Genomic DNA, 58,882 nt, shown 5'->3' with positions numbered 1-58,882 from the left:
TGCTGAGCTCAACCTGGCTTCCAGCCAGGCCACTGAAGAGGCCCCAGGTAGCGGAAGACAGACCCAGAGCTGGCCCATTCTCTGGGCCACCCACCTGCAGGCCTCTACACTAGCATGAAAAGCAAACTTCTGTTGCCATGGAAACACAGCAGGTCTTTGGGGCCCCTCCTCAGCAACCACCACTTCCCTCCTTTGTGGCAGTTTCTGAACTGCATCCTGTGAACTCTCAGAGGTGCTTCAGACTCACAGATACCCGATTTTATGAGTAAAATATATGCAAACACTTAAAACACTCTCCAACCTTCAATAGCAAACACAGACACTGGGAGCCCCTCGGCCTCCATGCCGTCTGCCCAGGGTAACTCACCTCGTGCAGCCGCCGTCAGTGCAAGGCCACCCAGAGTGTGAAGCAAGCTGCTAAAAACCCCGCCACCACCTCACTGGGCAAGCCGGGGCTCCTCCATCCTGCGCAACCCAGATGCAGCAGTGGAACGAATCTGACCGTGAAGCTGCAGCTGTAGCTATCTCCTTACTTATCCAAATTGTGGGCTTTCCAAATTAATCCCGTTGTACCTATGCACTGACTTTATAATAAGTAAATGTTATCAATGTAAATTAGTCGTTGATATTCATACCATATTTCCCATTTGACATAATGGAGTTTCATGCGTAATTTAGATTGAAAAGGGGGACTTCTCTGCTGAAAAAAAAGTGTGGAAACTTTCATGAGCGTCCATGTGAAGAGACCACCAAACAGGCTTTGTGTGAGCAATAAAGCTTTTAATCACCTGGGTGCAGGCGGGCTGAGTCCGAAAAGAGAGTCAGCGAGGGGAGATAGGGGTGGGGACGTTTTATAGGATTTGGGTAGGTAAAGGAAAATTACAGTCAAAGGGGGGTTGTTCTCTGGTGGGCAGGAGTGGGGGTCACAAGGTGCTCAGTGGGGGAGCTTTTGAGCCAGGATGAGCCAGGAGAAGGAATTTCTCAAGATAATGTCATCAGTTAAGGCAGGAACAGGCCATTTTCACTTCTTTTGTGGTGGAATGTCATAGTTAAGGCAGGAACCAGCCATCTGGATGTGTACGTGCAGGTCACAGGGGATATGATGGCTTAGCTTGGGCCCAGAGGCCTGACATTCCTGTCTTCTTATATTAATAAGAAAAATAAAACAAAATAGTGGTAAAGTGTTGGGACGGTGAAAATTTTGGGGGATGGTATGGAGAGATAATGGGCTGCTTTGAGCGGGATTAGGGGCAGCGTGGGAACCTAGAGTGGGAGAGATTAAGCTGAAGGAAGATTTTGTGGTAAGGGGTGATATTGTGGGACTGTTAGAAGAAACATTTGTCATTTAGAATTATTGGTGATGGCCTGGATACAGTTTTGTATGAATTGAAAAACTGAACAGAATAAGAGGAGAAAAACAGGTATTAAAGGTCTAAGAATTGGGAGGACCTAGAACATTTAATTAGAGAGTGCCTAAAGAGATTCAGCATAGTCCTGCCAGCAAAGATTATTTATTTACTTCAAGAGTTAAGAGTGGCAGTTTGGGGATAGCACCAGGAGATACCAGCTGTGATGGCTTGGAGAAACTGTAAACTGGCAGTGTAAACAAGAGCAGGGCATGTATGAGTAGTTGAGAATGGTGAATAGGAGTATGATTAGACAGAAGATAGTAGGGATGACAAGTTTTTTGGGGCACAGTCTAAGTTGGTCTGGTGTCTGGAATGAGACTGGGGCCTAATAAAAAGGAGCGTCTAAACAGGAGCTTAAATGGGCTGTACTTTGTAGCATTCCGAGGACAGGCCTGAATTCTGAGAAGGGAAAGTGGTAAAAGTATTGTCTAGTCTTTTTTAAGTTGGTGGCTGAGCTTGGTGAGGTGTGTTTTTAAAAGACCATTAGTCCGTTTACCTTTCCTGAAGACTGAGGACTGTAAGGGACATAAAGGTTTCACTGAATACTAAGAGCCTGAAAAAATGCTTGGCTGATTTGACTAATAAAGGCCGGTCTGCTATCGGACTGTATAGAGGTGGGAAGGCTAAACCGAGGAATTATGTCTGACAGAAGAGAAGAAATGACCGCAGTGGCCTTCTTAGACCTTGTAGGAAAGGCCTCTACATATCCAGTGAAAGTGTCTACCTAGACTAAGAGATATTTTAGTTTTCTGACTCGGGGCATGTGAGTAAAGTCAATTTGCCAGTCCTGGACAGGAACAAATCCTTGAGCTTGATGTGTAGGGAAGGGAGGGGGCCTGGACAATCCCTGAGGGGTAGTAGAATAGCAGATGGAACACTGAGAAGTGATCTCCTTGAGGATAGATTTCCAGGATGGAAAGGAAATGAGAGGTTCTAAGAGACAGGCCAGCGGCTTGTAACCTACATGGAAGAGGTTATGAAATGACGACAGAATAGAATGGGCCTGTGAGCCTAGAAGGAGATATTTTCCTTGGTCTAAGAACTATTTGCCTTGTGTGGGAAGAGATTGATAGGTGGAAGTTTCAGCAGGGGAATAGGTGGGAGTGACTGAGGTGAAGGAGAAAAACTGAAAGTGAGGGATATAAGTTGGAACACTAGCTGCTTTTTTAGCTATCTTATCAGCATAAGCATTGTCCTGAGCGATGGGATCTGATGCCCTTTGATGGCCTTTGCAGTGAATGACTCTAGCTTCCTTTGGAAGTAAAGCAGCTTTGAGAAGCATTTTTATTAAAGAGGCATTAATGATAGAGGACCCTTGTGTAGTGAGGAAACCTCTTGCATGGTGGTGCAGGATATGGAAGGCATATTTAGAGTCAGTATAAATACTGACGTTTAGTCCTTTTGCAGGAGTGAGGGCTTGACTTAAGGCAATGAGTTCGGCTTGCTGAGAGATAGTGGAGGGGGGCAGAGCAGTAGCCTCAATGATAGATGTGGAAGATACTATAGCATAGCCTGCCTTTGCTGGTGAGTGGCGATTAGGCTTGGTGGAACTGCCATCAATAAACTAAGTGTGTTCAGGGTGAGGAACATGAAAGAAGGAAATGTGGGGAAATGGGGTGAACGTCAGGTGGATCAGAGAGATGCAGTCATGAGGGTCAGGTGTGGTATCCGAAATAATGTGAGAGACTCAACAAAGAGTGAGTACAGCTGAAGGAGCCAGGAAGCAGAAGGTATATGTGTCAGGTGTGAGGAAGAAAATAGATTTTGGAAGTTATGAGAACTGTAGAGAGTGAGTTGAGCATAGTTTGTGATTTTAAGGGCCTCTAAAAGTATTAGGGCAGTGGCAGCCGCCACACGCAGACTTGAGGGCTAGGCCAAACAGTAAGGTCAAGTTGTTTGGATAAAAAGGCTACAGGGTGCGCTCCTGGTCCTTGTGTAAGAATTCTGACCACACTAACCATGCCTAGGAAGGAAAGGAGTCGTTGTTTTGTAAGGGATTGAGGTTTGGGAGATTAGTCAGACACGATCAGCAGGGAGAGCACGTGTGTTTTTATGAGAATTATGCCGAGATAGGTAACAGATGAGGATGAAATTTGGGCTTGACTGAAGTAATGGGGGCTGTCTGTGAAGGCTTGCGGCAGTACAGCCTAGGTAATTTGCTGAGCCTAATGAGTGTCAGGGTCAGTCTAAGTGAAAGCGAAGAGAGGCTGGGATGAAGGGTGCAAAGGGATAGTAAAGAAAGCATGTTTGAGATCCAGAACAGAATAATGGATTGTGGAGGGAGGTATTGAGGATAGGAGAGTATATGGGTTTGGCACTATGGGGTGGATAGGCAATTTGGTTGATAAGGCGCAGATCCTGAACTAACCTGTAAGGCTTGTCTGGTTCTAGGACAGGTAAAATGGGGGAACTGTAAGGAGAGTTTATAGGCTTTAAAAGGCCGTGCTGTAGCAGGTGAGTGATAACAGGCTTTAATCTTTTTAAAGCGTGCTGTGGGATGGGATATTGGCATTGAGTGGGGTAAGGGTGATTAGGTTTTAATGAGATGGTAAGGGGTGCATGATCGGTCGCCAAGGAGGGAGTAGAGGTATCTTATACTTGTGGGTTAAGGTGGGGGAATACAAGAGGAGGAGGACGCAAAGGAGGCTTTGGATTGGGAAGAAGGGCGGCAATGAGATGTAGCCTTAGTCCAGGAATAGTCAGGGAAGCAGATAATTTAGTTAAAGTGTCTCAGCCTAATAAGGGAGCTGGGCAGGTGGGGATAACTAAAAAGGAGTGTTTAAAAGAGTATTGTCTAAGTTGGCACCAGAGTTGGGGAGTTTTAAGAGGTTTAGAAGCTTGGCTGTCAATACCTACAACAGTTATGGAGGCAAGGGAAACAGGCCCTTGAAAAGAAGGTAATGTGGAGTGGGTAGCCTCCATATTGATTAAGAAGGGGACGGGCTTACTCTCCACTGTGAGAGTTACTTAGAGCGTCTGTGATGGTCCTGTTAGCTTCTGAGGCAATCAGGCGGTGTCAGTCTTCAGCTGCTAAGCCGAGAAGATCTGGGAAGGAGTCAGAGAGCCTTGAGCCAGAGTTCCAGGGGCTCTGGGAGTGGCTGCTAGGTGAGTTGAACAGTCTCATTTCCAGTGGGGTCCTGCACAGATGGGACATGGCTTAGGAGGAATCCTGGGCTGCGGGCATTCCTTGGCCTGGTGGCCAGATTTCTGGCACTTGTAGCAAGCTCCTGGGGGAGGTGGTTCTGGATGTACGCCTGGCCACTGCAGTTCAGGCATTTGGAAGTTCTTGTGTGCTGGAGATGTGGCTGGGGTTTGTCTCACAGTGGAGGCAAGGAATTGCAACTCAGAACTATGTTGCTACTTGGCTGCCTCTACTCTATTATTGTACACCTTGAAGGCAAGGTTAATTAAGTCCTGTTGTGGGGTTTGAGGGCCGGAATTTAATTTTTGGAGTTTTATTTAATGTCGGGAGCAGATTGGGTAATAAAATGTATATTGAGAATACGACGGCCTTTTGACCTTTTAGGGTCTAGGGCTGTAAAGCATCTCAGGGTTGCTGCCAAACGAGCCATGAACTGGGCTGGATGTTTATATTTGATGAAAAAGAGCCTAAACGTTCTCTGATTTGGGATAAAGAAAAAGGAGCATTAACCTTGATTATGCCTTTAGCTCCAGCCACTTTTTGAAGAGTAAATTGCTGGGCATGTTGGGGAGGGCTAGTCACGGAACGAAACTGTAAGCCGGACTGGGTGTGAGGAGTGGGGGTGACAAAAGGATTATATAGGGTGGAGGAGCGGAGGCTGAGGAAGAATTGAGACCTAGCTCGGCCTGGTGAGGAGGGGAGAGGTCAGATGGATCTGTAGAAAAGGAAGATTAGACAGACTCAGCGACGCTTGGGGTTGGGACTGAGGGGACAGGTGGGAGGGAAAGAAGGAAGATTTGGGACGAGTCACATTGGGAACAGAGACTAGGGAGGGACCGATGTGTAAAAGAATGCCTGGACGTCAGGCACCTCAGACCGTTTGCCTATTTTACAAGAATTATTTAGATCTTGTAGGATGGAAAAATTGAAAGTGCCGTTTTCTGGCTATTTGGAACTACTGTCGAGTTTGTATTGGGGTCAAGCGGCATTGCAGAAGAAAATAAGGCATTTAGGTTTTAGGTCAGGAGTGAGTTGAAGAGGTTTTAAGTTGTTGAGAACATGGGCTAAGGGAGAAGAAGGAGGAATGGAAGGTGGAAGCTTGCCCATAGTGAAGGAGGCAAGCCCAGAGAAAAGAGAGTAGAGACACGGAGAAAGGGTGGGGGCACAGAGTTAAGAGGTCCCAGATGGAAATAAGGGATGGGGCACAGAGATAAGAGGTCCCAGATGGAAATAAGGGGTTGGGGCACAGAGATAAGAGGTCCCAGATGGAAATAAGGGATGGGGCACAGAGATAAGAGGTCCCAGATGGAAATAAGGGGTTGGGGCACAGAGATAAGAGGTCCCAGATGGAAATAAGGGGTTGGGGCACAGAGATAAGAGGTCCCAGATGGAAATAAGGGATGGGACACAGAGATAAGAGGTCCCAGATGGAAATAAGGGATGGGGCACAGAGATAAGAGGTCCCAGATGGAAATAAGGGGTTGGGGCACAGAGATAAGAGGTCCCAGATAGAAATAAGGGATCGGGGTGCAGAGATAAGAGGCTGGGGTTCTTGCCCCTCCCCCAGAAAAGTGGGACTTGCCGCTAAGGGTGAAGGAGCAAGGCAGGCATCCCTGCATGGTCTGACACCTCTGAAACGTGGGTGAATAATCAGAGAGGCGTCCCTGGGAAGGCTGCCTTCCCAGTCCATGACTGGCACCGGAGTTTTAGGTCCATGGATAAAACATGTCTCTTTTGTCTTTACCAGAAAATGAAAGGAATTGAAATTAAGAGAAGGGAGAGATTGAAGTGTGGCGTCAAGATTGAAAGGAGAAAGAGTTTGAGGGATAGTGAGGGAGGTTGGAGAAGAGAGTAAAAAGAGGCCGCTTACCTGATTTAAAATTGGTGAGATGTTCCTTGGGCTGGTGGGTCTGAGGACTTGAGGTCATAGGTGGATCTTTTTCACGGAGCAAAGAGCAGGAGGATAGGGGATTGATCTCCCAAGGGAGGTCCCCCGATCTGAGTCACAGCACCAAATTTCATGTGCATCCGTGTGAAGAGACCACCAAACAGGCTTTGTGTGAGCAATAAAGCTTTTAATCACCTGGGTGCAGGCGGGCTGAGTCCGAAAAGAGAGTCAGCGAGGGGAGATAGGGGTGGGGACGTTTTATAGGATTTGGGTAGGTAAAGGAAAATTACAGTCAAAGGGGGGTTGTTCTCTGGCGGGCAGGAGTGGGGGTCACAAGGTGCTCAGTGGGGGAGCTTTTGAGCCAGGATGAGCCAGGAGAAGGAATTTCTCAAGATAATATCATCAGTTAAGGCAGGAATAGGCCATTTTCACTTCTTTTGTGGTGGAATGTCATCAGTTAAGGCAGGAACTAGCCATCTGGATGTGTACGTGCAGGTCACAGGGGATATGATGGCTTAGCTTGGGCTCAGAGGCCTGACAGAAACCACTGACATAAAGGGAGATGCCAGGAACCACTGGGCACCAGGTGGATGGAAAGGGCCCAGGTTGGAGGAGGGCTGGGGCGACAACCGGTGGACTGTTTGGGTTTTATTGCCATATTCTATGTACATAAAAAACAACATAGGACGGGTGCGGTGGCTCACGCCTGTAATCTCAGCACTTTGAGAGGCTGAAGTGGGCGCATCACCTGAGGTCGGGAGTTCAAGACCAGCCTGACCAACATGGTGAAACCTTGTCTCTACTAAAAATACAAAATTAGCTGGGCGTGGTAGCACATGCCTGTAATCCCAGCTACTCGGGAGGCTGAGGCAGGAGAATCGCTTGAACCCAGGAGGCGGAGAGGTTGTGGTGAGGCGAGATCACTCCATTGCACTCCAGCCTGGGCAACAAGCGCGAAACTCCTCAAAAAAATAAAATAAAAATAAAAATAAATAAAAAATACTCCACGTAGAGTTATGCAAAAAAGGAAATGTTACCAGAGCATGAAGTGTGCCACCTGGCTCAGTTATGAATAGGGATAACAGCCAGAATAATGGTCACGAGGAATACTGATTTGACCCAAACTGTGACAAACCTCATCAGCCGGGCAGGGGTGCGTGTGGAGCGAGCCGCTGGCCAAGTGCTGCCAGGTGCCCCAAGTGACCCAGATAAATGGTCATCTGGATTTCCACGCTAAACATTTCCCGATTTTTAAATGCTGCCAAATATCTTTTCAAAGATACTTCAGGCCAAACACACCTGCTGGGGGCTAGCTGAAGCAGCCGGCCCCAGTTTGCGATCCTGCCCGGGAGGGCCCTCAAGCCCTTGCCCCAGGGTCTTGGCAGTTCTCCGGGAAGTCCGGGCCCCGCCGGTCTGGCAGATGCTTCCTAGCGAACCCAGGGGCAGCGCGCTGGGCGGAGGCCCTCCCTGGGGAGCCCCAGGGGTCCCCGGCCAACAGCTGTGCCTGCTGCCACTCCTCCCAGCTGGACACAGCTCTCCTGTAGCGAAAACAAAACCCACCGCGCAGGTGGCTGCAGGAGCCCGCGCGCGACGCGCCTGCTCCTGGCCGCGCACGCCCCCTGGCGGCCATCGGGAAGCATCGCCGCCGCGTTCCTTGGGGAGAGCCACGCCTCTGGGAAAGCTAAGAGCTGTTCACATTAGAAGCATCCACTTGCACGGTTTTTTTGTTGCTGTTTTTTGGGGGATTTTGTTGTTGTTTTGTGTTTTTTTTTTTTCTTTTTAAGACAGAGTCTAACTCTGTCACCCAGGCTGGAGTTCAGTGGCGGCACGATCTCGGCTCACTGCAACCTCCACCTCCCAGGATCAAGCAATTCTCTTGCCTCAGCCTACCGAGTAACTGGGATTACAGGCGCCCACTGCCACGCCCGGCTAATTTTTTTATTTTAGTAGAGACGGGGTTTCACCATGTTGGTCAGGCTGGTCTCAAGCTCCTGACCTCATGATCCGCCCGCGTTGGCCTCCCAAAGTGCTAGGATTACAGGCGTGAGCCACCGTGCCCGGCCTGCACGTTTTATTTGAACCTCAGGTACACAGATTAATCATCATCCTGAGTTCATACACTCTTACACTCTAATGATGGTTCATGCATGGCCTCCTTCCTCCCTCCTTCCCTATTTTTTGTTTATAGTCAGCACTGAAGCTAGTCGTGACAACCTACATTCAACTGTAACAATATGCTTCTTCAGCTCATCACCCTCCCATCTTTCCCCTCCCAAGGTAACCTCCCAAATCCCCCATTGATCACGGGTTTGCATTTCTTGTAATCTTGGTAGTTTATAATTAAATGGAAAAGATACCACACTGTATGTAATCTTTCAGGACTTTATTCACTTACCATTATGCAACATGTTACATCCTTTTGGCCTCACCTATCCCTTGATCCAGCCACCACTGCAGTGCCAGCCCTGCAAGGCCTATGACCATGTCATGCCAGCATAACCTGATAGCTGTGATTCAGGCCTTCAACTGTCACCTTGGCACTTTCCTGTGGACACTGCCATGGGACCTGCTCAGAGCCCACACAGTGCAACTTGCAAGTGCAGGGGAATTCACTCCCTGTGAGGTAACACTGACCAATAGGACACAGGAACCAGTGCGTGCATTCTTCCTCCTTCTCTCCTGGACCAGACCACCCTGAGGCACATTTTACACAGCTTCTCAGAGGACAGTCCTGTGGGATCGAGCAAGCGATCACACAGTGGTGGCTAACTCAGTAATATCCTCATATTGGCTCACTGTCCTTCCCTGGTTCACTCATGATGGCTGAGCGGGCCACGTGGATACAAGCTGAAAATGTGTGCTGGCCACACTAATAGCCTTATTTCAGGGGCAGTCTTGAAAGACAGCAGTGAAAGGAAACACTCCCAATGGGCAAAGCTCTGGGCAGTGCATCTGATCATCCGTTGGAAAGAAAATATGTACAGACTCAGGGAGTAGTGAACGGCTTGGCTGATCGGCCAGGGGACTGGAAAGGGAAAGACCGCAAGGCCCCAGAGGGATGGGTGAGACAAAACGAGTCTTCAGCCACTAAACTTCTCAAACAAGCAAATTATTTGAACAAGAGGTGGATTTCTTACAAAATGCAAACCCTAAGTAATGAGGCCACTGCATATCAGAAAAAAAGCCCAGAAAAAAACCTGCATAACACATGTTATGACTGAAAGCCAGGTATGGATGGAATGAAAGGGACAGGCAGAGCTGGACTAGCTAGGGGGCTGTAAGGGTGCTCAGAACAGCAGATGACCTGATACAAAACCTGGAGTGGATGTCACAGTTCCTGTGGAGCAAAGATCTAAGTCTGAGCTGATACAACTCAGTCTGGGGCAAACGACAGCAGAGGGACAAGAATTAGATATGGAGTTGCGTCCCCAGATTCATTCCCACCCAGGAGGAAGTCCCAAATATTCCTAAACTTACTACATACTTGCTGTGGTTTTGTGAGGTGGTGTGGTGTGTGTGTGTGTGTTTGCCTGGATTGTGCTTCTCTTTTGCAAGAACTTGTTCACTGGATACGTTTATTGTGACCCCTGTTGGTGACTCATATCAGGAACAGTCAGATGCATGCCCAAGGATGGTGTTTACTCATAAAGCTTGCCAAGCATAACATTTGAAACAATGCCTCTTTCTGGGAGAAGAGAAAGTATTTGGTCTTCTCACACAGGTTTTATACCAACAGAGATGCTATACAGAGCTTTCTTTTTTTGAGATGGAGTTCCGCTTTTATTGCCCAGGCTGGAGTGCAATGGCGTGATCTCAGCTCACCACAACCTCCGCCTCCCAGGTTCAAGCGATTCTCCTGCCTCAGCCTCCCGAGTACCTGGCATTACAGGCATGAGCCACCACACCTGGCTAATTTTTTTTGTATTTTTACTAGAGACAGGGTTTCTCCATGTTGGTCAGGCTGGTCTTGAACTCCCGACCTCAGGTGATCCACCTGCTTCAGCCTCCCAAAGGAGCCACCGCACCTGGCCTATACAGAGCTTTCTTTAGCTGAACATCCCTGTCTGTCGAATGGATGCTGGGAACTCTACTGTGGATTAGGGAAGCTTCAAAAAGAGTGTGGCCACCTTTTGTTTCAATTGTGCTGACATAATAAAAGTGAATGAATGTTTTGCTGCCATCCTACCTGGTACTTGGTTTGCAACCTAGGGTATTGCTAATGCATTATTTTAGATCTCCCTGTGGGGAATGTCAGTTTGCTTTCACGAGCACAGCATATAGCACACTTTTATTGCCCTGAATTTCCCAGTGATATGGCATCAGTGGGTTGGACAAACCCAGTACAGTGTGAACTGTTGGTGTATGGGCAGGCATTTCCATCATGTCTGCACAAAAAAAACTGCTTTCAGGGCATTACATGCCACCCAAGCACCACTGACGAAAGACAGATGGGCCCTGAGCAAGGACAAAACCCAAGTGCTCTGCCTTTCAAGTGGCCATCTTGGGGGCTGTGTCACAGCTCAAATAGATATTTCACAATTAAATAAGTAAAACTTTGTAATAGCCACCAACTACAAAAGAAGAAGGAGGAGGAGGAAGAGGAGGAGGAAGAAGAAGAGGAAAAAGAACAGGAAGAAGAAGAAGAAAAAGAAGGAGAAGAGGAAGAAGAAGAAAAGAGAAGAAGAAGAGAAGGAAGAAGAGGAGGAGAGGAGGAGGAGGAAAGAAGGAGGAAAGAAGAAGAAGAAAAGAAGAAAAGTGGCCCTACAGCAATATTGGCCGCTGGATGGTACATCCCAAACCTAGGAATACTCCTACAGCTTCCATCCCCCAAGTCATCAGACATGTGGCCACATTTGCACAAGAGTCTGAACAACAAAGAATCTAAGAATCATCCCAGACAGCAGTAAAAGAAGCCTTGTCCTAGAGCCTTTATTTCCTTCAGGTCAAGGAACTACAGGGGTCTGGGACTAACTGCACAGTTGATTAGAGCCTTTGGCAAACCAGACTTCTCTGGTTCTTCTAGACTTTGACCTTTTGAACTTGAGGACTTCTTCCTGCTGCTGAGAAACAACTGCCAGCATCACTGAGCCCTGTCTACCCAAAACAGTCTTCAACTTGACATTCTCATCCTGCAATTCTGAACTAAGTTTCATAAATGGGTGGGACAAGCTCCAGAACATCTCATCACGAGAAGAAAATGAATCTTCCAATTAAGGGCCAAACCCAGCTCCTCAGCCTTTAGCCATCTTCAGGGTGGGCCAAACAGGTGGTGGCCCACCCAGGAGACAGAAATAGTGTCTTTCCTACTGTTTTACCAAAACTGCTGGTTTAATGAAGGTGCCACCTATGAAATAGGCCACCTGACAAGAAAGCATCACTGAAGAGCCCACCCACCTCTGAGCAAGCAGGGCCTTTGGAATGCTACAGCCATCCAGCGATGGCGCAAGGGTGATGGCCCACAGCTGTGGGCACTCTGTGCAATGGGCTGAACTCCAGATGGGATTTCTGGCCACAGAGAGTACTGCCCTAAGATTAAACATGCCACATGGGCTGTCACTAATGGCCCATCTGTATGGTCAGATCTTTGGGCCAACCAGGACTGGACCAGAAAAGACATACCGTATATTGGGTGGCCCCTACCTTGGGGACATGTAACTATTTAATTACAAACTCAATATTTATCTATATGGTTATATGAAGCAACCACATCTAGTGAAAAGCATTTAGAGTGAAAAAGTCAGTCAAACATATGTGGCCATCACCTCCACTACAGACCAATCAACCTGTGCTCAAATCCACCATATGCATGGAACCACCATAAAAGATTGAGATGCCCAGTGATCAATTATGGAGGCCTTTTTTTTTTTTTTTTTGAGACGGAGTCTCGCTCTGTCGCCCAGGCTGGAGTGCAGTGGTGCAACCTCAGCTCACTGCAACCTCCGCCTCCCAGGTTCATGCCATTCTCCTGCCTCAGCCTCCCGAGTAATTGGACTACAGGCGCCTGCCACCACACCCGGCTAATTTTTTGTATTTTTTTTTTAGTAGAGATGGGGTTTCACCGTGTTAGCCAGGATGGTCTTGATCTCCTGACCTCGTGATCCGCCCACCTCGGCCTCCCAAAGTTCTGGGATTACAAGCGTGAGCCACCATGCCCGGCCGGAGGCCATGTTTAACTGCAAAGACTGTATTATTTGCCAACTATACCAGACCCTTCACTGCTGACTTCTACAAGGACAGCTGGTCCACCTTCATCTATTTACAAGTTGCACAAGCTGATAATCCCCTCTGCTTACCCGAGCTCCCTTCAATGGATAAATAGATGAATGGTTCATTTTGTTCAGATCTCTGTGGATAGACTAAAACTTGGATACTCTGTATCAGGTGTTCTATGGCCACCTTCCTCTGCCTGCTATGTACTTACGATAACAAAATGGCAACTCGTGGGTCCAGAAAAAGGACAATTTGGGTCATCCCTAAGACAGGATGACAGATCCCAACTGATCTGGTGTAAATGTCTTGACCCTAGAAGTGCATGGAGGCCAAGGGGAAGTGAATCACTCTCTCTTTTTCTATTACAGGCATGAACAACAGTCCCAAATGTCCTTCTACTGCTCTTCTAGTTCTCATGTTGTTAAATATGTCACCCCTGGCCCAGCCCAGCTGTAGAACCCCAAGGGTCCGGGGTGAAGACAAATTTGGATGGCATGGAGGTTTGTTTCCTCCCTCATTTTAGTAGCTTATTGGAGAGATGGCTCAAAAGGTCCAAATCAGCGCAGTGGACTAACATACTGAGTCTAGCCCCTGAACCTCTGAAGAGCCCCTTTTTGAATAAAGCCACTTACTACTCTACCAGGGACTTTCATTCTTATAAAATTGCATAATCACTGTTGCCCCCTCCAACTTCCCTATAAACATGTGGAGCACCATGGGGCAGGTCCCTCTCTGCATGTAGTCTCTTTATGTCCAGCATAAATTGTGGGATAATGAAAGCTTGGGGAACCGTGTGTACTCAACATTTTTTCTTTTTCTTTTTTTTTTTTTTTTTTTTTTTTTTTTGAGACAAGGCCTCACACTGTCACCCAGGCTGGAGTGCAGTGGCGTGATCTCGGCTCATTGCAGTCTCAAACTCCCAGGCTCAGGTGACCCTCCCACCTCAGTCTCCCAAGTAGCAAGGTCTACAGGCGCATGCCACCATACCTGGCTAATTTTTAAATATTTTTTGTAGAGACAGGGTTTTGCCATGCTGCCTAGGCTGCACACTCAACTTCTAATCTGCTCATTTCCCCCAGCATGTTAATTTTATCTGTACCACGAAGCACAGTGTCATATTAAGCTAGACAGCTTTCTCTGTTAGTAGAGAATTTCTGTATTTCACTGTGTGAACATATTCCCTTGTTCAGTAAAAATATTGTTTAATCAGAATGCTCATTGATGGCAGGAGCGACTGCTCTTGATTTTGAGGGCACAAGTTCAAGGAAATAGATAGATGGGTGGGATATAAGGAATAAGTGCCTGCTGAAGAATGGCCCCATCCTCCATCCCTCCCTTTACCATGCCCTTCGGCCCCTCACTCTGTAGTACCTCCTCCGTCTGACCCTGGGCTTGGGAATGCTAATGAATGTGATAAAAGTGGCCTGAAAACCACTTACCTTTGGGGGCTTGTCCCTGTTGCCCCTGTGCCACTGCCATGTGAATATTCCCAGGCTTGCCTGCTGAAGGGATATGAGAGACACATGGGGGGCCAGTTTCCCCAGCTGACAATAAGCTGACCCAGAAGCGTGAGCTTCCTGTCACCAGCGAGCCCGCACCCAGATACGTAGATGAGACCTTCCAAGACCAAAAGAGCCCTGTGGCCTACACCATGACCATAGACCCATGAACTAGTTTTTGTTTTAAGCCATTGAGTTTTGGGGTGACAGTATTCATCATTTTTTGTGGTGACAGATACAGGAGGTGCCAAGGGTGATTTTTTTTTTTTTTTTTTTTTTGAGATGGTGTCTCACTGTCACCCAGGCTGGAGTGCAGTGGCACAATCTTGGTTCACTGCAACCTCCACCTCCCACTTCAGCCTACCAAGTAGCTGGGACTACAGGTGTGCACCGCCACATCCAGCTAGTTTTTTGTGTCTTTGATAGAGATGGGGTTTCACCATGTTGCCCAGGCTGCTCTCAAACTCCTGAATTCAAGTGATCTGCCCGCCTTGGCCTCCCAAAGTGCTGGGATTACAGGCGTGAGTCACCGTGCCTGGACCCAAGGGTGATTTAAAACTTCAGGGTCTCCATCCATGCCACCTACTCACAGAGGCTGGTTTTATTAACAGCTGGTTTCTTTCTCTGTTGCCCACCTAAACCTGAGATTTAACTTGACTTAAGAGGATTCCAAGGGGAAAGCAATGGGTTGACATGGGTTTGTCCAGTGCCAACAGCAGGTCCCATTCTGCTTCTAGTGGAACAATCTTTCTGGGCATTAAATGCTCTGACTTTAGATGAGAGAAGGAGAGCAACAGGTGGCTAGGCAAGTTATCCAGAGGCTATACCAAGTGCAGAGGTGATTAAGTACCTGAGGATCAAATAAAAAGGGCTGAGCCACTGGAAACCTAGAGTCACACTCCCAAATGACAAAATGGAACCAATATGAGGAGGAAGACTCCGTAAATCCAACAAACAGGAGAATTAGCGCCAAAAAAACTTAAGATCTTAACAGAATGGTTTCGAAGAAAATGTAGTATATGAAGTCAAAAGCTCAATGGACTTGCTAAATAGCAAATTAGTTAAAATTCAATGAATAAGTTAAAAACAGCTTAAGAAAAGAATTAATGTTTGAGGCTACCATCCAGCCTCAAACATCTGTAGCACAAAGCGATAAAAAAAGTAAAAAAAATCATAGGAAGGTTAAATATTAGAGGACTGAATGAGAAAGTCCCACATACATCTCATAAGGAATCTAGAACAAGAGAGAAAATAAGAAAAGTAATTTCAAAGTGAAAATAGATGAGAATTTTCCAGAAATTAAATTTCATTCCTCAAAGAAGTACAACACATCCCCAGCAAGTTAAATAAAAATAAATCCACAGACATCTCCAATGAAACTCAATACCAAATTCAAAGATACAATCTTTTTTTGAGACGGAGTCTCGCTCTGTCGCCCAGGGAAGAGTGCAGTGGCACGATCTCGGCTCACTGCAAGCTCCGCCTCCCGGGTTCACGCCATTCTCCTGCCTCAGCCTCCCGAGTAGCTGGGACTACAGGCGCCCACCACCACGCCCGGCTAATTTTTTATATTTTTAGTAGAGACAGGGTTTCACCGTGTTAGCCAGGATGGTCTCGATCTCCTGACCTCATGATCCGCCTGCCTCGGCCTCCCAAAGTGCTGGGATTACAGGCGTGAGCCTCCATGCCCAGCCTCAAAGATACAATCTTAAAAGAACCAAAGATTACCTAGTATGAATGCAGGCTGACATCATGTTTTTTGCAACATCAGGGGCCAGATAACAATGGAATAAAATAATATCTTTGAAGTAATGAGAAAAAATATCAATCTAGAATTCTATACCCACCTTAGCTATTTTTAAGCATAAGGGGAAAATAAAATTTCACTCTTGCAGAAAGGACACCCAACTCTAGAGTTAGAAAACAGTAACCAAAAATAAGGTGGGACTCAAAGACTAAAATATGTTGGTAAATCTAAATAAGCAATGACTGCATAAAACAACATTAATAGTTAATTTAGGAAGTTGTTAAGATAAATGTAAAATATTAGGTAATAACCACATAGTATATGAGAAGAATTGATGGCCATTAATTCTTTTTTTTTTTTTTTTTTTTTTTTTTTTTTTTTTTTTTGAGACGGAGTCTCGCTCTATCGCCCAGGCTGGAGTGCAGTGGCACTATCTCGGCTCACTGCAAGCTCCGCCTCCCGGGTTCACGCCATTCTCCTGGATGGCCATTAATTCTAATGTCTCTTAGTATCATTCAGGAGATGAGTAGGAGTTCTGATTAATATTACAAATCTTTATAAAATCAAATATGCATGCTAAAAATTTGATGCATATTCCTAGATTCTGAGGAATTCTAGCAAAGTGGCAGGAATGACAATTATAAAGTTGCTATTTTGCAACTGCTAACAAAGTAACTGATTTAGGCAAAGATCAATGGATGAAACCTTTTAGCTGAAAAGTTGATGGGAAACTTCACAGTGAGTGGGGAACACGTGGTTAGCACCTGAACCCACTAAGTGTGCACTGAATGTGGTATTACCAGAGAATACAGCACCACCTACAAAAAAAAAAAAAAAAGTTTAATCTGAATTTAAGCATGCCTTTAGGGCTTTCAGTTTACAGGAAATACTGGAAATAAAGGAATAAGTTAAATAACATAACAGAAATTAATAAATCTAAAATGTGAGATATCTGACAGAAATCCACAGACAAACTAGTAGAGGTGTGTAGAGTATTAGGAATGCAATTGATTTTTGATTATTGATCTTACATTCAGCAAACTTGGGGACGTATTCTGTTACTTCTACTAGTAATATGCTAGTATGCATATCAGAATAGGTAATTTGCTAATCAGAATATGTAATTTCTTATAAATATCCCATTCTGGGTAACTACAAAAATAAGGTCTGGGATAAATCTGACTAAAGATATGTAAGACCTTTATGAAAACAAAATTACTGAAAAACAATAAAAGACCTAAATCAATGGAGATTCTATGTTCATGAATGTGAAGTTCAACCAGTAGGATGCCATTTCCCACAAAATTAATCTTCCAATTCAATGCAATTCCAAGAAAAAAGCAAGAGATAGGTGAGGTCTATCGCTACAAAAAATGTTTAAAAGGTGGCCAGGTATGGTGGTGTGTACCGGCGGTCCCAGCTCCTTGGGAGACTGAGGTGGGAGGATCGCTTGAGCCCAGGAGTTGAAGGCTGTAGTGATGCAGTGAGCTAGAGCACAGCACTGCACTCCAGCATGGGCAACAGAGTAAGACCCTGTTGAGAGGGAGGGGAGGGAGGGAGAGAGGGAGGAAGGAAGGAAAGGAAAGAGGGGAGGGAAGGAGGGAAGGTGGGAAGGAAGGACAAATTTGGAGGTTGGTACATAAACCAAGGAAATAGAATAGAGAACCCAGAAATAAATCCATGCATTTACTGCCAACTGATATTTGAGAAAGGTACCAAGAACATACGTTGGGGAAAAGACAATCTCTTAAATAAATGGTGCTGGTTAATGGTAACTTGGGAAATGAATATAGTGCTGGGAAAACTGGGTATCCATATGCAGAAAAATGAAATAGACCCCTCTCTCTCACCATATATGAAAATCAACTCAAAATGGATTGTAGACTTAAAAGATCTGAAACTACAAAAAGAAAACGGGAAATGCTTCATGAAATTGGACCGGGCAAGGATTTTTTTAATAAGACCTCAAAAGCACAGGCAATGAAAGCAAAAATAGACAGATGGAATTACATTAAACCAAAAGGCTGTGGCCCAGCAAAGGAAACAATCAATAGAGTGAAGAGACAATCTATAGAATGGGAGAAAAGTATTTGCAAACTATCCATCTATAACAAGATGTTAATATCCAGAATATACAAGAAACTCAAAGAGCTCAATAGCCTTCCCCCCCCAAAAAAAAACTAATGCCAGAAACACCTAAACAGACATTTCTCAAAAAAAAGAGACATACAAATGGCCAACAGATACATGAAAAAAATGTTCAATATCACCAATCATCAGAGAAATGCAAATCAAGCCACAATGAACTATGATCTAATTGGCAACTATTAAAAAGACAAAAAATAGGGCCAGGCGCCGATGGCTCATGCCTGTAATCCCAGCATTTTGGGAGGCCGAGGCAGGTGGATCACAAGGTCAAGAGATCGAGATCATCCTGGCCAACATTGTGAAACCCCATCTCTACTAAAAATACAAAAATTAGCTGGGCATGGTGGCGTATGCCTGTAGTCCCAGCTACTCGGGAGGCTGAGGCAGGAGAATCGCGGCGGAGGTTGCAGTGAGCCAAGATCACGCCACTGCACTCCAGCCTGGGCGACAGTGCGAGACTCTGTCTCAAAAAAAAAAAAAAAAAAAGACAAAAAATATCAAATGTTGGCAAGGATTTAGAGAAAGGGAAACTCTTATGCACTGTGGGTGGAAATGTAAATTAGTACAGCCATTATGAAAAACAGTATGGAGGTTCCTCAAAAATTAAAAACAGAACTACCATATGATCCAGCAGTCTAATTACTGAGAATATATTCAATGGTGGTGAAATCAGTATGTCAAAGAGCTATCTGCACTCTCGTATTTATTGCAGTGCTATTCACAATAGCCAAGATACAAAATCAATCCAAATGTCCATCTACAGATGACTGGATAAAGAAAACGTGGCATGTGTGTATAGATATACACAATGGAATATTGTTCAATCATAAAACAATGAAATCCTCCCCTCCCCCTGCCCCTGCCCCTCCCCCTCCCCCTCTCCCTCCTTTCTTCGGTCTCCCTCTCCTTCTTTCTTCCATCTCCCTCTGTTACCGAAGCTGGACTGTACTGCCGTGATCTCTGCTCGCTGCAACCTCCCTGCCTCAGGCTCCTGTGATTCTCCTGCCTCGGCCTGCCGAGTGCCTGGGATTGCAGGTGCACGCAGCCACACCTGACTGGTTTTTGTATTTTTGGTGGAGACAGGGTTTCACCGTGTTGACCCGGCTGGTCTCCAGCTCCTGGCCTCGAGTGATCTGCCCGCCTCGGCCTCCCGAGGTGCTGGGATTGCAGATGGAGTCTCGCTCACTCAATGCTCAAGGTTGCCCAGGCTGCAGTGCAGTGGCGTGATCTCGGCTCGCTACAACCTCCACCTCCCAGCCGCCTGCCTTGGCCTCCCAAAGTGCTAAGATTACAACCTCTGCCCTGCCGCCACCCCGTCTAGGAAGTGAGGAGTGTCTCTGCCTGGCCGCCCATCCTCTGGGATGTGAGGAGCCCCTCTGCCCGGCCGCCCCCTCTGGGAAGTGAGGAACGCCTCTGCCCGGCCGCCCCGTCTGGGAAGTGAGGAGCGTCTCTGCCCGGCCGCCCCGTCTGGGAAGTGAGGAGCGTCTCTGCCTGGCCGCCCCGTCTGGGAAGTGAGGAGCGTCTCTGCCTGGCCGCCCCGTCTGGGAGTGAGGAGCGCCTCTGCCCGGCCGCCACCCCGTCTGGGAGGAAGTGAGGAGCGCCTCTGCCCGGCCGCCACCCCGTCTGGGAGGAAGTGAGGAGCGCCTCTGCCCGGCCGCCACCCCGTCTGGGAGGAAGTGAGGAGCGCCTCTGCCCGGCCGCCACCCCGTCTGGGAGGAAGTGAGGAGCGCCTCCGCCCGGCCGCCCCATCTGGGAGATGAGGAGCGTCTCTGCCCGGCCACCCCGTCTGGGAGGAAGTGAGGAGCGCCTCTGCCCGGCCACCCCGTCTGGGAGTGAGGAGCGCCTCTGCCCGGCCACCCCGTCTGGGAGGAAGTGAGGAGCGCCTCTGCCCGGCCACCCCGTCTGGGAAGTGAGGAGCGCCTCTACCTGGCCGCCACCCCGTCTGGGAGGAAGTGAGGAGCGCCTCTGCCCGGCCACCCTGTCTGGGAAGTGAGGAGCGCCTCTGCCCGGCCGCCACCCCGTCTGGGAGGAAGTGAGGAGCGCCTCTGCCCGGCCGCCACCCCGTCTGGGAGGAAGTGAGGAGCGCCTCCGCCCGGCCGCCCCATCTGGGAGATGAGGAGCGTCTCTGCCCGGCCACCCCGTCTGGGAGGAAGTGAGGAGCGCCTCTGCCCGGCCGCCACCCCGTCTGGGAGGAAGTGAGGAGCGCCTCTGCCCGGCCACCCCGTCTGGGAAGTGAGGAGCGCCTCTACCTGGCCGCCACCCCGTCTGGGAGGAAGTGAGGAGCGCCTCTGCCCGGCCACCCCGTCTGGGAAGTGAGGAGCGCCTCTGCCCGGCCGCCACCCCGTCTGGGAGGAAGTGAGGAGCGCCTCTGCCCGGCCACCCCGTCTGGGAAGTGAGGAGCGCCTCTACCTGGCCGCCCCATCTGGGAAGTGAGGAGCGCCTCTGCCCGGCCGCCACCCTGTCTGGGAGGAAGTGAGGAGCGCCTCTGCCCGGCCACCCCGTCTGGGAAGTGAGGAGCGCCTCTACCTGGCCGCCACCCCGTCTGGGAGGAAGTGAGGAGCGCCTCTGCCCGGCCACCCCGTCTGGGAAGTGAGGAGCGCCTCTGCCTGGCCGCCCCGTCTGGGAGTGAGGAGCACCTCTGCCCGGCCGCCACCCCGTCTGGGAGGAAGTGAGGAGCGCCTCCGCCCGGCCGCCCCATCTGGGAGATGAGGAGCGCCTCTGCCCGGCCACCCCGTCTGGGAGGAAGTGAGGAGCGCCTCTGCCCGGCCGCCACCCCGTCTGGGAGGAAGTGAGGAGCGCCTCTGCCCGGCCACCCCGTCTGGGAAGTGAGGAGCGCCTCTACCTGGCCGCCACCCCGTCTGGGAAGTGAGGAGCGCCTCTGCCCGGCCGCCACCCCGTCTGGGAGGAAGTGAGGAGCGCCTCTGCCCGGCCACCCCGTCTGGGAAGTGAGGAGCGCCTCTACCTGGCCGCCCCATCTGGGAAGCGAGGAGCGCCTCTGCCCGGCCGCCACCCCGTCTGGGGGGAAGTGAGGAGCGCCTCTGCCCGGCCGCCACGTCTGGGAAGTGAGGAGCGCCTCTGCCCGGCCGCCCCGTCTGAGAAGTGATGAACGCCTCTGCCCGGCCGCCCCATCTGGGAGGAGAAATTCTTCTGCCTTGGGATGCTGTTGATCTATGGCCTTGCCCCCAGCCCCGTGCTCTCTGAAACATGTGCTGTGTCAACTCAGGGTTAAATGGATTAAGGGTGGTGCAAGATGTGCTTTGTTAAACAGATGCTTGAAGGCAGCATGCTCGTGAAGAGTCATCACCACTCCCTAATCTCAAGTACCCAGAGATACAAACACTGCGGAAGGCCGCAGGGACCTCTGCCTAGGAAAACCAGAGACCTTTGTTCATGTGTTTATCTGCTGACCTTGTCTCCACTATTATCCTATGACCCTGCCATATCCCCCTCTCCGAGAAACACCCAAGGATGATCAATAAATACTTAAAAAAAAAAAAAAAAAAGAAATCCTGCTTTTTTTTTTGCGGCAACATGGACGAACCTGGAGGACATTATGTTAAGTTAAATAAGCCAGGCACAGAAAGACAAACAACACATGATCTCATTCATCTGTGGAATCTAAAAAAGTTGATTTCATAGAATTAGAGAGTAGAATAATGGTTACCAGAGTCTGGGGAGGGTAGTGAGTTTGCAGGAGTGGGGACTGGGAGAGGTTGGCCAATGGACAAAGTTACAGTTAGGAAGAATAAATTCTGGTGTTCTATTATACAGCAGAGTGACTGTAGAAATGAATAATGTAGGCGGGCCAGTGGTGGCTCACCCTTGTAATTCCAACACTTTGGGAGGATCGCTTGAGCCCAGCAATTCAAGACCAGCTGGGGCAACATGGCAAAACTCGTCTCTACAAAAACTACAAAAATTAGCTACTCGGGGGTGCTGAGGTGGGAGGAACGCTTGAACCCAGATGGTCAAGGCTGCACTGTGCTCCAGCCTGGGCGACAAAACAACCCTGTCTCAAATAACAACAATGTAGTGTATATTTCAAGATAGCTAGCAGACTTTGAATGTTATCACTACTAAGAAATAATAAATGTTTAAAGTGATGGATATGATAAACCCTGATTTGATACAATGTACACATATATTGAAACATCACACTGTATTCCATAAATATGTATAATTGTCAATTATAAATAAAAAATTAATTTAAAAAAGGAATATTCTATACTTCCTAAAATGTTTAAAGGTTTACATCTTATATTTAGTACTTGATGTATTGTGTGAATGCCTCACACCATCCAGTTTATTGTTTCAATGGGTGGCCCTGTCTCTGACATACAATGTTGCTTCTGTTTAAGTGGATATATATGTATAGGTCTGTTGCTGGCTTTCTTGGGCTATTTTTTATTACCTACGATAATAACACAGACTTGATCAAACCTTAATTTCTGATAGTGCAATTTCAAAATTGTTTTATGCTTGGCTTTTTTTTTTTTTTTTTTTTTTTTTTTTAAGATGGGGTCTCACTGTGTCACCCACTCTGGAGTGCAGTGGCACAATCACAGCTCATTTCAGCCTCACACTCTGGGAGAAAATGCTGTTAGGATCCTCTAGCAATCCTCCCACTTTAGCCTCCTGAGTGGATTGGACCACAGGTGCAGGCCACTGCGCCTGGCTAATTTCAGGTCTGTTCTTTTTCCTCAAGATTGCTTTGGCAATCCAGAGTCTTTTGCATTTCCATATGAATTTTCAGATTATTTTTTCTATTTCTGAGAAATAAAGGTCAACAAACAAGTGAAAAGACAATCAGGTTCACCAAAAACAGGAAGAATACAAAAAAAAAAAAAATGAGTCACCATTTCAGTACCAGACGAGCAAAAATGTTAAGTTGAACTAATATTAAGTGTAGGACAAGAGTGGGGAAACCAGCACCCTCATTCACTGCTGAGGGAAATATAAACTGGGTCTACCCTTTGGAGATCCATTTGGAAATATTTAGCCATGCTGAAATCATAACGTACCTTCTGACCCACCTGACAATTTAACTTCTAAGTAGTTACCCACCATGTAAATTCTCACGTGTGCACAAGAAGAGACGTTCAAATACATTTGTTCACTGTAATGGTAAGATGGTCAAAAGCTGAAAATGCTGTTAGAATTTTTCTATCAGTAGGAGAATAAGTAAATTTTGACATTCATACAATGAAATACCAAACAGCATTTAAAATGAATGAACCAGAGTTACAACCTTGAAGCAAATATGGCAAAATGTTATCATCTATTAAAGGTGAGTGGAGTCTACAACAGGTATTATCCTCTGTGCTTCCAGTGCTTGAAATATTTCAGGCCAGGCGCGGTGGCTCATGCCTGTAATCCCAGCACTTTGGGAGGCCAAGGCAGGCGGATCACCTGAGGTTGGGAGTTTGAGACCAGCCTGACCAACGTGGTGAAACTGCGTCTCTACTAAAAACACAAAAAAATTGGCAGGGTGTGGTGGCATGCACCTGTAATCCCAGCTACTCAGGAGGCTGAAGCAGGAGAATCGCTTGAACCCGGGAGGCAGAGGTTGCAGTGAGCCAAGATGGCGCCACTGCACTCCAGCCTGAAGGATAGAGCAAGACTCTGTCTCCAAAACAAACAAATTCAAAAACTTAAAAAAGTAGCTAAATATAAAAATGTTGGGGAAAAGACAATACTTCTCCCCCCCCCACCCCCCCTTTTTTTTTTGAAATGGAGTTTTGCGCTTGTTTCCCAGGCTGGAGTGCGATGGCATGACCTCGGCTCGCTGCAACCTCCACCTCCAGGGTTTGAGGGATTCTCCTGCCTCAGCCTCCAAAGTAGCTGGGGTTACAGTCATGTGCCACCACACCCAGCTAAATTTTGTATTTTTACTAGAGATGGGGTTTCACCATGTTGGCCTGGCTGGTTTCGAACTCTTGACCTTAGGTGATCCACCTGCCTCGGCCTCCCAAAGTGCTGGGATTACAGGCTTGAGCCACCGCGCCCAGCCTCCCCCTTTATTATATCAATTTCTGTGACACACATTACTGTACTTGTAGGAAAATTTGGCCACTGAATTCGCCAATGTACCCAGATGTCTTATAAGTTTTTCTTACTGTTTAAGACACATTTAATTAAATTTTCTGCTTCTTGCAGCTTATTGCATATTGATACAATGCTCTTTATCAAAACAAAACTCTAAACTCTGAAGAATGTACAAATTCCAGTGAGTTCTTGATGACTATAAAGACCCTGTTATTCTCACACAGGGTGGAGGCAGGAATTTCGCAAACTACACAAATAGCTGTAGTTTTACCAGCACCACCCTAGTTTTGCTTCACACTTTCCCAATCATTGAACAGTTCCTAAGAGAATGTGCCTATTTTGTTTTTAGCATTGTTAGCCACATCTAGAAATGTAACAAAGAGTCTAAATTGCTTCTTTGGAAGTATTTAAAGGCATTTGTAAGTCTTCCTCTGTGGCTGCCTAAAAATGTTGTTTAAATGTGTATTCTAACTTTCCAACAAGAGGGACAGCTTATGGATGGGAAATGGATTTGTTTCTTTTCTATCCTAGATATATCCAAAATCTAGTATTCTACATAGGCACTCAACAAGATTGTGCAGCCAACTCCCACAACTACAGAGACAGCTTTTCATTTCAACATCACACTTCTGTAATAAACACTTACAAAGGTATGCATGTTTTAATTAAATGGATTTATTTAAAAAGACTATAAAATCTGACATCGAGAGATTAAAAAAAAGACCCATAAGATTTAAATTGACAAATATAAAAATGATTGGCTACAAACAATGTAAAAATACATTTCCCAGCCCCCAAACAAAAGTATAGTAATTATAAAATTTTTGTACTTTCATTTCTCTTATAATTCTTGAGAACCATTCTAAGCAATCTATTTGTATAAATATAAAATTTATCATAACCGTTAATTTAAACATTATTTTAAATTTGAGTTTATTGAATTTGCCATTTTTTGTACGTAACAGTGGTTTCTGGTCCCAAGTTCCCCTTGAACTTATTTACTACAATGGTCTTTTTACTCCTATTTCCTTCTACAATAGAAAAGAAAGGCTAACCATTCATGGGTCCCATAAAAAACAATGTGAAGGAAGGTTCTAAGAGTGACCAAATATACCAGTGAACATACTATCTTTCTGGAAAAGAAAGAATTAAGTGACCAACTAAGAGATCCACTTTTGCACCAATGAAACACATGGAGGTGAAACCTCAGAACAAGCGGAGTTTAAGCTCAATGACAATGTTTTATATGACAGGCCAGCTGAGAATGTATCTGTCAATCTCGACTAAGCCCAATGCATGGGTGGTGACCCTGAGGTAGCCCAGATGATATACTCTGAATTTTAGATAGGTCTAGATGACATTAAAAATCACAATGGTACGGTTTGATGTGAAACTTTAGTCTACCTACCATAAACTCATTTTCTGAATCAGTCCTTATTCATAATTAGGCCCAAAACCCAGCTATTTCTCCTCTCTTAGATGACATGCCCAATAAAAACAGCATCCATGATTGGTTTCATTATCTCCCAATTAAGTAGTGGTGACACCACCACTAACACTAGTATCCAAACTCTGATACAAATCCTAAAGGTATTGAGTCAGTAAGACAGAGCAGAATCTATGTCGGGCCATACTGACCAATTTCTGAGAACCACATTAGCCACATTCATGCAACTAAAACCCATCTACGACACACAAATGGCAGATGAGGAAAAAAAAAAAAGGATGAGGTCATTAAACTTTATCACTGAAAACATGATTCCACTGTTTCAAATAGGAAACCTACCCTGGGAGACTTCCACCAAAGTGTAGAAGGACCTGATGTATGGGCTCATCATCAACACTAGAGTCCCAGGTCAAAACTCTAGGAGGAGGATAAGAAAGGTCTAGTCTGTGAACCACCTGGACAGAAAGGTCGTATCCCAAGTGCCCTGCCTATCTGTGACAGCTGCTAGCCAACAGACAATTCTGGTTATGAAGTTATCTCTTGAGAATGGCTTGATTCTCTTATGCCACCAACAGTATTAGCCTGGGCAGGGTTCCCTGGATATTTACTTTTTTTTTTTTTTTTGCCAAAGACAAACTAGAGCAATGCCTATGTAAGAACAAGGACTCTCAAGATCCTGCTACACAGTATTCACAATTAAAAGGGCCCAAGATTCAGGACCACCTAAAGACAACTGACAAAAAGTAAGTGTCAGAGCCAGAGGCTAACCTCTGCTAGATGAAGCAGCAGCACATGACTCCATTTCTATCTGATAAGGAGACAGAGAAGAAGCATCTCGAACAGATGAAAAACCAAAGGCTGGGGTCCTAAAAAAAACAGATTGGCTTCAAAGAAAACACTAAAGAAGACCCACAGAGCTGTATTAATTTTAGTAAAAATAATCATATGCCAACAGGGGAACTGAACCACTTTCTAAATCAGAGTATGAACTCATCTCTTCAGATACTTGGTTAAGTGGTCAAAGCTTGTTTTTATAATTACCTTCACTGTCTTGGGCAAAAAGCCTTTCTTATCTTTGGTCCTTAGGTGCGGTATCACTTTCTTCCATTTTTTTATGTGTTACAAAACAATCTTTTTTTGTACTTGACATCAACAACCAAGGTGCAGTATAAACACGAAGTTGCTGATATTGTTGCTTTTATACACATAAAATACCAACATCTCCCATACATTTTATAGGCTATACGAAGGTCTCAAAGAATTAATAACAGTTATCCAAAAATATTATAACATTTAAGGCTGAGTGAAATACAGTAAAGCCTGGTAATACATGTTAAGGAAAAAAACCTAGACCAACATTTTAAATATTGGTTTCTTAAATATGTTAAATTCCCATTAACAGAACATAATCTAAGCATCAAAACAAACAGCTAAGCAAATTAATTGAAAAATAAAACAATTTCTAAGTAGATGAATATAATCACGATGTTTATACAGCTATAAAGCATAATTTGGAAGCTAAGCCTAGTAAAAGAATGACCTGTAACAGAATGACAGAATCATTTATCAATCGTTGAGCTGTGTGATTTAAAAAACAATTTCTCCTCCTCCCACCAAAATCTCCATTTGAGATAAGTTTCAATTATTATTTAAAAAAAATTTTTTTTAACTTATCTGGCCTACTTTGTGGTGACTGACACAATATTGATAAAACTGCCTTCTTGACCTTCCCCTTGCTCTCCAAAAGAAGTGGTTTAAACAATTACACAAATTTTACAAGAGCTTCTGCCAGGGCTCAGGCACCACAATGCAGGGTCACTACCTTAGGTAACATCTGCTCCCCAGAGTCTTTAGGCATTAAGTGGCTCAGTGAGGGCTTCAGCCCTAGTGGTATTTTCAGATTTTCTCAGCTGGGACTCCTGACGTTTTTCATATAGCATAGTGACAAAGTCAAGTAGGAACATAAAACTTGCTATAAATCCAAACACCTGAGGAAAAAAATGATGAAAGGTTATATGAGAATTCTGGAATATAATCTTACATTTCCTACTTGGCTTGGAGAATGTTTCATATGAACAAGATGTTCATGAATTTTATCTTATACACGACTACTCTTTAATGGTAAAAAAAATTTTTTTAAGTCATAAAAAAATGGAAGTTATAAAAGAAAAACTTCCAGAATAATGGCTATTAGTCAAAGTCTCACAAAATATTATGTTCTGCCTTATGTGTGCATGTTTATAAGTGGAGGGCTAATATATGAAAGTAGGGTTAACAGATAAACATTAAATTCTATAAAATGATACAAAACAAAAATATTTGCATGGTTAGATTGACCCACAGATGTGATAAGGAAAATACGTGACTAGGCAACTCAGCCTAGGTGAAAATGAAAAAAGTTATTAATATCAAAACAGAAATTCCATTTTGAATATACTATTAGGTTAAATTACTTAAATAATGTTCCAGTTGTCACACTGCAATGACACAGTGACATGACGCCACTACCTACTTCCTCTTCCTTAAATCACTTCCTCAACTGTTCTCTTCTAAAATATGATCAAACGTTCTGAGAATTCTATCAAGAGACAGAAGACCATGCGTCTGCTTCAAATTTAGCTTCTCCACTAGCAAAACCCTTAAGGATATGGGGGCCAGAGAAGTTCTCTGTAAAAAAGAGAAAATTGGTGTAGGTGATGGCTAAAGTCTCTTCCAAATCTAATACTCCCTATCTCCACAATTTTTATTAATAACATTCTCTTACAGTCTGTTGCAGTCTCCTGACCTCTCCTCCCCCCTCTAAAGAATATGCATTCCACCTCATTTTACCACAAAGTAAACTGAGCTCCAAATTCATTAAGTCCCTCAGATATCCCCAACATATCCAATCTAAATTTAATTATCAACGCCTCCCACCCTCCCATCCCCCGCCACAAAAGCCAAGTCTTTTTCCCTCTGGAATCTTTATTTTTGACTTGATGGCATTTATCCCCTTATTTTCCTGGCAACCTTCTTAAATACATCAAACTCAGACCAAATGTCACCCTTGTTTTTGAAGCTGTCTCCGATCACAAGTGATCTTCTAGCTCTTTTGTTCACACACTTCTGAATTTAAAAAAAAAAAAAAAAAAAAAAAAAACTTCCTCATGCATTTAAGTCTATAGAACTTTTCATAATTTAAATAGTTACAAAAGGTAATTTCCAGCATATTATAAATATCAGCTTTTTAAACTACCTGTCACTATTAAATATATCCAATGACATATAAATACTGAGACAGTCTAATTAAAATACAAAAATTTTTTTATAGCTGTAAATTTTTTCCCTGGAACTCAATTTTTCCTCAACTTCATTTCACTTTCCCCACAGAATTTTATAGTAATGTATTTTTATACAAATAAGTAGCCAGCGCTTTTTAAAAAAGTTAAAAACGAGTTAAAAAACTCATTATTTTATTGATCACTATCTCATACTCCTCTGCAACAAAAATGTTTCTAAACTGAAATTAACCATAAAGCCCTATTAAAACTTTGATTTTTCCTCTTCTATTGGTTCATGTACCCATGAATAAATATTGCTTATTGCTAGAATGAATCAAGATTCAGTGTTAATTTTATTTCTATGTTTTGTTTTTACACAAGTGCTAAGAAACTGTTGTCATATGAATAGATAAATATAGCCATGCAATTCTCTGAACTCCTTTTGAGTTTTCTATCATAAAAAGCAGTTTTAATGATGTATTAGCTGACAACTCTATTAATTACAACTTCAATTTTTTTTTTTTTTTTTTTTTTTTGAGATGGAGTCTCACTCCGTCACTTACGCTGGAGTGCAGTGGCACAATCTTGGCTCACTGCAACCTCTGCCTCCCGGGTTCAAGCGATTCTCCTGCCTCAGCCTCTCGAGTAGCTGGGACTACAGGCACCCGCCACCACGCCCGGCTAAGTTTTGTATTTTTAGTAGAGACAAGGTTTCACTATATTGGCCAAGCTGGTCTCAAACTTCTGACCTCCTGATCTGCCTGCCTTGGCCTCCCAAAGTGCTGGGATTACAGGTGTGAGCCACCACACCTGGCCTAACTTCAATTTTGTTAAAAACGAAGTATTAATTGGAAACCAGCTGACTTGCAAGACGATTTGTTGTCCAGTTGCTAGTCATTCAAGTTCACAGCACTGCTACCAGTCCAACGCCATGATCCTTAATTTACAATTCCAAAACCCAAAGAACTACATTAACTCAAGGTTTTCATGATTCACTTGGCTCAAAATTGACATGAAGTAAAACTATTTACATGGAGTAAGACTATTTACAGTCTTTTCTTATCCCTTTTACTATTAATATTCATATGTTTTACTTCAGATATACCAACGTTAGATTACAGGGGACTGTCCCAGGCCCTCAAGTGGTGTTGTGTAATACAGCATATGTACAGCACTACCTTTCTAAAATCCAGAATATTCTGAATCCAAAAAAAAAAAATTCTGGCCCCAAGAATTTCAGATAAAAATTGGATCTTTATTTTCAACTGTCTCTTTGTTGTACTCAAGGTTTTTTTGTTTTACAATTCAGGGTAATCCACCATAATAAGTGATATGGCTTGGGTCTGTGTCCCCACCCAATTCTCATATCAAATTGTAATCCCCAGTGTTGGGGGTGGAGACTAGTTGAAGTGATAGGATCATGGGGCAGATTCCCCCTTTGGCGCTGTTCTTGTAGTAGTGAGTTACTGCAAGATCTGCTTGTTTAAAAGTGTGTAGCACCTCCCCACTCTCTCTCTTCCTCCTGCTCTGGCCATGTAAGATGTGCCTGCTTCCACCTCGCCTTCTGCCATGACTGTAAATTTCCTGAGGCCTCCCTTGCTATGCTTCCTATAGAGCTGTCAGAACCATGAGGCAATTAAACCTCTTTTCTTTATAAGTTACCCAGTGTCAGGTATTTCTATATAGCAGTGCGAGAAGGAACTAATGCAGCAAGATTCAGGACAAGCAAGTTTTTTTTCTTTTTGAGGGGCAAGGTGGGTGGCGATTGTGAATGGGAAGGTGGAAAAGAGCTGGTGTGACTCCTTCACCAGAGATAAATTCTCAGACATACTAGTTTTAAAAAAGATTACATATGGAGGTTTAAAAGCTGGAAATTAATTTCCTCAACACTATCTCTGCCTCATACTCCTTGAAAAATCTGATGAAACTTTAAGGATATGTATAACTCACTGAAAACTGCTGTCTAGACCAACTTTTTTTTCTATTATTATTATTTTTCTTCTTGTAGAGATGAGTTCTCACTATGTTGCTTGCCCAGGCTGGTCTTGAACTCCTGGCTTCAAGTGATTCTCTCACCTTGGCCTCCCAAAGTGCTGGGATTACAAGCCTGAGCCACAGCACCCAGTCTCAGAACAACTTCTATTGGTTCATTTAACAAACTCCATTACAATTTTACTTTTCCGTCTCCTTTTCTAGACTGAGCCTCTGAATCATTTCTCCCATATATTCTCCATACCTAGAATAGCACCTGGCATGTAGGTGTGCATTTATTGAACTGAAAGTGGAGAAATATAAAATAATAAAGTCAATTTTACCACTTCCATTAGCAATAACACACTGATATGTGGAGTAAGTGGATTTTTTTTAAACGAAATTCAGTCAAATTCTATAGGCTCTAGGTTTTAAAGGCTATCATATTGATTTGCTTGTAGGTCTTCTATTCAAAATTATGCTAAAAAGTAAGTTAAAGAAAAACAACTCTAACATGCTGTATAACTTGTCAAGTACTCTCCAAATTCCATATTTCTAAGGAAACAAAAATAATCAATGTTAAAAATACAAGGTACTTACAATTGCAGCAATCTCAGCTGAAGTCCTGTCATGTGTGGAAACAAAAATGATGGATGCCAACAAAAACACACATCCTGTTCCCAAAGTAATATAAAAATCCTATGCATACATACAAAACACAAAAGGAATACAATAGTTAGATTCATGGAAATGAACTTTTTCATTTTTAACTTTAAAGAGCTCTGGCTACTTACTTGTTTTTCTTGATACAACCCAAACTTACATACCCAAACTTCTAACTTTTCAATAAGCCTGGCATTCAATAAATACCCTGTAAAAAAAACAGTACCCACACTGGGCTGGGCATATTGAGAGAACACATTACAAGATAATCTTTTAATAACAACAATCCCCTATGCCAGGAGAGGTGGCATGAGCTTGTAGTCCCAGCTAATTGGGATGCTTTTTATTATCCAGTCTCAAAAAAAAGAAAAAAAAAAAAAAAAGTCCCAGAAAAGATCTCATGTGTATGTGTGCAAGTGTTTGTGTGTGTCCTCTTTTTCTCTGGGACATATTAAAATTATCTAAGCCAAAGCATTTATTACAATTCCATCTTACTTCCAGCAAAAAAGCATTTTTCTTTCCTTTCAAAGTATTTTATGGTAGGGTGACATCTCTGAGAGCACTCCAATTCTTTGAAAGCACTTTCTAAAAGAAAGAATTTTAAAAACCATCCATTATTAAACAGAAGTATGCCAATAGGGTGTTTTTTAGACACTTAAGCTTTCTGGAATAACATATTGCCTTCAACTGTTCCAAGTGGGTAATCCACAGTGAGCTTATATGATGAGCTTATCTACTACATAAAAGCTTCCATATCTCATCATAATGCAGCTTACAATCATGAGATGTTTCACGGGTTTCCAAGTGCTCTCTCAGGCATTACCTCACAAGGCTCTCATATGCCAACTGAAAACAGTAATGACATATATACTTGATTCAGAAAGGGAAACTTGGTAAAATGATAGTCACTCCAAAGGGTTTTAAGTCTGATACTTTTTGAGTTTTCTGAACTGCAAACTCCACTAAACCTAATATCAATAAAACTGGCCAGGCACGGTGGCTCACGCCTGTAATCTCAACACTTTGGGAGGCCGAGGCGGGCGGATCATGAGGTCAAGAGTTCGAGACTAGCCTGACCAACATGGTGAAACCCTGTCTCTACTAAAAATACAAAAAAAATTAGCTGGGCGTGGTGGTGGGCGCCTGTAGTCCCAGCTATTCTGGAGGCTGAGGCAGGAGAATCACTTGAATCCAGGAGGCAAAGGTTGCAGTGAGCCAAAGTCACACCACTGCACTCCAGCCTGGACGACAGAGCAAGACTCCATCTCAAAAAAAAAAAAAACAAAAAAAATCAATAAAACTATTTAACACAGAATTCCTAAATTGTCAATCATTCACTTAAAATTCATATAAAATGTAAGAGGTTTTCTCACCGGGCATGGTGGTTCACGCCTGTAATCCCAGCACTTTGGGAGGCCGAGGCAGGTGGATCACCTGAGGTCAGGAGTTCGAGAACACCATGGCCACATGGTAAAACCCCATCTCTATTAAAAATACAAAAATTAGCTGGGTGTGGTGGTGGGCACCTGTAATCCCAGCTACTTGGGAGGCTGAGGCAGGAGAATCGCTTAAACCCAGGAGGCAGAGGTTGCAGTGAGTCAAGATCGTGCCATTGCACTCTAGCCTGGGCAACAAGAACGAAACTCTGTCTCAAAAAAGAAAAAAAAAAAAGAGGTTTTCTCCGCTTCTAAAAGGTGTTTCCCTGTAGTACTTTCTTTATTTTTTAATCCCTTTGATTATTTCAAATTTATTACATATAAATATAAAATTCTATTTACTAATATTTGGAATACATTCAAGTTAATTGAAACAAGACAATCATTTTTAGACCATAATGTAGTGTTCAATAAACATGGGTTCTAGAGCCAGTCTACCTGAATTCAAATCCGAGCTATACCACTAGTAAATGTAAATGTCCCAAAAATGTTGGCTACTGTTGTTCTTAATAGACTCTGACTGCAATAGCATGGGATAGAAAACATTCTCTCTTAAAAAATATTCCTTTGGGAGGCTGAGGTGGGCGGTTCACCTGAGGTCAGGAGTTTGAGACCAGCCTGGCCAATATGGCGAAACCCCATCTCTACTAAAAGTACAAAAATTAGCCAGGTGTGGTGGCAGACGCCTGTAATCCCAGCTATTCGGGAGGCTGAAGCAGGAGAATCGTTTGAACCCGGGAGGTGGAGGATGCAGTGAGCTGCTATTGCACCACTGAACTCCAGCCTGGGTGACAGAGCAAGACTTCTCAAAAAAAAAAAAAAAAAGTTATTCTTCTCTAGGTACCACCAGTACTACACACTCAAAACACATTCCTCTAAAACAGAAAACCTCTTTTGCATGAAAAAATATTTAAAATCTAAGTGTATTAATAGGCAGACAGTAAAAAGTGATTTTTAAACCATGTAAACAAACATGAAATCATTATGATATTAGATAAAAAGTAGAATATATGTTTAATTTTAAATTTTTTTATATGTTTAATTTTAAAATATTTTAAATTTTAAAACTACGAATGGCAAAAAAAGACTTGAATACAGCAAAATAATACAAAAGCTATTTTAGGATGGACTGATTTTTCTTTTTTCTCAGTATTTTTAAACCAGCATTTACTCTAAAATGACCTTTTAAATGCTCAAGTTTGATATAATAAATGTTTTACTTTTTTTGGGTTACACCATTATACTACACTGGTCAATATTATAATGCTGTTTCTTGTCAAAATGATACTAAACTGGACAATATTATAATACCGTTTCTTGTCAAAATGATCGTGTGTTTTAAACACTACAGATGCACCATTAAAATAAAAACTAAACATTTCTAAAAATATTTTTATGGTGATATTGTTTCACTGTTGAGATAAGAAATGACAAAATGATTTCAATCTTTAATTTTTTTAATATAAATTTTTCCAGCCAGAATTTGGAATACATATATTTTTTTTACACATTCAAACTAGAAATCAACCAGCTCAGACACTTGAGAACTTTTCCCTTGTCCAAATCTTATGGCATATTAATCTGTAAAAAAGAAAAATGTCCAAAGACTACAAATATAATTAACAAAAATTCTAAGGATTATCTGTATCCTCTTAATATATATTTCATAAAACAAATGAGTCCTGTTGTCATTGTCATAGAAATTCCTATAGTGATGGCATTAGCCATGACAGCACCTCAAGATGGTAGGGCATTGGTTCTACCAGGATTCTGCTCCTAGCAAACTAACACAGGAACAAATGCATTCTTAATTCACTTATAGACAACTTTTCATAATACCATTAAAGCAAAATATAGGAAGAATTACATGTTGTTTTATTTTCCCTGATTACTGAACCTTTAAGCTTTAAATGTTGTTTTATTTTAAGTTCCAGAAATATTTCACATTAGTTCATTACTCTATCTCCAATGTCTAGCATATAAATGCCTGGCATATAATAAAGGCACACAATTAATAATTGTAGAACCAATGAGTGACACTCAAAAGTGAGAAATCAGAAGTGATAAAATCCTAGGCTTTTTTAAGTCTAATGTGAATTACATTAAACCACCAATAACTGTAAACTATTGGCAGTGTCTGTCACTCTCATTCTAATCTCACTTTCCCTCTCTATCATCCCCTTGGTAGGAAAAAACGAGGTGCTTAGAAGCAGAGCGAGTTGGAACAAGGGATACTGTCTTTTCATGTTGCTGAGTTTTGAAAATATTACTGCTTTGAACAATAAAATTATGCCAGATTATAAAACAGCTATTAATATAGGGATGATATTTTCTCATGCTTACCGATGATTTTACTTTTGTGGTATCAACTCTCTCATAAAATGGAGTGCAATACACAATCAGTATAAGGAGACTCAGAAGAAAGGCACTGCAGCTTACAAACTCAAAAAAATAAAGTCCTCCACATAAAGTACATTGTGATACAACTTCTTCACAGATGAAGGCCAGCAGAGACAGCAACTACAAATGAAGCAAAACATTTTACTTAAGTGTTTTTTCAGAGAATCTACAGTATTTAGAAAGCTGTTTCTGAATAATACATTTACTCAAATATTTACAATGAGGAGACTATGGCAAACAAGATTAATGAATAAACCTCATCTACACAGAACTTACAGTTTGGCCGCCTTGAAGGAAATACAGGTAAATAAAGAATTAATTAACCTATTGTGTACTAATGCCAGAACAGGGGAATATATAATATTGTTATAAAAGCACACAGGAGAGACGCTCAACTTCGGGGTCAGGATAGGCTTCCTGAAGGAGAAAGCTGAGACCTGAAGAACAGAGTCAGTCTGGGGGATGAAAGATGAAGGAAAGAAATTCCCAGCAGAGAAGCAGTACATAGAAAGGCTCAGAAATGAGAGAGCATGGCACCTGCCCCCTGACCCAACATACAGACAACACACACCCCAACCTTCAACTTAACTGTCAAAGTGAGTCAAATCAACACAGCTTAAGTACAGAGTTTAAGGGAAGAGAATGGCAGCACAAAAATTATTATACGAGGCTAGAGAGGTAAGCTGAGGCCAGATCTAAATGTCCTTGTTAATTAAAGAGTCTGGATTTTAAAGTAAAGGTTGACAATGATCAGGTGTATGCTTTCAGTAGTTCTCACTGGCTACAATATGGAGAAGGGACCAGAGGTAAGGCAAACCTTGGGGCGGACATCCAACTGGGAAGCTGATGTAGGAAATCAGGGCAAATAATAGCGACTAGGGAGCAGCAATAGAGGAGTGGCAATCACTGGAGATGCAGCAGAAGCTCTTATCAGACAAGATGCAAAAGCTCGTATCAGACAAGATGCGTACAAATAATATGGAACACAAGATAACACATATGTACCTTAAACATTTTAACTTAAAAACGCACATTTATTAACAATCTGCTGAAGTGAGTCTTTTCTTTATGGGTCTAGTGACTGGAATTCCACATGTTTTCTGCATTAATCACTTTCATCATCTATGGACTACTACTTCCAGACTGATGTTATTTGAAGTGAAGTGAGATCTTAAACACTTGAGAAACAGAGTTCAGAATCTTTCTAGAGTCAGACTATTTTACCAGCCTCTTACAGTTGCCTTGCTCTTCCTTAATTCCATGGCAGATAAATCTTGTAGTAACTTCTCTTTCAGTCTTCCCAAAGCATTCAATTTAGTTTTAAATAAACAATTCATTTTAACACTCAGTTTCAGCTTTGTAATATTTAACTGTATGGCCATGAAAGTATAGTTAGCATAAACCAGTATGGGAACAACACAACTCAACTGATGACAGAAGCAAGAGTTCTAGAGTGCTAATGAGATGCCTACTGGCCATGGCAGGCTGTGGGTGACTGGTGTGAGGTCAGGATGCTTGGTATGGTGAGTGGAGAACGTTAACTCTGGTTAAATTGGCAACTCAATTACATGCAAGTGGGTTTTAACTACTTCCAACTACTGTATATGTGGTACTAACATACTGGTCCTCATTGAAAAAAGAGTCAGGTTTTTTTCTTTTTAAAAGGCAAGGGTGCTGGGAAGAGAATAAATTCAGTTTTAAATGTGCTGTGATTGAGGAGGTCTGTGGAAGAGTTTGGTGAAGATGTAGTTGGAAAGCAAATGAATATATGGTCTGGAGCTCAAAGGAGAGGTCTAAGATGCAGATAAAGATGTGGGAGGCAGCAGAGTGGGAGGGTGAGATGACTCAAATGAGGAAAGATAGCCTTATGTGGAAATCTGAAGAATCTGAAGATTTATGGGATATGCAGAGGGGAAGAAACCAGCAAAGGACAACTAGGAGCAGCAATCAAAGGGGTAGTAAACAAGAAAAAAGTATTTACACACACACATGCACAAACACACAAGTAATCAAGAGTGCTAAATGCTACTTAGAGGTCAAGTAAGAACAACACTGAAACACCTACCTTAGACTGAGCTATAAGAAGGTTGCCAGTGACATTACCAAGAAAAGTTCCAGGGTAGTCAGGGAGAGAAGCTCGATTACAATACTGTGTATTGGGAAGTAAGGGGAGGGTAAGGCAGTGAAAGAGAGACAGCATAGGCAATAAGTGTGGCTGGGAAAGAATGGCCAGATAGGGCAGTAGTGTATGAGGTCAAAGAGAAGGGAATTTCAACATGGGAGAGAACTGAGCATGTTTAAATACTTATGCAGAAACCAGTAAGATGGGTGGGTCTAAAGACATAGGTAGAAAAATGGCTCTCTAAAGATAGGATTCAGGGCTCAGGTTTGGGGCTAACTCTTCTCTAGAAATAGAAGGGAAGAGAGTGAAGAAGAGTATTTTGCTTGGGCAGTTTGCGTGTGTTTTGTGGAAGCTGAGGGAATTTCCTGCTGAGGGCCAAAACCATCAAAATGACTGATGACCTAAGTCAGAGGCTAAAGGGAATTCCCTTCTCACCCCAGTCAGGCCAGCAGAAGCAACCAGACAGGTTAATGGCAACAAGATTGCTACCAAAATCAACAGATACATTTCATAGTAATAGTAAATATCTTATCTTACAAAACATTTTCATTAAAAAGGGACAAACAACAGTTCAGCGGTTTCTTTAAAAACTAAGCATATATCTACCATATGACCCAGGAATAGAACTCTTGGGCAACTACCTCAGAGAAATGAAAACTTAACATTTGTACAAAAACTGGTATGTGAATGTTTATAACAATTTTATTCACAGTAGCCCCAAACTGGAAACATTCCAGATGTCCAATGGTTAAAACAAACTGTGGTACATCCATACCATGGAATATTAGCAATAAAAAGGAGCAAACTTGATATATGTAATGTCCTAGATGAATCTCCAGAGAATTATTCAAAGTAAAAAAAAAAAAAAATCCAATCTCAAAAGGTTACATATTGTATGATTCCATTCATAACCCATTCTTAGAATAATAAAAATAATAATGATGGCTAACAAATTAGTGGCAGCCAAGAGAAAGGGGAAAGGTGTGGCTACAAAGGGGTAGCACAGGGAAGCCTCTGCTGATGGCACAGTTCTGTATCTTGATTGTGGTGGTGATTATAGAAAGCTATCCACACGGTAAAATTACATGGAATTACACACACATGCACACACAAATGAGTGCATGGGACCTCCCTGTACTTTTTTTTTTTTTTTTTGCAATTTCCTGTGAATCTATAATTACTTCAAAATAAAAAGTTAAAAAATAATAATTCAAATCTATACTGGTATCCAAACCCTTAAGGGATTTCCTCTCCCTCCTACTGGCTATACAAAATGTATATATCCCCACAACTGCAAAGAATTTATATAAAAGAAAACAATAGTCAAATTGTAACATGAATGGTTACATTCTCTGATTTCCTGTAAGTTAGTGAAGCATGAAATAGCCCAGCATGTCCCAAACAACTTCCTTCAGACAGGTGTGTTAGGTAAGGCGTTCCCAATCATTACACCACAGGATATAAAGTGACAACACCAAGATAAATCCCAGAAGGCCACTGTGTAAAGATACTTCCTTAGTCTCCTATAATCATACTTACAGGATGAGTTCTAACATGACTATAGTCTAATAAAATACTAAATATCTAACATTTCACTTGCCTTTTTCTTGCCTCTATGTTAAATCTTGTCCAAGTTTTAAAAGTTTCTCTCAGAGAAATTTACAAAATATACCTCGGTTGTATAGAAGTCAATTAACTGAGAGAAGATACCAGCCTAAAACTCTAATTAGGGTCTGGGAATAGCTGAACCACTCATGTTACAATTAGACTATTAGGCACACTCATGTGTGAAGGCTATATGGCAATAAAAGGTTATCTGTACGACAGACATAGGCTGCTTGTCTATTCTCAGTAAAAAAAGAAAGACAGGATCCAGCTTGTCCGGAAGCAGTCAGTCTCAAGTCATTACAAATCCTATTCCAAATGTATTAACAGGTGGCATTCCTACTGACCTTACTGACCTATTGCCTCAGAGCAATAGTAGGAGGCAGGTTCTGCCTGGACATCTTAAGAGAATCAAGGAGTACAATATTAAGTATGGACATCTGGCAGGGCACAGTGGCTCACACCTGTAATCCTAGCACTTTGGGAGGCCAAGGCGGGCAGATCACTTGAGGCCTTCTGGCCAACCTGGTTCAAGACCAGCCTGGCCAACATGGCAAAACCCCATCTCTACTAAAAATAGAAAAATTAGCTGGGCATGGTGGCGCATGCCTGTAATCCCAGCTACTTGGGTGGCTGAAGCATGAGAATTGCTTGAACCCAGGAGGCGGAGGTTCCAGTGAGCCAAGATGGCGCTACTGCACTCCAGCCTGGGTGACAAAGCGAGACTATCTCAAAAAAAAAAAAAAAAAAAGAAAGAAAAAAACGTTTGGACATTTACTAGTTCCCATCTCAAGTTAAAGGCCAAGAAATTGGCACTACAAGCTATAGTCAATATGACATTCTGTCGGCCAGGTGCGATGGCTCACATCTGTAATCCCAGCACTTTAGGAAGCCAAGGCAGGAGGATAGCTTGGACTCAGGAGTTTGAGACTGGCCTGGGCAACATGGTGAAACCCCATATCTACCAAAAAAAAAAAAAAAGAAAGAAAAAAAATTCTCTGCCTACCCATCTCTGAGGCTACTAACCTTCCTTTGTAAGCTCCCTCAGCATTATGCAATTGCTAACTCAAAGTGTACTTGAACTAGCAACACTCCAACGCTGTTCTACATATAGGAAGATATAAATGATGGAGTAATAAGCTCAATGTACAAGAAACAATAATAACAATATATTTTATACCACAGTAACTGAGCATTCATTATATGTAGGTTAGAAAATCTCAAGAAAATGTTCGAAGGAGCTGGAGAAGGATGAGTGGAAAAGCAGGACTCAAACCAGGTAGAGACACAAATAGAACCTGGATAGACACATGACATTCTAATTCTAGGTGGAGGATGAAAAAGAACATATTCATAAGGGCAAGAATTTGCATAATAAATCCAAAAATGATAATAAGGCAACTGACCTAACTGGATGGGGATGAAGAAAAAAATGGTTTAGGAGTTGGGTGTGGTTGTGTGATGATCATATAAGGGAATATGGATGTCTAGATGAAGGCAGGAGGGAACACCTGCCTGGTTTAGTGGGTTAGAAAACAGGAGGAACAGAGGATTGGGTGGGGCCTAAAAGAATTCTACAGTTCCAGTGTAGGAGGGAAAAGAGCAACCAACTTGCTTATCAGCAAGCCAGGAAGTGTTTTTTAAAAAAAAGAAAACTCCTTAAAAAGCAGCAAGTAAACATACTCCAAATTGTTAATCATACCGTGACACCTGGCAGTGTGAGGGGTGGGAAAGTGGTTTTATTTTAATATTTTTAGTTGATTTTTTTTTTTTTTGGTAAGCAGACACTTTCTTGTATTAAAAAGAAAAAAGTTTAAAAGTTGGCCGGGCGCGGTGGCTCACGCCTATAATCTCAGCACTTTGGGAGGCCGAGGCGGGTGGATCACGAGGTCAGGAATTTGAGACCAGCCTGGCCAACATAATGAAACCCCATCTCTACCAAAAATACAAAAATTAGCCAGGCATGGTGGTGCACGCCTGTAGTCCCAGCTACTCAGGAGGCTGAGGCAGGAGAATCGCTTGAACCTGGGAAGCAGAGGTTGCAATGAGCCGAGACTGCACCACTGCACTCCAGCTTGGGTGACACAGCAAGGCTTCGTCTCAAAAAAAAAAAAAAAAAAGTGTAAAAGTTGAAGGAAGAATTTCGAGAAATGAGTGGTCACCAGCATTAAATGCCAAAGTGGTCAAGAATAGGAAGAGAGAAAAAATGTCGCTGTATTAGCTAAGAAATTCACGGTAAATGTAACCCATAAGTAAAAAGGCTCAATTATTATTTTTTGGTAAACAGTTTTGTTCTCAATAGCATGAAGTCATCATACTAAATATTGCTTACTGAAGATTAAGCTAAGTACCTAACAACTGTATACCCAATGTAACTCCTTCTAATGACATAAAATTTTACCCAAATATAATTAAGGGAATTATCAAGCTTTTAATGTCAGGCGGGCCCTTAGAGGACATAGTCTCCCACCCTCATGTTTACAAAGATGGAATTAAGCTATTGACAGGTTAAGCCCCAAGTTAGCTCAGCACAGACAAGAACCCAAGTCTCTGACTCCCACTCTGTACTTCCTCTCCCCATGAAATACTGTTTGTTAAATTCCTTTTACGAATATGTATGTTTGGGTAGGTTTTCCCTGTAAGACTGGCTTTTTGAAGTTAAACCCACAGTTCTGTATATTTCGTTTAATGTATTAAATCATCCATTAAAAACAATTTGCTAGCATCAACAGATTTGGGAAGTCTCAGTGACTAAAAGATGATCTTACAGCTCTGGTGATTTAAACACTGGATAATTACTATCCTGCATCTATCTCTCCATTTCAGCTTCACTACCCCTTCTTTTTTTTTTTTTTTTTTTTTTTTTTTTGAGATGGAGTCTCGCTGTGTTGCCAGGCTGGAGTGCAGTGGCACGATCTCGGCTCACTGCAATCTCCACCTCCTGCCTCAGCCTCCCAAGTAGCTGGGATTACAGGTGCACGCCACAACACCCAGCTAATTTTTGTATTTTTAGTAGAGACGGGGTTTCACCATGTTGGCCAGGATGATCTCTATCTCCTGACCTTGTGATCCGCTCACCTCGGCCTCCCAAAGTGCTGGAATTACAGGCATGAGCCACCGCACCCGGCCTCAGTTTCACTACCTTTTCTGAAATTTCAAGTGTTCTTTAAAACGGTCACTATATTACATACGAATTCTCCATTAATTTAACAGTCTACTACTTATATTTTATGAAAAGAACTTTTAAATGTTTGCCATTAATTATAAAGCTCCATCTACAAAATGATATGAATTATAAATTAATGAACTTTACTATTAAAAACTTTGTAGTTATAAGTAAAGTTCAAATTTAACAATCCATTGGTCTGAAGAAACAGGCCAGGCCTCCCTTGCCTTAGGCAAATATTTACTCTTACAAAGGTTCAGATATAATTTGCTGACATTGCGGGATCTTCCTCAACGCAAAAATAGAACATTTCAATTTACTACACATCAGTTTTCATATTTAAATAATGAAAAGAGCATCAATATAAGAAATGCTTCTAAGTAATTTGTTTCTTGGTACTTATAGGATAACATTATTTATAATGTAATATATTGAAAAATCACTGGCGATTTCTAAAACTGCTTGCCAGATGAGCGACTAGAATCCCAGTACTGTGCAGCTATCAGGACAGTCAACTGACAGCACGGACACAATGTGGAGCTTGTTGCACAGAAAATTACACATATTTAGGTCACTGCACCAGCGTATCAGCAAGCAATTAGCTTACCAAACGTCAATTCTCCCCTTAAAACAAAAACTCCCTCAAAAACATTCACAAAATAAAACATGAACATATGGACGAATCTAAGGATAGTATAAACTGAAAAACTTCATAAAGTTAGGACTCCAGTAACTCCTTACACTGAATTCTCAACTGGGTATTTCTTCTTAAGCTCTGGAAGGGTGGATGGTAGTTGGGGGATGCTTAGGGTTTTAACAAAACTTAGGTCATATCTAAATGGCAGACACAGCTATGTTAACTTCAAGAGACAGAGAAGTTACGTTCTTTTATCTCTAATCTCCTCTGTGTATAGGCTCCACTCTCTATCCCTTCAATGTTCAACTCAGTTCTGTAATAGCAAACCCCATGGAGCCTCAGAGGTTTGAAAAAAAAAATCTTAAGAGTGCAAAGAACCTCAGAGGTAATCCATTCAACCTCCGAAGACTCTAATGTAAGAATTTCCTAAGTATATATACAATGTCTGGTTTTTAAGTTTTACAGCAGGCTTCTTTTCTCTTGTAGGATCTTTGAGATTCTGTTAAGATTTATGGGTCCAGAATAATATACTCAAACATATAAGTGTACAATATTTTGAATAAAATTTCACAGGGTTTGCAGGTCCCTTGTTAAAACACCTCCTCTTCTGATTATGGGTTTCTCCATTACAGTTGTTTCCTTACTGGAGCTCGCAATTCTGTTTAGTTTTTTAAAAAAATTAAACATCTAAAGTAAAACAACCAATCTATCTAAAAGAAGAATTTGAGTTAAGGCAAAGACCTTGCCTATAGCCCCAGGCTGGAAGGCAACTTTTACTGGCTTCATATGTAACTTTCTTGTGACTTGCTGGATAATTCCTGTAACATACTGTTACTGTGAAGAGATAAGACATTATCAAAACAAAGCAGGAACAAAAAGACAACTATCAAAGTGAAAGGCAGTAATGAAAATGTACTTTTAAATCTCCATATTAAAGAAAGCATTCCTGTAACATGACAATTTCCCCATAAACAAATAAATGGATTTCATAAAGAGATATTAGTTTTTATTTTTTCTCCATTTCTTCTTATGAATGATGGAGAACAAATAACAGTCTAACGATCTTTTAAGGCAAATTAATCTTCTCTGTGTCCAAGTATAACATTTACCACAAAAATTTCTGGTTGTGTTCCATGTTTTCTTCTATAATAGCAATAAGGAAGGGAACTGGTTATGTTCTATTCCAAAGATATGAAACTACAGTTTACTAAACTATAAGAAGGTAATCAGAAAATTTACTTTAGCTTTGCCACTTTTTATTAGAAAGAAAAAAATAAAGGCAACTGAAAATAGGAGATTTTGTGGGCAGCAAACCAACACAGATGATTTTTTTGAGCAGCAAGAATGCTTCAGATGGGCTGGCGCAGTGGCTTACGCCTGTAATCCCAGCACTTCGGGAGGCCCGGAGGGCGAAAATCACCTGAAGTCAGGAGTTTGAGATCAGCCTGGTCAAGATGGCGAAACCCCGTCTCTATGAAAAAAAAAAAAAAAAAAATCAGCCGGGCATGGTGGTGCGTGCCTGTAGTCCCAACTACTCGGCACGAGAATTGCTTGAACCCGGGAGGCGGAGGTTTCAGTGAGCCGAGATTGCGCCACTTCCCCCAGCCCTGGCGACAGGGCAAGACTCGGTCACACACACACACAAAAAAAAAAAAAAAAAAAGCTTCAGATGAATATTCTTTTCTGTTCTAAAGAGTTCTACTATTCACGTAGAAAATTTTAGCTTTACTGCAGAGAAATACAGCTAAAACCTAAAAATCATCATGTGACAGCTGACAAGAGAAGAGCAGAAGGAAAAAGGAAGAAGGTAGAACAGCTTATGCAAAGGAACAGTGGCAGGAAGGAGCCCCTGATGCCTCGTAATAAATTAAAGGTGGCCAGTGTGGAACCACCTAGAGGGAGACTGGGAGAAAGATAAGGCCAGATCCTACTGGGTGCCATAAGCCACATTATCACTTGCTTTCAAATGATTTCCCAGTCACCAGCAGATGTGATCATTTTGATCGCTAAACAGCAGTGCCGATTTTCCTACTTCTGTTTTTCTATTCAATAAAAGTAGGTCACCTGAGTTCTAAGAATTTAACTTCTGGTCATTTGAGTTGTAAGAATTTAAGTTCTTTCCAAGGAAACCAATGAGCTAATTTTTACTTAGAATGGTTAAAAAACAAAACAAAGTAAGACAAAACTCATAAACATTATAAGCATTCGGATTTTTCCTAAACTGGTCCTACTGCAGAAATAGAACCAAAACTGGTTCTATTTTTCCCAAACTGGTTCAACCATCAGTGGTTGAAACAGTACATAGGAGCTCAACACGACTGTAAAGTGAATAATTTAAATCTCAAAGATGCTTTGATGTTTTCACGAATAGGTTTATGGTACTTTAACTGCTTAAAATAAACTCAGTAAAATGGAAAGATGCATACCATGTCCTAGTTCTGCTATCCGCACATACTCACAAAGTTGTCCTTCTGACTTTCCATTTAGAACCCATATTGCTCAATTTTGAAATAATTCTTTTCCAGTCAATATAAAACTTTTAGAAGACAATTTACCGGACACACACACACACATCTCAATGCCACGCGTGGTATCGCAGGACTTTGTCCAGCAAGTTAAACTGCCCCCATGCGCTCGCAGCAGGAAAACCGCAAGAGCCGGAGAAAGATAAACACCGCTTCACAGTCTAAATACAGGCACTGTGGGCGATAATGCAGGGTAGCAGCAGGGAGAAGAGAGGAAAGTCGCTATAGAGGATGAGTGAACGATGTTGAAGTGGCTGACTTGGGTCTCCGACGCATTTCCTGAGCCCGCCTAACAGGCTGGGTGGCCCGAGTTCGTGGGATCCCGATGGTGAGAGCCTTGGGACTGAGGGGCCGCCCGGCGGAAGGGCGGAGGGTAACGCCCCCTTCCCCAGGCTGAGAAGGAAGGAACTAGAGGTGTGGAAATCTCCTTTTACTGAACAACCAAGCTGAAACGAAGCAGCTCGGCGGCCTCCCAAGCCCAGGCCAGACCCCGCTCCCCAGCTCAGGCTCGCCCTCCCTGACCGCGGACTCACCAGCTGCAAGCCCTTGAGAACGCGCCGGAGCAATGGGAGCCGGCCCAGGAAACAGTAGGCAGCGAGGCCGCTCCGGGGGCCTCTGGCGGGGCCCGGGTCCTCCTCTGTAGTGGGGCTGTACACCGCTCCGTTCTCCATCGCTTCGGGCCGGGGAGCGCGGCGGCCGCAGCAACCGCGCCGCTGACTTCTCGGACTCCAGAAGTCCCCGGTAGCCGGGAGGCGGCCGTCACTTCCTGGGCCTTCTCCCCGGCTTCCGCCCGACTCCGCCCCTTCCCGCCCCCGCCCTTGGCCCGCCCCGCCCCCTCTCTCAGCAAATTTGCGTGTTAGCTGCTGGGATTCTTTCGACTTTCATCCAAGAATTGAGTTCTTTCTGTGAGCCTTTGATGGATTTCTCACCTCCCTCCATCTTTCATCTTCCTGACATTCATTCACTTAATATTTTTGCGTACTTTCAGTGTGCAGTGAACCCCGTTCTAGGTGCTTGGGTGACAGCCAAGTACCACCCAAAAAAACAGGATCCCTAGTAACAGAGACAGACAATAAACAAGAAAACAGATGAATAGCAATTTCAGATAGTGATAAGTGACGTGAAAATATGATACGAAAATAATGGATTCAGCACTTCTGGTGGCTTGATAAATTTATTTAAAAAAAAGAAGAAGAAGGAGGAGGAGGAGAAGAGGAAGGAGAAGGAAAAAAGGATGGAGAATTGGGTGCTCTACTTAAATGGCCACTACTAAACTGAGTGGTCAGGAAAGGCCTCTCTGAGGACCATGATCTTTGAATTGAATGAGACTCAAAGTATGAGAAGCCAGGTTTGTAAAGTTCTGGGGAGAGCCTTTCATGCAAGTGCAAATGTCCCGAGGACCAAATGAGTTTGACTCAATCTGAAGCCCAAAGGCCTGTGTCGCTAGGAATAAGTACGGGAGGAAAGGAGATGCTGGAGATGTAGGCAAAAGCCAGATAATGTGGAGGCCTTGCAGACCAAGGGAAGAATTCGGATTTCATTTTAAGTACAATGAGTTGTCTGTAAGGACTTTCAGAATCGCTCCCTCCCGCGTCTCCCCAAATTCCATTTAGGCTCACTTTTCAAAATCATTTCCTTTGTTTCTTTCTTGGTCACCAACTGCTACAGTCACATATGTTAATTTTGTGTGAACTTGTCAAGGAATGTAATTATATTTTAGCAACTGAAGTTGATTGAGTTACAGGATGTTCACAACAATATAAAGTAGGTTCGACAGTATAAAGTCGGTTACATTCATTTTCAAATGAGAAAACTGAGGCCAAGAGGCTGAAATCATATCCAAGGTCAAACAGCCAGGAGCAGCTGGAATGCAGGCCTAAGCAGTCTGACTAGAAACCTTGCTGCTAAACACTAACCCAGAAAACGTCAGCTTCTAACTCATCTCTCCATTGGAGTCTCAAAACCCATGGAAGAGAGAAGGGGTTTCTGCTGCCATCAGCTGCTACATCTTCTCCGTGGCCCCAAACCTCCCTTTCTTCTTCCAGTAACAAACAAAAGCTCCCATTCAAATGAATAGAGACAAGTAGATACTGCCCTGCAGGGGCCACCTATAACCAGCCAGAACTACCCTTCTGTCTTTGATTACATGCATTCTGAATGTCCTCCCAAGGCCACGATGCCACCAATTCTGTCCAACAAGGAAGGCCACTGTATTTTCACCAGGGCTGCAAGGATTCATTGCCCCATTATTCTTCAAGTCACTATCATCCCAAATTGGACACTACTGATGTCTAAAATTGCCTTTGAAATTCATCCAAAATTAAGATGAGTTGATGACTAGAGAGATGGATAAAAGATTTGTGATAGGCCAGGCACAGTGGCTCACGCCTGTAATTCCAGCACTTTGGGAGGCCAAGGCAGGTGGATCACCTGAAGTCAGGGGTTCGAAACCAGACTGACCAACATGGTGAAACCCCCGTCTCTACTAAAAATACAAAAATTAGCCGGGCGTGGTGACGTGTGCCTGTAATCCCAGCGACTCCGGAGGCTGAGGCAGGAGAATCGCTCAAACCCGGGAGGCGGAGGTGGCAGTGAGCTGAGATCGCGCTACCGCACTCTGGTCTGGGCAACAGAGTGAGACTCCGTCTCAAAAAAAAAAAAAAGTAGGCCGGGCGCGGTAGCTCACGCCTGTAATCCCAGCACTCTGGAGGCCAAGGCGGACGGATCACGAGGTCAGGAAATCAAGACCATCCTGGCTAACACGGTGAAACTCCGTCTCTACTAAAAATACAAAAAATTAGCCGGGCGTGGTGGCGGGCGCCTGTAGAACCAGCTACTCAGGAGGCTGAGGCAGGAGAATGGCATGAACCCGGGAGGCGGAGCTTGCAGTGAGCCGAGATCGCGCCACTGCACTCCAGCCTGGGCAACAGAGCGAGACTCCGTCTCAAAAAAAAAAAAATCATTGTTAAAAAAACAACAACAACGAAAATCGCTAATAAAGCAACTGCAGTAACATATTAATGGTAAGGAGAAGTATATGGGTGTCCACTGTACAATTATTTCAGCATTTCTGTATGTTTGAACATTTTCAAAATAAAGTATTGGGAGGAAGTTACAAAGAAACAAGGATACTTTGAGACAAGAGAGAAGATGAACAGATTTCGTCAACCCTCTTGGTTTGTTTAGGGCACACTTACGCAATTCTCTAGGGGTCTCTGCTTCTCTTTGCATTTTTAGAAGAAGACACAAATTTAGCCTGTGATTCATAAACTCCAACGTGGCGAAGAATCATCTGTGAGATTAATTAAAAATGAAGATTCTTGGAGATCTAGCCCCAAAGATTCTGAATGTAGATGGGGCTTGGGAATATACTTTTGTAACAAGCTCTTCATGTGAATCTGGGAAGAAATCCATCCACATAGAGAAACACTGTTTTATAATGTGATAAAAGTGAAAGCCATTGTGTGGTAGACAGTAGACGTGCCATATTTTCTTTGCTCTGATTGATTTGGGGGTGCCTGGGATTTAGAGACTAATATTTCACCCAGGTAAAGAAATGGGTATCCCTTACATTTTCTTCATAAATTGAAAGACCAAATAAAAATGTTAGTGCTTCATGAGCAACTACTTGTATAGGAAACTCTTTTGATGGGCATATTCACACAGAAAACTGTCACCCTCATTAATGAATAAAACAACTTGCAATAGTCAAATGGTGGGACTCACTATGTTGAAATGAGAAATCTTACTTATGGTGAAAAAAATACAACAAAAAGAAGAAAGGAAGATACACTAAATTTAGGTTTTAAAGAATATTCACTGTTCTTTAAAATTAGATATTTAATTTTTAAAAAAAGAAAGAAAAACACTCACAAGAAGACAGAGATTGGGGAACATAATTTGATGGGATTTCAGACATTCAAAAAATAATGTGGTAGTGTTGGAGACTGTTGTGAGACCTTGGTTCTTGTCTTCTTAGTTTAAAAGAATTTAAACAAGAGACATACAGCAAAAGAGATGCAGCATAATTTATTGCAAAAGAAAAAAAAATTTTGAAAGCTAAGTACAGAATAGACATCACACCCTGAGAGAGAGAGAGAATTCAGGGCAGGCTGCTCGTAAGGATGAGACAACGTTGATTATTGCTGGAGGTTATTGCTAATCATGTATTATTTGCATGATTATTCGTAAGGAGGTGGGAAGAAGTGTTACCGTTAGGTTCGTGCAAGAGTAATCGCGGTTTTGGCCATTACTTTAAATGCAAAAACCACAATTACTTTTGCACCAACCTAGTAGTAAGCATCTTCTGGTTGGTCCTCTGGCTCCACATGTGCAGTAGCTGTGCACGCATGTTCATCCCTCAGGTGTCCCATTAGCATCGTAAATCTCCACCCAGGGGCGTGTTTTTTGCTGTTATGATGAGCAAAAGGTCAGTTTGAGAACAGGTAAAATCAAAGTGCTCATGTTCTCTACAGAAGAAATTTCCTACTGAAGATAGCTTTGCTCGACTGAGTTCAATCACAATTCAAATGCTGAGCCTTATTATGTTAAATGTTGGGGTCACCACGGTTGCTGCGTCCTGAGGATATGGGCAGTTCCTTGACTGCCTATCCTGCCTCAGTACTACTTTTTCAGTTCAGAGTTTAATTTTTTCAGCAGTTCCTGCTAAACAATTTTTCACTGGCCCTGTTATCGGTATTAGCACAGTTAGGTAATACTGTGGATACAAAGTTAGATTATAGATGCTATCCTACAATGATACCACAGTAATGTCCACAGAGGACTATGTTACAAAATAGAAAGAGATATGTGTTATAGAAGAGATACAAATTAAATATGTTGCTAATTCGGAGCAGAGAGAAATAACTTTCAGTTAAAAGGATCACTACAGTGGAGCTTCAAGTTGGGGTTAAACTATACTTCGGTTTGGACATACAGATACAGGGCAGAAAGTATCCAGGCAGTAGGGCGGTATGAAGGAAGGCAAAGAAAGTGTGCATAGGCATAGTGAATGAAGGGAGCAGGGAAGGACAGAGTAGTTAAGGAATAAGCTCGAGATCAAATTTTGGAAGGCTTTGAAAATCAAGCTAAGGAACTGGGCCTTTCCATTATTGTTGGGTAATGAAGAACCCCCAATGAGTTTTAGGAAGGGGAGTGAAATGATCGGAGCTTTTCCTTGGGGATATTTTTCTAGCAGCCTTGAGCGCAGTGGTTACAGAGATCCAAGTAAGGGATATTGTAAAAGTTCAGGAGAGAGGGAATAGAAGCTTAAACTCTGACGTTAATCACGGGGATGGCACCAAGAGAAACTTGGAGGTAAAACTAGTGAGATTTGAGGACTGATTTGTTTAGAGAGTAAGAAAGGAACTGGAGCAGGTGCCAATATTTCAAGTCTGGGTAACGAGGAGATTGAGGGAGAATAATAACAGAGAGGTAATATAGGAGGCAGTAACTCTTATTGATGTCAAAGTACAAATTTCAAAAAATTAAAAAGATAACTTTCATACAAGCATATAGTAAGAATGCTTCAAAGATTTATCTAACTTATTAATAGGCTGGGCTCATGCCTGTAATCCAGGCAGGAGGATTCCTTGTGTCCAGGAGTTCAAGACCAGACTGGACCCTATCTCTAAAAAAAAAAAAAGAAAAGAAAAAAGAAAAAAAATTAGCCGAGTGTGGAGGCATATGCCTGTAGTCCCAGCTACTTGGGAGGTTGAGGTAGAAGGATCACTTGAGCCCGGGAAGTTGAGGCTACAGTGAACCTTGATTGTGCCATTGTACCACTGCACTTCAGCCCAGGTGACAGAGTGAGACCTTGTCTTAAAAAAATAAAATAAAATATTGCCTTTCCAACTTGGACCCAGCAGAATGGCTCCCTCAAAGAAGGGTGGCCAAAAGAAAAAGGGCTATTCTGCTATCAACGAGGTGGTGACCCAAGAATACACCATCAACATTCACAAGTGCATCCATGGAGTGCGCTTCAAGAAGTGTGCCCCTTGGGCACTCAAAGAGATTCGGAAATTTGCCATGAAGGAGATGGTAGCTCCAGACGTGCGTGTTGCTACCAGGCTCAACAAAGCTGTCTGGGCCAAAGGAATAAGGAATGTCTCATACTGAATCCGTGTGCGATTATCCAGGATGAGGATGAAGATTCACCAAATAAGCTCTATACTTTGGTTACCTATGTACCTGTTACCACTTTCAAAAATCTACAGACAGTCAATGTGGATGAGAACTAATTGCTGATGGTCAAATACATCAAAGTTATAAAATTGCAAAAAAAATTACCTGATTTATTAGGTAAGTAATCAGAAGAATGTAAAACCGGTTTATAGGAGGTTATGAGAGGCGTGTGTGTGTGTCTGTGTCTGTGTGTGTGTGTGTGTGTGTATTCAGTGAAAGAAAAAAAATAATGCTAGAATAAGATTGCTAGGTTAAATCCAAAACTGGTTTATGGTTTACAGGACAATAAAATTGTTAGCTTTATGATGAACTCTAACACAGAGAAATCATTTTTATCTCCCTCTAACAAAAATAATTTGCAATTTACCAATTTTCTATAATTAATACCTTAATTACGGAATCTGGGCCCAACTCAGTAATAAATACTAACTCAGAGAAAATTGTCTTTTCCTAGAAGATCAGATGACCCTTAGGAGGGTTTTGTAGACAATGCTCTAGTCTAGGGGTCTGCAAACTTTTTCTTTAAAGAACCGGATAGTAACTATTTTAGGCTATGAGAGCCATATGGTCTCTGTCGCAACTACTCAACTCAACTGTTGTTGTAAAATAAAAGCAGCTGTGGATGATATAGTAACAAATGGGTGTGGCTGTGTTCCAATACAACTTTTATAATAGCAGGCAATAGGCTGAGCACAGTGGCTCATGCCTGTAATCCTAGAACTTTGGGAGGGCAAGGCAGGCGGATCACCTAAAGTCAGGAATTCAAGAGCAGCCTGGCCAACATGGTGAAACCCCGTCTAAAATACAAAAATTAGCCGGGCATAATGGCAGGTGCCTGTAATCCCAGCTACTCAGGAGGCTGAGACAGGAGAATCGCTTGAACCCAGGAGATGGTGGTTGCAGTGAGCCAAGATCGCGCCACTGTACTCCAGCCTAGGCGACACTCTGTCTCAAAAAAATAAAATTAAATTAAAAATTAAAATTAAAAAATAATAAAAGCAGGCAGTAGGCTGGATTTGGCCCACAAACCATAGTTTGCTAGCCCCTGCTCTAGTTCAGTAGTTCTCAAACTTAAGTGATCATGAGAATCCCCTGGAAGGCTTGTTAAACCACAGATTGCTGGGTCCAACCTCCAGAGTTTCAGACTCAGCAGATCTTGGGTGGAACCTGAAAATTTGCACTCCTAACAAGTTCCCAGGTGATGATGATGATGCTGGTCTAGGGACCACACTTTGAGAAATACTGTGCTAGTATGACATTGAAAGGGCACTTGGTAATCCTTATTTCCAGGTTTTGGGTCATTTGTTCCAACAAAGGGAAGATGAAGAACTCAGATTAGGGCACACTGAGATTGAGGGGCCAGAGGGCATCAAGCAGAGTTTGTGGTAAATAGTTTCAAATTTGGATCTGGAGGCTGGGCGCGGTGGCTCACACCTGTAATGCGAGCACTTTGGGAGGCCAATATGGGCCAATCACTTGAGGCTAGGAGTTCAAGACCAGCCCGGCCAACATGGTGAAACCCTGTCTCTACTAAAAATACAAAAATAAGTCGGGCGTAGTGGTGCATGACTGTAATCCCAGCTACTTGGGAGGCTGAGGCACCAGCTCTGTTTAAAAAAAAAAAAAAAAGATCTGGAGCATTGGAGGAAATAAAGCGTTTGGGAAATACTCATAGAACTGAATAGTTACAGTCATAAAAGTGCTAAAGGGATGAACTTATACGAAGAAGAGGATTTAGGCTAGAACTTTGGAAGGAGTAGAAAAGAAGGTGAAGAAGAGCCAAGGAAATAAAGCAGTGGTTAAAAAGCAGGAAGAGACAAGAGCAGTGATGTGAAAGGCAAAGGAAGAGTCTTAAATTGTATGAATATTTCCAAATTCCACAAAGTGTCCAAGAATGCCAGATAAGCAAGAACTTTGGATCAGAGATCTCCTAGGAGAGACAGCTCATCAAAGCTCCTCTCCCAACAAAACTAGACTAGAGAATAAGCAAGTAACATCATCAACCTCCACATTTTCTTTACACCAGCAGAGGGCCGCAAAGGCAAAGGAATGCTAAGGCTTCTACACTCACCAGAGCAGGGTTAGTTCTTAGGTGTCATTAGGGGAAAAGATTGTGTGTCACTTAACCTCCTTGCTTCCATCATTATTTGGGTATTTTAGTCCAGGACAGTTTGACCACGTGAGTGAGGGATGTGATAAAGAAAGGAAGGAGCTTCTGGGTGCCTGGGGAAGGGAAAGGGTGGGATCCAATTTGGAATTTGGATTGCAGGGAGACCCTGTCATCCCCAGGCAGCCCTAACACAAAGTCTAACCTCAAAATGAGTGCCATTGCAGGTCATAGAATCAATCTTACAGGTTTTGTCTTCATTACTGATTAAATTTTATTTTTTGAAAATATGAAACATTGATAAAGGTTTCAAAAGTAGAAATATACAAAAAGGTTCACTTAGAGAAATGTCACTCAGTCTCTATGCCTTCCACCTGATTCCCACCCACCCCTCCACTGTAAGTAACAAATTTTGTTAGTTTCTGGTTATCTTTCCTGTGTTTCTTTAGTGGAAAGGGACAGATATAGATGGGTATGTGTGTTACCTATATATTAGTACTTTTTATTTTCATTTATCAATACATCCGAGGAGTTACTCTATGTCAGTTCACAGAAATCAATTTCATTCGAAAAAAATTGTAGTTACTCCATCATGTAGCTATGTCCCAGTTTATTTAGCCAGTTTCCTATCCATACGCATTTAGGTTGTTCCCACTATTTTGCAATTACAAATGGTGAATAAATGTGTGAATATTACTTTTGTATTGTGAATAATACTTTTGTATTACTTTTGTATCTTTAGGGTCAGTTCCTAGGCATGTGATTACTGAGTAGGCATATGCAATTTTGTTAAACTGCAAATTTCATTCACTAGAGGCTATACTATTTGGCACTCCCACGAGCAGTGAAGGAGTGCATGTATTTCTCCATTGCCTCTCCAACAGTGTGGTCAAGCCTTTGAATTTTTTTCATTCTGATAGGGAGAAATAATATTTCAGTGTAGTTTTTTTTTCTTTGTTTGAGACAGTTTCCCTATGTCACCCAGTCTGGAGTGCAATGGCATGATCTTGGCTCACTGCAACCTCTGCCTTCCTGGCTCAAGCAATTCTCCTGCCTCAGCCTCCTAAGTAGCTGGGACTACAGGCATGCACTACCACGCCCGACTAATTTTTGCATTTTTAGCAGAGACAGGGTTTCACCATGTTGGCCAGGCTGGTCTCGAACTCCTGACCTGAACTGATCCACTAGCATTGACCTCCCAAAGTGCTGAGATTACAGGCGTGAGCCACCGCGCCCGGCCTCAGTGTAGTTTTAATGTGTACTTCTCCCATGAGGAAAGCTGAACATATTTTCATATCAAGGGCCATTTTTATGTTATTTTTGATTTGTCTGTTCATGTCTTTTTTTTTTTTTTTTTTTTTTTTTTTGAGACAGAGTCTTGCTCTGTTGCCAGGTTGGAGTGTAGGGACACAATCTCGGCTCACTGCAATCTCTGCCTCCCAGGTTCAAGCGATTCTCCTGCCTCAGCCTCCCGAGTAGCTGGGACTGCAGGCACGTGCCACCACACCCGGCTAATTTTTTGTATTGTAGTAGAGATGGGGTTTCACTGTGTTGGCCAGGATGGTCTCGATCTCCTGACCTTGTGATCTGCCTGCCTCAGCCTCCCAAAGTGCTGGGATTACAGGTGTGAGCCACCACGCCTGGCCAAAACAGGGTTTTGCTTTGTCGCCCAGAGCTGGATGGAGTACAATGGCTTGATCTCAGCTTACTGCAACCTCCTACACCCGGGCTCAAGCCATCCTCCTGCCTCAGCCTCCTGAGTAGCTGGGACTATAGGCACGCACACCCAGCTAATTTTTGTATTTTTTTGTAGACAACCAGGGGTTCCTTACAGGGGTTCTGTAAAATAGACTATTTTCAAAAGACTACTAAGAGGTCATTTGCCTTTTTCACTGTGAGGACATTTGTTTGCACTGCTAGTGGAGTAAAACTGCCAGCACCGTAGCACAAAACAAGGCAGTGGTACCAAACTCTATTTGTGGTCATTGTATTCTTCACCACTACATGGGAAAAAATAAAGCCAGTTTCACTTAAAAATTCCCTTGATGAACAAGTAAATGATTAATTTTGTTACATTGCAGTCATTTAGTACCAGTCCTTTTACAATTCTATGTGATAAGATAGGAAGTACACCTACAGCATTTCTGCTGCATGCTGAGTGACAATGGCAGCTCTAGGAGAAGAACTCGTGCTATTGAGTTATAAGTAAGCAAAACTAGTCACTTTTCTCACCATCTTACTTGAAAGAACAGGTTTCCAGATTTAGGTATTTGGCAGACATTTTCTCAAAAATGAACAAAATAAGCCTGTCAATACAAGGAATACAACTGACAGCATTTGTTGCCATTCATAGCATTTGAACTTTCCAATAAAATTAGCATTTTGGAACACTTGTATGTACCAGTGAGCTTGATAGCTTCCCAACACTTAGACTTTTCTAGTGAGATTAGTAGTAATATTAACAAATGGGACTTTTTTTTTTTTTTTTTTTTTTTGAGATAGAGTCTCCCTATGTTGCCCAGGCTGGTCTCAAACTCCTAGGCTCAAGTGGTCCTCGCATCTCAGCCTCCTGAGTAACTGGGACTACAGGTGTGCACCACCATGTCAGGCTACAGTGTGATTTTTTTGAAGAAATGTCAATATTTGGAAGATCCTTTTTTGTGTGATTTTTTTGATGAAATATCAATACTTGGAAGATCCTTGAAACTCAGTTAACTGATATTTTCTCAAAGACCGATAAATTGATGTTACAAACTCACATAGGGGTAACAATCTATTCAAAGTGTAGGATAGGACCAGGTGCGGTGGCTGACACCTGTAATCCCAGCACTTTGTGAGGCCAAGGCAGGTGGATCACTTGAGTCCAGGAGTTAAAGACCAGCCTGGGCAACATTGTGAAACCCCATCTCTACAAAAAAATACAAAAAAAAATTAGCTGGGTGTGATGATGCGCCCTGAAAGTCCCAGCAACTCTGGAGGCTGGGGTGGGAGGACCGCTTGAGCCCAGGAGGTAGAGGTTGCAGTGAACTGAGATGGAGCCACTGCACTCCAGCCTGGGTTACAAAGCTGTCTCAAAAAAAAAAAATTAAAATTAAAAAAAAATTTTTTTAAAGAGTAGGATAGACCAATGGATTCCACACTACATTTAATCCTTAAAAAACTAACACTTGTCAAATTTTAGCCTCAAAAAAGAAAATTCACAATTATTTGGAAAAGCTATTAACATATTCCTATCTTTTCCACCTACATATCTGTGAAGCTGGATTTTCTTCATAGAATTCAACCAAAACAACGTAACACACCAAATTGAATGCAGCAAATATGAGAATCCAGCTGTTCTTCTATCACGCAAGACATTAAAGAGATTTACAAAAATATAAAACAATGACATTATTTTCAATACTTTTTTTGTTTGTTTGGGGAAAGTTATATTCCATTAAAAATGTCATTTATGTTAACCCGTAAAAAATTTGTTATTTATAAATGAATTAATATTTAAAATGTTTACATTTTATTCCAATATGGTAAATATAGATGAATATTACAAACATTTTCAAAAGTTCTTTGGGGTCCCTAATAAGTAGGAGTGCAAAGAAGTCCTGTGACCAAAAAATTTGAGAATTGCTGTATTTAAGTTTTAGAAAATATTCCTAACCCAAGATAAGATGGAAAAGAGTTGTTACCAACTAATTCTAAAAAGACTGTGGTGATCTAGTGCGAGCAAATGTGTATATGTGTTTATAATTCTCCCCTTCTCTGTTTGTCTCTCTCTCTCTCGTGCTCTGTGTGTGTATCCCTAATTTCTCAAAGTATTTTGTGTGTGTGTGTGTATCTGCAATTTCTCAAAGTATGACTATTGCCATCTACTCTCTAATTATCTTCAGCTGATTGAGAAATACATTAAAAAATTTTTTAAGTCTAGCCAAGTAAAATAGAGATATCTTTTAAAATATCCTTGAATTCCAAGCACCTCTTCACATTAATAACCACATATTTTTAATTATATGTATGGATTACAATTTGGTAAATCAGTAAAACCAAAAGTTGCTGGTGTTCATTCCTGCCATGTCCCTGTTACTTAAGAGAATACAATGTCAGCTATTCCTGACATTTCCTGGTATAAGATGCCCAAGAAATTACTAGGCAATGGACATAAACACTTTTTCATTTTTCTTTTAAACATTGTTCCTATTTGACACAAGAGTTGTCCAAATGTTTTAAATAATTCCTCGTATAAGCCAATTTTGCTACCTGTTGGCTTAAACTATAATAAATGAAGTTTCTTAACATAATAGTCATGATTTCCCTCAACCAAACCACACCCCTATAATCAGTTAAGAATTACACTTCAGGATGTTTCCAAATAAGGTATTCATATGTCTTAGCCATTTTCTAGGCCACGTGGCTCAAGAAAGAAGAGGTGAGAATTCTAGCAAATTATCCTATACTATACACAGCTTGAATTCCTCCCTAGGGTTTATTAAAGTTTAACCTATTATAATGAAATATTCACTCATTTTTTCCTATAATTTTATAAAATGATAATGATCACAGGATAAGTCTTATACATTCAGCAGGAATTGGCTGGCATCATTTTCTACAATCTTATTTCAGCATGGGGAATATCTATTTAGTAAAAACATTAGTAACTGTTACATGAAGGAAGAACTCCCATATTCTGGGATTCTGCCAGTTTAAACAGCTAGTAATTTCTGTCTAAATGAAAGGCCCCGAGTGAGAAAACTATAGTGGATATTACCATTTGGTTCATTATTCAGTTCCATGAGGAGACTTATAAAGTGACATTTGATCATTCTACAGAAACAAATTTGACAGGTACTACAGCAATCTTATATGAACTCTTTACAAAGAACACAAACGGAATTGTTTTATGAGGTCAACATAATCTTGATATAAAACACTGACAAAAACAGGGGAAATGAAAATTACAGGTTAGGCTTTCTCATGAGCATAATGCAAAATTCTAAAAAAGTTAGCAAATCAAACTCAGGAATACAATACAACTAATATATTAAGATCAGCATAGGGATTTTTCCAGGAATACAAAGTTGGCATAATTTTTTTTTTTTTTTTCTTTTTGAGATGGAGTCTCGCTCTGTTGCCCAGGCTGGAGTGCAGTGGCACCATCTCAGCTCACTGCAAGCTCCACCTCCCAGGTTCAAGTGATTCCCCTGCCTCAGCCTTCTGAGTAGCTGGGACTACAGGCATCCGCCACCATGCCCGGCTAATTTTTGCATTTATAATAGAGATG

The 58,882-nt window shown here is 42.5% G+C and overlaps 1 protein-coding gene and 1 pseudogene across 1 annotated transcript; one reads left to right on the top strand and one right to left on the bottom strand.

The window, feature by feature from the left end:
• Nucleotides 1-24,741: 24,741 nt before the first annotated feature.
• On the bottom strand, nucleotides 24,742-46,098 carry CMTM6 (CKLF like MARVEL transmembrane domain containing 6). The gene is given in 4 exon segments (NM_001131195.1): nucleotides 24,742-27,523; nucleotides 31,367-31,465; nucleotides 35,209-35,385; nucleotides 45,854-46,098. Coding segments are annotated over 4 exon segments (552 nt in total). The 5' UTR covers nucleotides 45,992-46,098; the 3' UTR covers nucleotides 24,742-27,385.
• On the top strand, nucleotides 46,096-52,436 carry LOC129058602 (large ribosomal subunit protein eL31-like; annotated as a pseudogene).
• The last annotated feature ends 6,446 nt before the right edge of the window (nucleotides 52,437-58,882 follow it).

Source organism: Pongo abelii, chromosome 2, assembly GCF_028885655.2.
Source record: "Pongo abelii isolate AG06213 chromosome 2, NHGRI_mPonAbe1-v2.0_pri, whole genome shotgun sequence".
Classification (NCBI taxonomy): Eukaryota; Metazoa; Chordata; class Mammalia; order Primates; family Hominidae; genus Pongo; species Pongo abelii.
The sequence above is the reverse complement of the archived record's forward strand: the minus strand, read 5'-3'. Positions and strand labels throughout refer to the sequence as shown.